The sequence below is a fragment of the Diplotaxodon limnothrissa genome, linkage group LG23 (genome assembly GCF_057381915.1).
Source record: "Diplotaxodon limnothrissa isolate DT_005_m linkage group LG23, D_limnothrissa_male_GT1.1, whole genome shotgun sequence".
NCBI lineage: Eukaryota > Metazoa > Chordata > Actinopteri > Cichliformes > Cichlidae > Diplotaxodon > Diplotaxodon limnothrissa.
Genome location: NC_140617.1, coordinates 22,535,620 through 22,607,042, shown reverse-complemented (window position 1 = coordinate 22,607,042; position 71,423 = coordinate 22,535,620). Strand labels below are relative to the sequence as shown.

Here is a 71,423-nt window from a genome sequence, read left to right as displayed (position 1 = left end):
TGATTAAAATTCGATTAATTGAGCAGCCCTAGAGCCAATGCAACCTATTTTAGGGTTTCACTACCTACTGAATCCCACTTTCACCCCTGAGTGTACTCATTTTCTGCTTAGAGGCAAAGTCATTTTGTACAATGGAAGCAAAAGAAAATAGAGCTATTTTTGTTTCCTTCTTTTTCTCTGCTTATTTTCTCATTTTCAATTAAGATTTAAACTAAAGTTTGCATTCTCATTTATTAATATTTTATTATTACATTAATACAGCACAAGCTTCAGTTAGCTTTGCACAAAAATCGCTAGTAGAAACGTCCTTCAAAGAGGTACTTTTTACTTTCTTACTTTGAATACATTCATAGCCAGTACTTTTTCACTTTTACTTCAGTAAAGAAGTTAAATCAGTACTTAAGTACAGAATGTTTGTCCTTTTTCCACCTCTGGAATACACAAGCTTCTTTGTGTTTATCTGAATTTTATGTTTTCATTCTGAAACAGCTGGAACATTTGCATGTACTGTGCCTTTCCCTCTTACATGTTAACCACACCATCTTTTTGATTTCATATATTATGAATGTGTTTCTTTATAGCTTTCTGAACCCTTTCTCTCATAACGTTGTGTTGTTTTGGGCTGCTTTTGTATTTCCATCCAGCCTTTTGCTTTTGGTTTACAGCAATGCTTACTCATGTTTGTCTTAAGTATTGATTTAAATGCTTTTTGGTTTACTTATATTTCCTTGGAAGCCTTTTCTTTTTGCTTCTGCTTCTGCTCAGTTATGCATGGCTCTTGCAACCAGAACTCTCTGAATTTCCAGTATTATGACTAATAGAGTACCCAAATATTCTTCAAACCTTCAGCCTTAATCTTTGTCTTGCTCAAATTTAAATATTTTATCTGGAATTATTTATGTTGCTATTTCTATTAATTTGTATTTGTAATAAATATTTGTGTTGCATTACAATGTGTTTTTTTTTTTTTTAATGTATTATGACATAGGACATTTGTTAAAGTAGGTCTTAATGATACTTAATAGTCACAATTGTTTGTGTACATTCACTACTAAACAAGATTGTATTGGTTATTTAGACCAGGCTGACATCTGCTTCTGCTTCCATCTCATACGTAATTGCATGCCAAAATCTTTCATTTTTGTAAATGTAAGTTTCTTCTGAGAAATTAAAAAAAAAACTCTCAAAAAAACAATCTCAGTGGAAAAAAGGCAAAATTCAATGAATGTTAACCATTAGACTGTTGTATTTATTGTATCCAGTATGTCTTGCCCTGTTATATTTTGATATACCTTTATTAGTCCCACAAGGGGAAATTTCATAAGGCTGCCGACCTATTGCACGCAATGGCGGCGCCATCTTACCCTCCGACCATACATACATTACACAAAACATCACATGGGGAAGACAGGTCAGAGAGGTATAACAATGGAAAATGCACCACACGAGGAAAGATAAGGAGAAAAAAATAACTCCCCCCAGACTGAGCTCCAACAGGGAGATCAGTTTGAGAACAGAAAATAACACCTCTGCACATAGCACATGAAAAAACTCTTAATACACCAAAGAAACACATGACAAGCAACAGGGGTGGGTAAAGGGGTGAGAGACAGCCGATTTAGACAGTACATCCGGGCCTGCAGCCTGTGCACTGGCCTCCCTGATCCACTGTCAGCATCGGAAGGGAATAAGCGTCGAAGGCGTTTGGAAAGGGAGGGGGGATGAGTGTGTGCATATCAGTGTATATGTATGTGTGTGCGTGTCCACAGTTCAGCTGAGACAGTGTCCTTCGCCCTGCTAGGCTAAGTAAACAGTCTTCCAGCCAACCCAGGTGGTCTTGCATGGAATGGGAAGGAACAGACTAAACACAGTCGTTATCAGGGTGTTTTTGATCGGCTCCAGCCTTGAGACCGCAGCTGGCACCAAAGGGGTATCCGCATGAAGTGATGGTGGTTTTTACTTTAGTGCGAACAGGTCATATGAATTTCAAAGCAGTTCTACAGTCCAACACTGGTCTCTCAATCTCCTGTTGGAGAGCCGCGAGCTTCGTCATACTTGCGTTCTGTGATGTTGTCATTTCTTGTGCTCCACGAGCCGATTCTGAGAACTCGCGGCAGTGTGCCTCCCCGAGATGTCATCCAATTTGCGCCCAGAGATGTTATTCCAAGCTAGCCCTTCCGAGATGTATCCAGTCTGCAGTCAGAGATCTTATCCTGAGTATTCACAGCAGCCGTAGCCTCTCCAAGATCTTATCCGTGCTGCACTCAATGAGCCCATTTTGAGAAACTCACGCCTCTCCCATCGTTCCAATCCCAGCGGGCAGCCTTGTGGGGGTTTGAACAGCCGGTTCCGCTTCCTTAATTCTTCGATAAGTCAGGGCCATATAATGCCATATAATGCCATATAATGCCTGGAAAAGACTACAGCGAATCATGTGGCTTTTTTCTTTCTCTTTCTCTTGTTTTTAAGGCACTACACAGCTCTCCAGCTGACACAGCTGATAAATAGGATGGTATCGTGAACCTTAATTGATACTACGATATACTATTAAGTATATTGTGTTTGAGTGTTATTTAAAATCTATTTTAAATAACACTCAAACATTTTTTTAAATTAATTAATTTTTTTGAAGGACGTCTTTCTACTGAAACACATTTTATAAGATTTTCGGTGGAAATAGTAGTGGTTATAAACAGGTTCTTTGTGGGACACCATGTTCATTACATGCAAGTTAGGTTAAGGACAATCACGTATGCAGATAATACCTGATTAGCAGGGTCAGTGGGAGTTTTATAGTATATTCTTTGAAAGATAATAAATAAATAAAATTAGTTTAGAAGAAAGTCACTCAAGTACTTTGAATACACATCGAATATTTAATTTATTTTATTTAATCTCTCACTACTTTATTCTTTTTTCAAATTTTGGGTGGATTCAAGCAGTATATCATTAAATAGACAAAAATTGAAAAACAACTGTCATGACTCTGCAGGGCACAAAAGCCCATCGGGCTATATGATAACCCGACAGGCGAGGCTGAGATAGATTTTGGTCGCCCGACCAGAGATATCTGTAGCTCCGGGACGTCGGGCTAGCGATTTTGCAAGCCCCGAAGAGGAAGATTTTTTTTTTCTTTGGGAGGTAGCTGAGACCAAGAGCTGAGCTAATGAAGAGGAAACATTTGACTTTATGATGCAAATATTTAACTGAATTATAAGAAAATCTGCCTTTTTCAGCCTCAACTGTCAAAAATATCACAGTGGACACTGACAAACTCACAAATTCACTTTGTCAGTAAGGTGCCAGACTAGCATATTTCAGAAAATGATGATGTGAGGAAAATCTGTTCCTCTGTTTCAGTGTCTGGTGTGTTCGGGATAAGATAAGGTTTGACCTGTTTCGTCTAGTGATGATGCTGTTTTAGTGTAGAGTAATACGTCTAATTCTAGCATCACTATAGTCTTTTCCAATCATTCCTTGCTTGTCAGTTAATTCAGCTGGCAGAGCTTATATTTTATTCTGTATAGTAAAAACATTAGCATCAAACTAGAAAGTGCATATTTTTCATGTCCTTTACTTGTTCTTTATTTTAAAGAACAAAGGAAAGGACAAGAACTGAAAAAAATGCTTTCCATTCATTGCAAATCGAAAGCAGTTTTTTTTTCTTCAACTTAAATAAACTCATGCCTTTGTCTTGTTGTTATTGGAATCTGCTAATATTAACCAAGCAAGGCCTCAGTCACACAGACCTAGAGACTGGATTTGTAGCCACAGGTCCTGAAAAAAGGTGAATTCCACTACTAGGTGGTGAGTGGTATCTAGAGGTTGCTGGCAGTGTTGGATCAAAAACCTTGTGATTGCTTTTGTCACTTGTGAGTTATGGTGATCACCAGTAATTTCCAGGGAAGATGCCAAGTTGTGTGCAAACACTTGCAAACCAGTCCCAAAGCAATAGTAAAACTGTAAAAAAAAAGAAAAAGTATTACATAAACCAGATAGCGAGACCGTTGCCATGGTAAAGCACAACTTTTTTCCTTTGAAGGTGAATGGTCTGCATTTCTGGTTTGTGTCACACACTTGACAGTTTCACTACCACTCATCAAATAGTTGGTGAGTGACCAATTAATGTCTTCTTTAGTGTCTTCCTTGCAATCTGCAGGTGATCTGCTAGCAGCTAAAACAATGACAAGGGTGTTTTCATGGTAGCACATACTGACTTTTCCGTAGCAACCAGAAGTTGTGAGAGAATCACAGACAAATCTCTAGGCCTATGTGGCTGAGGCTTAAAACTGCTTATGACTAAATATTTTTCATGTCCTTAATGCTCCTGTTTTTGCAGGACTTGACAAAAGGGTTTGCTGAGACATGGACCAAAGGCGAGGAACAAGGTCAAGAGGAAGAAGAAGGAGAGGAGGAAGATGATAAGGTTGATGATGATGACGAGTTGGAGGAAGACGAGGAGGAGAATGACACACTGTTGTCCTCGACAGAGAAACCAGTAGAAGAGACCCAGAGTTGTGTAAATAAGTAGCACTAAGTTGAATATCGGGCATCTTTGGTTTTTGTTGGTTATTTGTGATTAAGATGGATTAACATGTGAAATGTGATCTTCCCTGAAGCCCAAAGAGGTGAAAGAAGAGCATGTGCCTGATGGACAGCAAAGAGGTGACTGATTTTATCCTTAGTCAGCTGCATGTTTGATGAAAAATCTAAGTAAAGACGGTTAAAAAGAAATTAAAAAGACAAGACAGATAACAATAATGTCTGGTATTACCAGCAGCTGAAATCAGTGAGCAGCCCAATATCAAAGAAGAAAAGACACATGAATATACCACATCAGCCAACGGGGAGGTAGATGGAAACTCCAAAAACCAGCCGGGCTCCAACAAAAAGGTACAATAACTGTGAACATTGGATATATTCTTTGTACTGTGCCTTCAAAACACTCTCAGAAAATAAACCTTATTTTGCCTGTATGGGCACAACACTCCTCACTATGGGATTACCTCTATGGTGCTGTTTTTTTATGTGTTTTTAACATTCATTGTTTGAATTTCAAGCGACAGTTATAGTGGGGCAAAAAAGTATTTAGTCGGCCACCGATTGTGCAAGTTCCCCCACCTAAAATGATGACAGAGGTCAGTAATTTGCACCAGAGGTACACTTCAACTGTGAGAGACAGAATGTGAAAAAAAAAAATCCATGAATCCACATGGTAGGATTTGTAAAGAATTTATTCGTAAATTAGGGTGGAAAATAAGTATTTGGTCAGTAACAAAAATACAACTCAATACTTTGTAACATAACCTTTGTTGGCAATAACAGAGGTCAAACGTTTACTATAGGTCTTTACCAGGTTTGCACACACAGTAGCTGGTATTTTGGCCCATTCCTCCATGCAGATCTTCTCGAGAGCAGTGATGTTTTGGGGCTGTCGCCGAGCAACACGGACTTTCAACTCCCGCCACAGATTTTCTATGGGGTTGAGGTCTGGAGACTGGCTAGGCCACTCCAGGACTTTCAAATGCTTCTTACGGAGCCACTCCTTTGTTGCCCGGGCGGTGTGTTTTGGATCATTGTCATGTTGGAAGACCCAGCCTCGTTTCATCTTCAAAGTTCTCACTGATGGAAGGAGGTTTTGGCTTAAAATCTCACGATACATGGCCCCATTCATTCTGTCCTTAACACGGATCAGTCGTCCTGTCCCCTTGGCAGAAAAACAGCCCCATAGCATGATGTTTCCACCCCCATGCTTCACAGTAGGTATGGTGTTCTTGGGATGCAACTCAGTATTCTTCTTCCTCCAAACACGACGAGTTGAGTTTATACCAAAAAGTTCTACTTTGGTTTCATCTGACCACATGACATTCTCCCAATCCTCTGCTGTATCATCCATGTGCTCTCTGGCAAACTTCAGACGGGCCTGGACATGCACTGGCTTCAGCAGCGGAACACGTCTGGCACTGCGGGATTTGATTCCCTGCCGTTGTAGTGTGTTACTGATGGTGACCTTTGTTACTTTGGTCCCAGCTCTCTGCAGGTCATTCACCAGGTCCCCCCGTGTGGTTCTGGGATCTTTGCTCACCGTTCTCATGATCATTTTGACCCCACGGGATGAGATCTTGCGTGGAGCCCCAGATCGAGGGAGATTATCAGTGGTCTTGTATGTCTTCCATTTTCTGATGATTGCTCCCACAGTTGATTTTTTCACACCAAGCTGCTTGCCTATTGTAGATTCACTCTTCCCAGTCTGGTGCAGGTCTACAATACTTTTCCTGGTGTCCTTCGAAAGCTCTTTGGTCTTGGCCATGGCGGAGTTTGGAGTCTGACTGTTTGAGGCTGTGGACAGGTGTCTTTTATACAGATGATGAGTTCAAACAGGTGCCATTCATACAGGTAACGAGTGGGGGACAGAAAAGCTTCTTATAGAAGACGTTACAGGTCTGTGAGAGCCAGAGATTTTCCTTGTTTGAGGTGACCAAATACTTATTTTCCACCCTGATTTACGAATAAATTCTTTACAAATCCTACCATGTGGATTCATGGATTTTTTTTTCACATTCTGTCTCTCACAGTTGAAGTGTACCTCTGGTGCAAATTACTGACCTCTGTCATCATTTTAAGTGGGGGAACTTGCACAATCGGTGGCTGACTAAATACTTTTTTGCCCCACTGTATAACCTTTGTGTAAAAAACACACCTTTTCAAAGCACTAAGGACTGTGTGAGAAAGCCAGAAAAAATCCACACAGGGCAGGAAAGCAAAGGTTCCACATAGGTTCAGTCCAAAACCATGTTGTTGTGAGGAGACAGTCATTAAACTGTCTCCTGCCATTGAAACCTAGAAGACACTGCACAAATATCATTTTTTAGTGGTTGGGAACATAAAACATATATATCTTTCTAGTCCTTGAAAAGTTTTATGGCATTACCTAAGGTCTAATCAGCCTTAGAGCATACATTAGTGTAAATTGTACCTGTGTCTCACTGTATAGTTTTAAAAATTATAGAAGAAAGTAAACACACAAGGAAAGAAAAGACAAAAAATCAAATGTGAAATGTTTAAACTATCAGCTGAACAGATGTGCAGATGAAAGTAGTATGAAAACGCCGGGTTAGAGTTCTGAATCCCATTTTTAAAAACCTCAGTATGTTGACCAGTGTTAACTTTGACAGCAAATTTTGATTTAGTTTTATTTTTAGTCTTTTCACTAAAACGTAGTTTAGTTTCAATCATAATATAGACATTCAAATTCTTTTAATTTTAGTCTTTGCATAATCCTTAACCTACTTTACATGTGATAAACAGAAAGGTAATTAGAGTTAATTATCTCATCTTTGCCCTCGCAGCTCTCGCTCTTTAGACGACTTTCGTCCTCCAGGCCCAAGCAGACAAATGACAGAGATCAAACCTCAGTGCAGGGCCTTGCCAGCGGAGACCAAGCTATCCAGGGAGAACCTCCATCTCCGGCTGCTGCCATCAGTGCTGTGACTCACCAAGGTCGAGCTCCGCAGCAGTCTGGCTCCAGAGGACCTCGCTCTGGAGCCTGCACTGTGCTATAATTCCATGAAAAAAACTCTCAGATGGCCTCAGTAATCAGAAGAAGAGCAGAGTGTGAACAAGCTAATTAGCTGCAGATTCCCTCAGTGATGCACAGCATCATCAGCAAATACACTAATCAGAACAGACACAAACAGAGAAACTGAATCCTTCCTTCTTATAAACAGTACAAACTTACCACAAACTCATTTTGACTGAAGTCTTCTATTCTGGAAGGTTCTAAGCAAAAGATTGTGGCTGCTCATTAATCCTGGGCACACAGAGGGTAATACAACATCAAACATCCTTCGAAACCTCAAGGAAGCACATTGTTCAGCCAAGAAAACACACAAACACTTTGCATTTGTTAAAGGATTACTCAACTGTCAGAGACTATAATATGGCTAGGAAAGGTTTTTATTTTTCTGTAAATTATCCTGTCACACCTGAAAACCCTGACACCGCGCTGACTCCAAACAGCAGTGGAAAGAAAAAGTAGAAATTTTGATATGATCCATGTTAGGAAAAAAACACATCTGAATGTTTGTCCAGCCTCAGTCACACAGGTCTGAAGATTGATTGTTGATCCCCTGGTAATCTCTGGTTGCTAGGGAAAAATGAGTGAGTGGTTGCTGGAGGTTCCTGCTAGCCACTTGGAGAAATCAATTGCAAAGAAGGTGCTGCACTAAAAACTTCATCCTGATGTCTTAGGTTGCTAGCATATTGCCGTGGTCGCCTGTAGTTTGCATGGAAAATGCTAACCTATGGGTGACTGTGGCAAGCTGCTTGCAGCCAAACAATTGCAAAGAGATTTTTGGTGCAACACTGTATACGTCTTTGTGATCGCTTTCATATCCATCAACCTTTTGACAACTGGTCTAGGAATACTCATGGTTCTCTAGTGATCAGTGGTTGCCAGGGTGTCACTAATTAGTCTAAATGTCTGTATGACTGGGGTTAGACCTCCTCTAATGGAGTATGGGACCACTTGGTGGCTCCTCAAAGACTCTTAAAGTGGACCTTTTTTCAGATTTTTCTGTTCTTGGCTCTGTGTGATGTCATACGGAGTGGATATCCTTAATATGGTCATCTGTGAGCAAAGAAACTCCACCTACCTGTGGTGAAAACTGTTTGGGAGGGGAGAAAAGCAACCCCTAGTATCTGATAAATAAGGATTATTTTGAACTGTGAATCATGCAAAGCTGCTCTAACAGAGTCGAAGAATAAAAGTTTGGAGGTTCAAGTAATAGAAAAAGGTCAACTTTAAAATGAATTAAAACCACTAAAAACCTTCAAACGGACCTGAGAGTAATGCTTCATAGATGGAGCAGAAGGCAGCTTCTGAGTGATGTATTTTTTTTCTCTTTTCCTAAAAAACAGAAGAAAAAAACACAACTGACTGACTAATCTCTTTATCATATTTTGTGTTTTTTTTGCTAGTTATCAAATGTTTCTGTAAAAGTTTTAAAGGTTTTCCAACCCTTTGATTCCACTTTATTTCCTGTCAATCTAACTCTTTCCGCACTGAAGAGTTTACCTGGAGTATTCCTTTACGTTCTTGTGTTTTACTTTCTGTTATTCGGGGTCCCATGCTTTGGAGTCAGCAGCTGGACGTCCCAGTGAATGTTTTTGTTTTCCTCTCCTGAGCCTGTGTGTGTGTGTGTGTGTGTGTGTGTGTGTGTGTGTGTGTGTGTGTGTGTGTGTGTGTGTGTGTGTAAATAAGATTATTTATTGCTCATCCTGGAGCACATTTGCACTTTTAATATAAAGGTTTCTTAGAGATGCATTACTTTTACATTCTGATCCAATAATCTCATTTAATCTCTTGCTTATGTTGATTTTTTTTTTTAAGTTTGGATTTTTGTGATAATAAAGAATTTTATATAAAGCGACAAAACAGTCTCAGTTTCCCTCCTTTTGTTTTTGTTTCAGTGGGAACATTTGTTGTTTACAAGCACTGTTTTTCATTTATTATTATTTATTATTATTTATTAAGCAGCACTGAAATACTTTTGAAACTCGATGAAAAGAAAATGGATGAAAATGTGAAGTTTGCAAAAGAGGTTAAATGGTAAAAAGCATCTGAGCAGGTGTACATAACAACGTGGCTGGCGAGTTACGATAAAGTGTACGGATAGTCGATCTGCGTCATTTAAAGAGGTAATATCATGACAAGGAGTTATGAGGAGTGAGGACAGGGTTGAACTCGGAGTGAGGTGTTTTTTTTAAGGCTGATATCTGGTAGTAAAAAAAGGGTGAGACAAAATTCAAAACAAATTTTAAACTTGTTTATTTATTCATTATTATATAGCGTTAGCATTGGGAACATGTTTCATGCAGTAAAAGATAACGATAAAACCACAGATCTACACTGATTTGCTATCAAAATCGACAGTGTACTGCACTTACGCCTCACTCTTCATCAAACTTTTTTATTTCCTGATTCAAACCAGCAATGATCAGATAACAAGCATGTCACGCTGGCTGCTCTGAAAAGGACCCACTACTAGTTTGATTTCACTAGAAGAAAGACATTACCTGTGGATTGTGTGTGTGTGTCTCCTCATTTAGCAGACACGCTACAGGGACTCAATAATCTTCATTTGATCTGGACCAGGACTTTTCTCCAGACATGACTGAGGTTTCTATGATGGGTTTTGTGCTTCTTTTGTTTGTGGTGAGTCAACAAAGAATTTTATGTCTTTACAAACTGAACTTTGTTATTTACTTATTACTTATTTATTTTTTAATGGGCTTGATCGGCTTTTTCAGCTAAATTTCTCCCAGACTGAAGAAAGAAGATAAATGGGGCTATTTAATAACATGTGGTTTAGCAGTTTTAGCAGCACCAGAATCACTTCAAACATAAACGAAACTTTAATACTCCTTTTGGAAGAAAACAGGTGGCCTCGATTAGTATTTATTCCCGTGACTGTCTTTATTTAGCTGTAATTATGCCTAGGATGGTGAATACTATATTAGAAGAAAACAAAACACCTCTGTGAGATCAGAAATTCTAGAAAAAGCTGTAAAACAGACTTCAAAGTCTTTTCCCTTCACTTCAAGTATCCTATTGCAACAACACCAAGAAAAGCCAATTGGAATGTGAATTTCACTAAAATTAAATTTGACTGAAACTCCTCAGATGGAAAAAGTAAAACCCAAGACAATTTTCAGGGAAAAATGTTTTTATGTCATGTGTCAGGAAGAGATCCAGAGAGTGATAAAAAACAATGAGAGAAGCCTCACATTTACTGAGTCAAATAATCGATTAAATGCATTTTTGAGGCTGTCATTTTCTATATCTGTATGTATGTTAAAATCACAATAATTATTTTACCAGAACTGAGCAGATAAAAAGTCTGAGAAATCAGACAGTAGAAACTGAGTAAGAGACAAGAGGACAAAAGATAACAACTAAAACTGCTTGTTGACTTTTCTAATTTACTAAGAGCCAGGCTTTCAAACGAATTAAAACGTTGGCTGGGTTTGGTTAATTAATAAGCTGGAGTGGAAGACTGTTGAGGTCAAAAGTCCTCACTGAACATGGTGGATCCTCTTCAGGCAAGTATTACCCAGTATTTCCCAGTATTACCTCGAACCCAAATGTTGAGTTTGCTTAATCCACTGCATCCTGTTTGTCTCCAGTCGCCAGTGTTGGTCAAGTTACTTGAAAAAAGTAATCAGTAACTAATTACTGATTACTTCCCCAAAAAGTAATCCCGTTACTTTACTGATTACTTTTTTCAAAAGTAATTAATTACTTAGTTACTTAGTTACTTTTTAAAAACACGATTTACAACCTGAATAGGTGATAAAGCGATAGAGCTTTCAGCCCAATTCTACTTTTTCTACATAATCCATCATACAAATTATAATCAAATGGAAAAGTCTCTTTTTAAAACTTGTTTTATTAGTTTTAATCTTTTAACTTCATGCATCAAGCAAAAATTTAATTATATGCAACATTCTCTTGACTTGAATAAATTAGTTTAACATTTAAACCTATTTTCTACACATTCCAGCACATAAAATAAAATATTTTTTGTGTTTACACTCACTCTTTCAAATAGATGCAAGTAAAACACAGCAGAAAATAAATAAAGTCAAAGACTCAGCGGTCCTGTTGCTCTATTTTCACCTGTAAAGCAGGACTGCGGTAGGCGGAGGTTTACCCTGGTGCAGGTATGCCGCGGTCAGTTGAAGAATCCGCGAGTTTCTCTGTGAGTTTCCCATTACATCATAGCACACTCGGTGCTTGCTTGGAAGTTCAGGTTTTTTTTTTGCTGTAAAAAGAAGTTTTCTTCCCATGCACGATGGACGCTAATGTTTTTGTCACTTTTTATGGAATCAAACTCAAAGTAAGGTCAGTACTTCCACGCTTTAATCGCTGCATGCTCATACTCTCTCCCACAATCGATATGTTATCCATTGTTGATCTGCAACACAGCTGTTGTCACTAACGGCCAGTGTTGGGACTAACGCGTTATTAAGTAACGCGTTACAGTAACTACGTTATTATTGTGGTAACGAGCACGGTAACTAGTTATTATGCCAAAACCAGGAACGCGTTACTCGTTACTGGGATTTAGATAGGGTCGTTACTCGTTACTTCGTGTGGTGGCTATCGCGGAGTTTCGACAGATTCAGTAACATTAGCAAGTGGTGGAGGCCAGCAGGTGGATGAAGGAAAGGGGACGCAGAAGGAAAAGAGACCCGAGGCGGCCGCCGGTCCAAGTGTGAACTGAACTTCAGGTAAGAAGTTATGACCTGCAGTCTCTCTGGGTCAGATATGAACCAAGTTTAGGTGGAGTTTATTTTCGTTATTCTGACTTTTTCCATACTGCGTGCTAGCTAGCATGACGGAGTTTCTATACAGCTGGGTGGTGCTATGAAGTTAATGATGTTGAACTTTATTTTGTTCATAAGTTATTAGAGTTGCCAACCGTCCCGTCTGGTATTCAGAGAAAATATTACGCGTTTCGTATTGAGGTGAAAAGGAACAGTTTGTCCCGTAATTCAGCTACAATGAAAAAGGCACAAAGCTGGAGTTATTCTGTCTTTGCTGCACAGCTGCCTCTTCTCTCATTCTCTCCCCTCCCTCTCCCGTTTCTACTTCAATCATGAAAACTGATCAATGATCAGCTGATCGTCTCTCTTGTTTGTTTATCGCCCACTTTGCGCCGAAAGAGGAAACCAGCGGATGTCGCGCTAAACAACAGCAGCACGTTTAAGCTTGATCAGCTGTTGTTAGAATTTATTTAATATTAATTTCTAGTATCAGCTGATGTTTGCTGGAGCCACAGCTGTAAAAAAAGCTGCTGGTCATGATATGGTTTGGTTATGTGGTGAGAGGGAAACATGAAGATGAAACCAGGAGATGTCCTTACTGGATCATCAGAGCTGTGATGGAGAAACAGGTTTACCTTTTAGGTGACATGAATGAGTTGAAGGGAAGTTATGAACTGTTTCTGAGAGACTAATAACCCCAGGATCCTTTTTTATGTAGCTGACAGCTGGTAACTGTGCAGGTGCGGATCTAGCAAAGTGTTGCCAGGGGGGCATGTAGGGCATTAACAGGGAATGGGGGGCACAAAGAAATACTTTTCTTTCTTATTCTCATTTAAAATGTCTAGCTTTTAAAAAATAATTATCTGAATCTTACAACAAACGATTGATAGATTGATGCATATATACCATCAAAACAGTGTACATCACTGTCACAACAGTGTTTGTTTTCATTCAAAGGCTTTATGATTTTTCCTATAATGGTGGGCCGGTCTCTAGTCAAAATGCCCGGGACAATTTATTTGTCCCAGTCCAGCCCTGTATGCAGCTCATCTGCAGTCTGGTGTTACCTACATCTTCCTATTCAGAAGGCAGAATTTCGAGTTCTGAGTACAATCGAAAGCACCACGACTGCAGTTTTTGTGTTGGATGTAAAAGGCGCACGTGCCGCTGTGACGTAGGCTAGAATCATGGCAGCAGTCAATGACGGTCCAGGCATGGGATTTCTTTCGTGGAAATATGCACATTATCTTTTCCTTTCTATTGGTAGGTGGCACAGTGCACTTGTGGCAAGTAAGCAAGCTAGAAGACTGGCAAAGTTATGGAAGCAACACATTAACAAGAGAATTCTGAGTAAAACCAAAGTTACTTTCCCTAGTAACTAGTTACTTTGAAAGTAACGAGTAACTTGAAGTAACTGAGTTACTTTTGAGAGAAGTAACTAGTAATGTAACTAAGTTACTATTTTAAAGTAACTTACCCAACACTGCTAACGGCGCACTCGCTTACGTCACTGTCGTGAGACATTCTTGAAAAAAATCACGGTTTTAGTAACGCAGTAACGCAGTGTTCCTACGGGAAAGTAACGGTAATCTAATTACCGTTTTTGCAATAGTAATCCCTTACTTTACTCGTTACTTGAAAAAAGTAATCAGATTACCGTGTTACTGCCCATCTCTGCCAGTCGCACAAGCAAACCAAGCTTCTTATGTTTTATGGCTCTCTTAAAGTTAAGATTAAGCTTCTATAATTTGTCATTGTGAAACATACTGTGATATTTATTAAAAACCACTTAAAAAATTAGTCTCCTTTAAGACTAAAGGAATAAAAAAAATAAATAAACTCAATACAGAAACCAAAACACATGAAAACAGAAAAACAAACTGTTGTCCAGGGCAGGAATAATGCGAATGAGTAAGGGAACTAACTAGAAATACAAACTCAATAAACTAAGCAGCAGCTTGAACCTAAATAAAAAGAAAGTAGTAAGAACTCAGTATTTAAAAAAATGAAACCAGTAGAAAGGTTGAAAGGAACAATGGCCCTTAGGAACGCACCAAAAGAAGCCAAGCCAATACAATTGATCATGTACTGTTAGTGCATCAGCAACAACAAAACTTAAGGTTTTGTTGTGTCTCTGCTTCCTGCACCAAAAATGGTGAAAGAGAAACATGAATTATGTCTCAGCTTTGATTTATGCTCTTTTATTTATAAACACCAACAATCATAGGACCCCAATTTGGTGCTTTTGCTTTGCCTGTGAGTGTAACAATGCTCTGATTGTTTTCTAAGATATTTAGAAAATGTGGCTTTCAGAAATGACAGCTTCTGATGTATAGTGTTTGTGAAAGCTGTGACATGCTCAGATAATCATTGGTTTTAATCAGGAAGTAACAGAGTTTGAGGAAATCCTGATAAAGACTTAGGCGCTGGTTCACTGCTAATTTTTGCTGTCAGCTTTGGCAATAAATTAGTTTGATGGTTAGTTTGAAAGCTGGCAATTATTCTTGGATGATTATGCTTTCAGAGACCAAAATTGTTACTAAAATACTTGACATCATTGTAAAGAACACCATCTTATTAGAAGACTTGTATATTTCACATTTATGCAGCTTTAATTTATAAAAGTGCTAAGGGTACTAACCAACTTCAAGTGCAGTCCAGTGGCACAAAGTTTTTTCAGTGTCAGTTCAGCTTTTTTGCTAAAGAAAAAGTGATGCGACATGTTCATGAGCATGTTTTTTAGAAACATAACAATGCGAGTGTGAATGAGAGGGGAAGGTTGCAAGAGTGAAGATACAAAGAGTGGTGGTAGTAAAGGTGGACAAGTTTACATCCACGTTTTTTCCTTACACATGTAACACAACATGAATCCTGAAGATGTTAAATTTGACAGCAAATTTTGATTTAGTTTTAGTCTTGACTAAAACATTTTTTTTTTTTTTTTTTTTACTATTTAGGCATCTAAATAATTTTAGTTTTGGTCAACTACATATCACATGAATATAGTAGACTAAATCTGAAGCTGATTCAGTGACTAAAACATAAAGCGTAAAAGTTTGTTTGTATTACCGATGCGAGTGGCTCCACACGGTTTACAAACCACTTAATAATTAATAAACCACTTTAATAATTTAACTATGGACAGATATCAAACATAATAAGATTTTCCCTGATAATGCATTATCAGGGATCGTAACCTCTAGTCCCTCATATGCATTTCACTTATGTTCTTCTTGTCTGCCGTGTCACAGGCTGTGAATTGTGAGAATCTGCAAAACGGTGAACTAGAGTTAGCTGTAAAAAACTAGAACCCACCGTTTGATGGAAGTTTTAGAAGTGGAGCAAGTGGTGCCAGGGGGTCAAGAGATGCAGGACCTGGTTCTAGAGTAAAAATTAAAATCTATCCCATCAAAATCAGTGTAAAGAATCAGCTTGAGGGGCCACGTTTTGATCCCAAGGTCAAAGCTATTCCCATCTCAGAGGGAGGAACCTTCTACAACAATGCCGAGGTTATTAGTAGCTATCCTGCAATAGATGAAGACACTGGAAAAGTAGCTGAGAATGTCAGGTCAGTGCTTAGATAAGAAACATGAACTATATTGTCATCTTCTCTTCCTATGTAAAATGATAACTGGCTTGTGGGCTCTTTCTGATGTAGGTATGCCAAAGTCTCAGACCCTGAAAACTGGCTGACTATTGACTCAAAGACAGCTGAGATCAAACTCAACAAGAGACCTGATAGGGAGTCTCCATACCTGATCAATGGGACATATTTTGCCAAAGTACTCTGCATTACAGAAGGTACAGAATGAAAGTGTCGTGGTCCTGAGTCTGGTGACTCAGTGTTTTGTGTTTCTTTATTATGATCTTGTTTATTCTAATTGTGTTTTCCATTAAGATTTGCCATCTGCTAGGTTTCTGTTCTGTCTGCCCTGGTCCCACTTTTCTGTGTTCCCTCTGTCTGTCCATTATGTTATTATGTCTGCTCATGAGTCTGCGTCTGTTAAGTTCTGTGTCTCGTCTGGATCTCTGTGTCTGTCATGTACTTCCTGTTTTACTTTGTAGGTCTGTACCTTATGTCAGTGCGTTCAGCTTTGTCCTATCCCTGTCACGTCAGTGTAATCTGCGTCAGCTGTGTCGCCCAGCTGTTTCCTCTTAGCTCTGTTCATCTCTGGTATTTAGTGTCTGCGTCTTCCCCTGCTCGTTATTGCGTCGTACCCTCACTTTCACTGTGTGTTCTGCTTGCCAGCCTGCCTGCCTGTTAAGTTTGTTCCGTATTCCCAGTTTAGTTAGTTTTTTGTTCCGTATCTTTCCAGCAATAAAGCTGAGTATTTTGAGTTAAGTTTGCCTCCGTGAGTTCTGCATTTTGGGTCCCTTCTTCTTGCCTGCCTGCACATAGTCATGATAGAAAGTCCTGGAACTTGTCTCTGAAGAAAGGAATGATCAGTGGAAATGAAGTTAAACTGGTGACTAATATATTAACATCTCTGTTTTCACATCACAGACATGCCTAGTAAAACAGCACTGGTACCATAGCCATCCAGGTTGAAGATTTGAATGACCACTGCCCCATCCTGACCAGTAATACCTATATTATATGCACCAGAGAGAATACTGTTATTCTGAATGCCAATGATGAGGATGCATATCCTAATGGACCTCCTTTTAAATTTGAGATCATCCCAGAAGGCACCAAAGGACAATGGAAAGTGGAGCATCTCAATGGTGAGGAGATGACTTCCAATCATTTAAAATATATCTAGTTAAAAAATACAATTTAATAAATAAATACGAAAAAAAAAGCATAGAAAATGAACCTTGAGCTAGTTGTGTCAACTTTGTTTTCATCTTTCAGAATTCATTTTATTACCGAGTAATAGGTCATGTTTTTAAACTAGCAGCAAGCTAGTCAAACTTGAGAAAGTTCAGAATCTGTCATAAATCAGAGAAATTTCAAATTTGCACTCAGTTGCAGACACATGAAAATAGGCAAAGTAAACTGAAAACAGATCTTCATTCTGGCTGATGAAAAGTCCAAAGTCACTTGAGTAATTAAACAAAATCACAAACTTGCTAGAAACATGCAGGAAAGGTTAACAGGTACTGGGACAAACACTGAGGGGGAGAACTTGTATTGTGCACTATACATACACGAGGATAAAAATCCATTTGCATTTTTGTTTTGTTTTTTTTATCAGCATTTTACTTGTATGTTTTGAGCTGTACTTTAAGAGTGGTGCACATTAATAATTCTGTACATGTTCCACATTTCTGTTTGATTTCTGACAGACACTGCAGCTATTTTGCGGGCTCAGGAGTCCGTGGGGCCTGGTATCTACATGGTGGAATTAGTGGTAAAAGATCAGCAGGGACATTTCTGTCCAGAACCACAAAAAATGACAGTTCAAATTTGCAGCTGTGAGGATGGAGTCATATGTGGAAACAATCAGCCAATCAAAGGAGCACGATTAGGATCTGGAGGGATTGGGACACTAGTACAGGGCCCATTGCTGGTGCTGCTATGTAAGTAAGATAACTTTAGTGGATAATTTTGATGAAGCAAAAATTTTAAGTGAGTTTTTGAAATTTCAGATCCACTGATTGGATTATACATTTAAATGTAAACGTGAGAGTCCATGCTTGCTTTTAAGTAATTAAAAGCAATCCTGGCATTCCTTTCAAATTTATAAAGAACCATTCTGAGACCAGAATATAAAAAATAATAATAAAATAATTATTTTTCAGTAATAGCTAAAATATAAACACTGGTGTCATTTCACTCTAACTCTAAAAATCTTAATGGAGTCAGTGTTAATCAAAGTCTTGTTTGAAGCATCAGTGCAGTCGTCTCCAAATTTTTGAAGGCTTAAGTTTGACTAAAACCTTTTTCTTTGCAGTTGGTCCTCTGCTGCTGATATCCTGTCACTGTAGACGTGCTGCAAGAGATTTGCCCACAACGAATACTGTCAAGGTTAAAAATCGAGCTGAGGCTCAACAAGAGGAATTGACGCTGGAATAAGTCTGCCTGACAATTTTCTTATACACTGTTAAACTCAGGTCAGTAATCTGAAGCTAACCTTGTGATGCTGAATTTTTTACAGTTTAATATAAAATTGAAATCCAGTTTGAGTTTTTCAGTTTTTAAAGGTATCTTTAAAAACATGACTCTGTTTGTGATTTTTTTAGAAGACTTTAGAAGACTTGTTTCGATATGACTATGAGTCTGGGGATTTTCTGCTGACGATGTTAGTGGAGGCAAGAAAATCCTTTAGAACAACAATGAGCTGACTCCTCTTTTTCAGTTTTAGCCCTTGATTCCTGTTTTTAATTTTTACCTATTATATTCAAGTTTGTGTTTCTGTTGAGGTTTTTCCTCTTCCAATGTTTTAATGTTTATTGTGCTTTATTTCTGTATTTTTTATTCCTGTTTTGATTTCTCTTATTATTCTGATAATATTTAGTTTCCTGTTGTTCATGGTTCATTGTTTCTAGTTTAAAGTTTATGTTTGAAAAGAGTAGTAGTAGTGACTGTCTTCACCATGTTTCTGTTTGTGCTTCCATGTGTCTTGTTTGTGTGTTTGGATCTTGGTCCTTTTGTGTTTCCTTGTCTTGCATATCATGTTAAGTTTTCTGTAACTGTCTTCTTTGGTTATTTCCATTTTACTTTGAAGGGATCTGTTTTCTTTCATGTATCACCCTGACACCCTCAGCATCAAGTTTAGTGAGTTTCCAACATGTTGTCCCCTTCACACAAACGGTCAAATGGAATATAAACTACACTTAAGAAGACACAAAACAAGGCTATACAACAGTATATCAGAACCAGCAGATGCCCTCAGTACAACGGCCACACAATGTGACTCATTATTCAGTTTATTAACTTGGTATTCACAGTTCTCATATATACACAACATGATGTTCAGCACAGTTAATTTATTCTACTTTCATCTATTGCATTCCCCTGCAATACTGGTCATCACTGGTTTTGTTTTCTTATATTAACTTCCATGACTATTCATGGATTTATTCTTAGACTACGACAGCAATTGGCCTACTACTCAATAGTCAATATCTCATAAAAGCAAATCTTTTAACTCCTAAACTATTGTTAGTGCAGCCTGAGTTTCATCCAGATTATCAAACAAACACACTCTGCTTTAATGTCAAGGCAAAAATCAAGACTGATTGTTGGTATTTGTTGATAATCATTAAGTAAAGCTGTGCATGTAGGTAAAGCTGATGTAACTAAAGAAAAAGGTGAAAAACAAATCCATGAAATAAAACTCCTATTTACTGCGCAAAAATAAATAAATAAATAAAATGTGATCAAACCAATGAATATCATCATGAATATGCTTTTTTTTGTAAAGTCTTATTATCCAATTATGTCAGGGCTCAATGGCCCGTGAAAAAGGATCGGACTTGCGCGCAGAACAAAAAGCAGAGGCTGAGTGCCTTTTAACAGAAATTTATTTTATTAGAGTCTTTGACAAAGAAAGCTAAGCTAAAAGTAAATGCAACAGCGAGCAATGACAAGGTAACATGAGAAAGGCCAGAACACAAGCTGAGTCAGGTCACAGGAATAGCAGGGTCAGGAATGGGGCGATGAAAGCTATAGCGGACAGCAACACTGAAACAAAGGAGATAATAATCAGAGTGGTCTGCGGTGTAGTGAATGAATCCAAGATTTCAAAGCTAAGAGGTTTTACATGGCGCAGGTGGAGATTAACTGGAGAAGGAAGTGAACTAGATCTGGGTGAGTACAGAGTGTGGGTGCGCAACGAGGCAGGCAGAGTTTTACCAGCAGCAGCAGCAGACCAGAATCCTGAGGTGTGACTACAACGAGAATTGGAAGATCTATCCAGGTGCCGACTAGAGAAAAGGAAGAGAGGGTTAAGCAAAACACACTGAGGAACACAAGACAAAAATGTGAGGCAGGGAACTGACTATTGTAAGCAGACAATCTGGTGAAGGTTCATTTTGAGCGCTGGTCATAAATACTGCTGGAGTATTTGCCACAGGTGAGGAGCAGGGAGGAGTGAGGAGGACTTCACCCAGGGGAGGAGAGCCGATGCTGTGGAAAATTACTCAGACTCACCCAGATCAGTAAGCTCTTCTTCAGTTATACTTTAACTACACAACCACTATTACAACAATATCAGAACATTTATTCACTTTGGCTGTGGTGAATCAGCATTTCTTCCAGTTCTACAAACATATCACTTGAATCATAAAATACAATGTACTGTAAATTAACCATTCATATAAAGCCTGTGGCGTAATCTATATTGATTGTATATGCATGCGTCACTAGGTGGCAGTACTTGCCCACAAAATAGAAAATGGTTTGGCATGGAAAACACGAAGAGCGTTGTTAAAAATATGTTGCTCGCTTGAGCAGGAGTCTTCATTCAAGAACCAACACAACAAAGCCCATTACTGAACCAAAGACAGACTGAAAGTGTCCATAAACCTGATTAACATACTGTCACAAACATGGTTTAGGCTTCATGAGCATAGCTATTATAATTGAAACTCACTTTACCCACTGGCAACATCATGAGCTGTTTATTAGTAGGATTTATTCTGCAGCACTTGCCTCTACAGCGGTTTGCATTGCTCCTGAGCACTATGAGCCAGTTAGTGGCATGGAATAGTACATATAAATAACCACTGTATCAGTGATGAAAAACCGGTTGGCAGATAAGTGCCATTATCTGCTGGAGGTTTCTTTCTGCTAAAAGGGAGCTTTTCCTTCCCACTTCCCACAAAGTGGGAATATGATTGTTGGGGTTCTTCTTTGTATTATTATATGGTCTTTCTCTTACAATATAAAGCGCCTTGAGGCAACTGCTGTTGTGATTTGGCTCTATATAAATAAAATTAATGGAAATTGAATTGAAAAAATGTAATTAAAGACGTAATATAAAAAATACTGAGATGTTCAATATTTCTTTAAACTTATTTAACATAAAAGTCCCCACAACCTACAAGTTGTCTTTCTATCCTTTTGAGTTTTTAACTATGATTATAATCCATGTTTTTCTCTTAAACACACATTTCCAGCCTCTAAAATCTGCACATGCACAAACCATCTCAGTCTCGCCTCTTCGGGTCAGGTTTGCTTTGCTAATGCTTCGCGCCGCAAACTGCTTCTCCAATACTTGCGACACACAATTTGCTCTCAATTGCGCTATTCAATGTTGGTAGGGGGGGTGGGGGGCAGGTCTTATTTTATTTTTTATTTTTTTGCTTCATATGGTAGCCATTATTGCTGCATTGCAGAATGCAGATATTTAAGATATCAGAGTGAGATATTCGTGGTATTTCTCCGCTCCTGTCAGTTTATTTGGAATGCCAGATGACGATGTGATCAAAATGTACAGATTTTCAAGCCTGTAGCGGTCCTAGCCCACCCCCACCCACACATAAAACATATTAAGGATTGTACATTGACATATTTTATTGTAAGAACTGAACCATACTGAATTTAACAAGAGAAACAAACACACACACACACACACACACACACACACACACACACACACACACACACATATATATATATGAAGAGAGAGAGTATTCATAGTATGCAAACGGCTAACAAACAGCCATCACAATGAGAACTGCACAAATCAACAACTGACAATGATTAATTAATATTGTGCTGAACACAGTCCAAAAGATTCAATAAGCTACATCAGTGTCTACTGTTTAACAAACGTTCTAACAAACATAAACTGAAGTTTTCACTATCCCTATTAATGAATGTTATCTTGTTGTATCTGTTGTGTCCACTGCTATCTTCTATGCTGTTGCATGCTGGGGCAGCAGGTTGAGGGTCATAGATGCCAACAGACTAAATAAACTGATCCACAAGGCCAGTAATGGTGTGGGGATGGCGAGAGTGAGATTGCCAAAAAGCACCACTGAACGACACAGGAAATCATTCCTGCCTGTGGCCATCTCCCTGTACAACTCCATCTAACACACTGTAATAGTTACACCCTTTTTATACACGCTCTTTTCTACTCTGTAATATTCTTGTCCATTTTCTCAATATTTCTTTATAATCACCTCCGTTAATCCTTGATATTCATAACTGAGTGATCTGTATACATTAGTGCTATTTCTTAAATGTGTCAAATCTGTAACATACTGTATTGTTTGGAGTTTAGTCTGTTACTGTTATTTTTACAATTTCTTCTTGGAGCAACTGTGACCCACATAATTTCCTTAGGGATTAATAAAGTATTCTGATTCTGATTGTTTCAGGATGACCCTCCATTATGAGACATCTGCTTACCTGTATCTTTTGCTCTTTTCTCCTCCTCTTCTTTTCTCTTTTTTCTAAACTGAGCACCTGATGGCTTTGAACTTTTCTTGTCCATCTTCCATTTGTTTTTTTGCACTACAGTATGAACACTCATCCCCCAACCGGAGGATCACCACAACATAACCTAAAGTTCACAGATTCACTTTGTCTAAGGTGTATTTCTGGGATTTCACATAACCCAGGATTCAAATCATGAATTAATAATGGGCTTGGATTTACAATATTAATGAATGAAATGAATGAATGAAATGTGCTCTATTTGGAAGCAGCCAATTTTAAATTATAAATTTTAAATTGTTATTGATCCCTTTACCCCTAGTCATAAAGTATATATTTATTTTCTTACTCTTCTTATTTTTATTGTTTGTTTACTTGCACTGTTGTAATTGGAGCCTCGTCGTTTCATCTGTCTATATACTGGACTGTATTTAGCGGAGATGACAATAAGGTTTACTTTGACTTCAGCAGTGAGCAGGCGCACCGAGGGCTCTCGCGCTCACTTTTCGCGTATACAGGGAGTGCAGAATTATTAGGCAAATGAGTATTTTGTCCACATCATCCTCTTCATGCATGTTGTCTTACTCCAAGCTGTATAGGCTCGAAAGCCTACTACCAATTAAGCATATTAGGTGATGGGCATCTCTGTAATGAGAAGGGGTGTGGTCTAATGACATCAACACCCTATATCAGGTGTGCATAATTATTAGGCAACTTCCTTTCCTTTGGCAAAATGGGTCAAAAGAAGGACTTGACAGGCTCAGAAAAGTCAAAAATAGTGAGATATCTTGCAGAGGGATGCAGCAGTCTCAAAATTGCAAAGCTTCTGAAGCGTGATCATCGACCAATCAAGCGTTTCATTCAAAATAGTCAACAGGGTCGCAAGAAGCGTGTGGAAAAACCAAGGCGCAAAATAACTGCCCATGAACTGAGAAAAGTCAAGCGTGCAGCTGCCAAGATGCCACTTGCCACCAGTTTGGCCATATTTCAGAGCTGCAACATCACTGGAGTGCCCAAAAGCACAAGGTGTGCAATACTCAGAGACATGGCCAAGGTAAGAAAGGCTGAAAGACGACCACCACTGAACAAGACACACAAGCTGAAACGTCAAGACTGGGCCAAGAAATATCTCAAGACTGGTTTTTCTAAGGTTTATGGACTGATGAAATGAGAGTGAGTCTTGATGGGCCAGATGGATGGGCCCGTGGCTGGATTGGTAAAGGGCAGAGAGCTCCAGTCCGACTCAGACGCCAGCAAGGTGGAGATGGAGTACTGGTTTGGGCTGGTATCATCAAAGATGAGCTTGTGGGGCATTTTCGGGTTGAGGATGGAGTCAAGCTCAACTCCCAGTCCTACTGCCAGTTTCTGGAAGACACCTTCTTCAAGCAGTGGTACAGGAAGAAGTCTGCATCCTTCAAGAAAAACATGATTTTCATGCAGGACAATGCTCCATCACACGCGTCCAAGTACTCCACAGCGTGGCTGGCAAGAAAGGGTATAAAAGAAGAAAAACTAATGACATGGCCACCTTGTTCACCTGATCTGAACCCCATTGAGAACCTGTGGTCCATCATCAAATGTGAGATTTACAAGGAGGGAAAACAGTACACCTCTCTGAACAGTGTCTGGGAGGCTGTGGTTGCTGCTGCACGCAATGTTGATGGTGAACAGATCAAAACACTGACAGAATCCATGGATGGCAGGCTTTTGAGTGTCCTTGCAAAGAAAGGTGGTTATATTGGTCGCTGATTTGTTTTTGTTTTGCTTTTGAATGTCAGAAATGTATATTTGTGAATGTGGAGATGTTATATTGGTTTCACTGGTAAAAATAAATAATTGAAATGGGTATATATTTGTTTTTTGTTCAGTTGCCTAATAATTATGCACAGTAATAGTCACCTGCACACACAGATATCCCCCTAAAATTGTCATGGTCCTGGGCCATGTGGGCCCAGTATTCTTAGTTTTCATGTATTTTTGTATTTTGTTCCTTATTTAGGCCATGTTTTCTGAGTTGCCCTGTTGTGTTGTTCCCTAAGTGTTTTCCCTTCATGGCTCTCTCCCCCCTGTGTGCCCTCTATGTATTTATGAGCCCTCGTCTCCCTTTGTGGTTGTTTCATGTTTCCCCAGCCTGTTACGTCTGTGTTTTCCCCGTGCTCTCTCTCCTCCTGTCTGAACCTCTGTGCCTGTACATGTCATGTTCAGTTCACCCCGCCCTGTCTCGTTATGATTATCAGTGTCACCTGTGTTCCCCGTGTGTGCCCACTTTCCTCGTTTACCCTCTGTGTATTTCTGTCTGAGTCTCCCTCTGTTCGGCGTCGCGTTCTCCCTCATGTTGTGTGTAATTCTCCCCGTGGTTCGGTTCCCTTGTACAGTTCATGCTTTAGTTTTCCCAGTTTTAGTTTATTTGTATTGCCTCCCGTGGCCAGCAATAAAGCTGTGTTTTTGAGTTTATCCCCGTGTCTGCGAATCTGCATCTTGGGTCCTTCCCCTGCCTGCCACACAACGTATCATGACAGAAGAACGCGACCACAACATGGACCCAGCAGTTCACAACCCCTCCGCGGACCTCCAGTACGATCTGACCATGTCAGACCCAGCGGACAGTCCGGACGAGATTGGGGAGGAGCTGCAACGGCTCTGCCGGCTCATGACGCGCATCTGTGGGTGCACGGACCCCAGAGTGGTGTCCACCGGGTTGGCGGCCATTGACGCAATCCTTCAGCAAGCGCCACAGCTCCGGCGGTTTCCCCAGCTTTTTGAGGCGTTCGACTCTCTGGCCCCCCTGAAGGAGGAGCTTCGCGCCCGCACGCTGGCCCAGAGGGTGTTAAACGCCGCCTCCGCACCTACGACTCCGACCCGCAAACGGTTGTCGTTGCCGCTGCCTCGCGAGCCGGAGGCAGTCAGAGTAGGGACTCTGAGGCTCACCGCTGCACCGCCATCAACTCACAGTTCGTCTCCGCCACTGTCAAGCTACATAGCCCAGCGCACCGAGATGGTGGAGGCCACAGATTTCGACGACGATGAGCGACAGCAGGTATTGCTAGCTTTACGGGAGGACGAGCTTCGTTGGAAGCCCTGGCTCATTTCAGAGGAGGAACTCACACCTGTTGCACCGCCTCGGACCAGCCGCTCGCCCTCCCCACACTGCTCAGACTTTACTTCGCCTGCCTCTTTTCTGGCAAGGATGTGGGCGGACGACGAGGAGATCGCCGCCACATCACCCTCTGCTTCGGTGGCTCCAGCATCCATCGTACACACTTCCAGAAAGAACCGGCGTCAGCGCCGCCGTCGCGCACTGCTACGTCCTGTCTCGCCCTCCACGAAGCGTCCCGCGGACGCTGTGGGGGTCCTGGCCGTCGATCACGAGGGGCAGCAGCACGCCGCAGGCGCACAGCTAGTGGAAGAGTTCGGGAGGGAGCCGTGGCTCGCTCCTGATCATGACGAGCGCTCTTTCCGGGGGACTCGACTGGCTCTTGGGGGTCCCCGGAGTTGCCAGGGACTTCCACCGCTCACCCCGCCCGCTTCCACGGATAGAAGGAAGCGGCACTCTCGCCGCCGGCACCCTGAGCCTGCCATTTCTCGGACAGTTTTTTCTGAGCCTGCTCCTTTTCCTGCTCGTGTTTCTCCTCCCAGGTCAGTTCAGTTAGCTCCCTCGCAGCCACCCTCAGTTCAGTTAGCTCCCTCGCAGCCACCCTCAGTTCAGTTAGCTCCCTCGCAGCCACCCTCAGTTCAGTTAGCTCCCTCGCAGCCACCCTCAGTTCAGTCTCCAGTAGCTCCAGGGCCGCCTGTAGCGCAGGCCCCAGTAGCTCCAGTGCCGCCTGTAGCGCAGGCCCCAGTAGCTCCAGTGCCGCCTGTAGCGCAGGCCCCAGTAGCTCCAGTGCCGCCTGTAGCGCAGGCCCCAGTAGCTCCAGTGCCGCCTGTAGCGCAGGCCCCAGTAGCTCCAGTGCCGCCTGTAGCGCAGGCCCCAGTAGCTCCTGTAGCCCAGTCCCCGATAGCAGTACGGTCCGCTGGTCAGCTTAACATCCAGCCAGGGGTCTCAAATCTCTCTGGCTCTGCATCAGCTCCTGCTGGGAGCTTGTATGAGCTCATCCAGGACTCCGCGGCTCCCACGCCGCCATCTACCTCGTCAGCTGGAGGGTCCGAGGGGCCCGTTCAGCCTCCTGTTTCCGCTGGAGGGTCCGAGGGGCCCGTTCAGCAACCTTCCTCGTCAGCTGGGGGTTCAGGAGAACCGCACCAGCCTCATGCCATGTCAGCTGGAGGGTCCGAGGGGCCCGTTCAGCCTCCTGTCTCCGCTGGAGGGTCCGAGGGGCCCGTTCAGCAACCTTCCTCGTCAGCTGGGGGTTCAGGAGAACCGCACCAGCCTCATGCCACGTCAGCTGGAGGGTCCGAGGGGCCCGTTCAGCCTCCTGTCTCAGCTGGAGGGCCCGAGGAGCCCGTCCAGCACCATGCCACATCAGCTGGAGGGCCCGAGGAGCCCATCCAGCCACCTTCTGCTACGCCTGGTCCAGCCTGTGCTTCGTCAGCTGCAGCTCCAGCCTGTGCTTCGTCAGCTGCAGCTCCAGCCTGTGCTTCGTCAGCTGCAGCCTCAGAGCCTTCGTCCGCTGCAGCCTCAGAGCCTTCGTCCGCTGCAGCCTCAGAGCGTTCGTCCGCTGCAGCCTCAGAGCCTTCGTCCGCTGCAGCCTCAGCCTGTGCTTCGCCTGGTCCCGCCTCGACTGGTCCTGTGCCCACCGGGCCTCGGCCAGTACGCCTGACACTGGAGAGCCGCCGCCGCTGCCTTGCGCGCGGCCGGCCCCCTGAACTGCTCCGTCGTCTCCTTCGCCGCCGCCGCTGCCTTCCGCGCGGCCGGCCTCCTGAACTGCTCCGTCGTCTCCTTCGCCGCCGCCGCTGCCTTCCGCGCGGCCGGCCTCCGGACCAGCTCTGCCACCTGTGCCACCCGCCTGGTCGGCCCCCCGACCGTGTGACCCGTGAACTCTGGTGCCTGTGGGCTCTGGGTCGGCCCCCTGAACTTTATTTTGACTATGGTCATGTGCTCCCGTGTTTTCTGTTGTTTATTTTGTTTCCCGTTCTGGTCCCTCCGTCCTGGTCCCCCGCCTCCCGCCCTGGGTGGGTTGTTTTCTGTTTTTGTTTTTGTTTCTCGGGTTTGGGCTGTCGGGAGCCAGCCCTTTAGGGGGGGGGGGGGTGGTGTCATGGTCCTGGGCCATGTGGGCCCAGTATTCTTAGTTTTCATGTATTTTTGTATTTTGTTCCTTATTTAGGCCATGTTTTCTGAGTTGCCCTGTTGTGTTGTTCCCTAAGTGTTTTCCCTTCATGGCTCTCTCCCCCCTGTGTGCCCTCTATGTATTTATGAGCCCTCGTCTCCCTTTGTGGTTGTTTCATGTTTCCCCAGCCTGTTACGTCTGTGTTTTCCCCGTGCTCTCTCTCCTCCTGTCTGAACCTCTGTGCCTGTACATGTCATGTTCAGTTCACCCCGCCCTGTCTCGTTATGATTATCAGTGTCACCTGTGTTCCCCGTGTGTGCCCACTTTCCTCGTTTACCCTCTGTGTATTTCTGTCTGAGTCTCCCTCTGTTCGGCGTCGCGTTCTCCCTCATGTTGTGTGTAATTCTCCCCGTGGTTCGGTTCCCTTGTACAGTTCATGCTTTAGTTTTCCCAGTTTTAGTTTATTTGTATTGCCTCCCGTGGCCAGCAATAAAGCTGTGTTTTTGAGTTTATCCCCGTGTCTGCGAATCTGCATCTTGGGTCCTTCCCCTGCCTGCCACACAACGTATCATGACAAAAATAGCTAAAACTAAAAACAAACTAAAAACTACTTCCAAAAACATTCAGCTTTGATATTAATGAGTTTTTTGGGTTCATTGAGAACATGGTTGTTGTTCAATAATAAAATTATTCCTCAAAAATACAACTTGCCTAATAATTCTGCACTCCCTGTAGTAGGGTGACCATATTTTGATTTCCAAAAAAAGAGGACACTTGGCTCAGTCATGCAGAACTTGCTTAAAGAAACAAAAAATCAGCCCGGCCATTTTGACTAGTCAACAGGGTCGCAAGAAGCGTGTGGAAAAACCAAGGCGCAAAATAACTGCCCATGAACTGAGAAAAGTCAAGCGTGCAGCTGCCAAGATGCCACTTGCCACCAGTTTGGCCATATTTCAGAGCTGCAACATCACTGGAGTGCCCAAAAGCACAAGGTGTGCAATACTCAGAGACATGGCCAAGGTAAGAAAGGCTGAAAGACGACCACCACTGAACAAGACACACAAGCTGAAACGTCAAGACTGGGCCAAGAAATATCTCAAGACTGGTTTTTCTAAGGTTTATGGACTGATGAAATGAGAGTGAGTCTTGATGGGCCAGATGGATGGGCCCGTGGCTGGATTGGTAAAGGGCAGAGAGCTCCAGTCCGACTCAGACGCCAGCAAGGTGGAGATGGAGTACTGGTTTGGGCTGGTATCATCAAAGATGAGCTTGTGGGGCATTTTCGGGTTGAGGATGGAGTCAAGCTCAACTCCCAGTCCTACTGCCAGTTTCTGGAAGACACCTTCTTCAAGCAGTGGTACAGGAAGAAGTCTGCATCCTTCAAGAAAAACATGATTTTCATGCAGGACAATGCTCCATCACACGCGTCCAAGTACTCCACAGCGTGGCTGGCAAGAAAGGGTATAAAAGAAGAAAAACTAATGACATGGCCACCTTGTTCACCTGATCTGAACCCCATTGAGAACCTGTGGTCCATCATCAAATGTGAGATTTACAAGGAGGGAAAACAGTACACCTCTCTGAACAGTGTCTGGGAGGCTGTGGTTGCTGCTGCACGCAATGTTGATGGTGAACAGATCAAAACACTGACAGAATCCATGGATGGCAGGCTTTTGAGTGTCCTTGCAAAGAAAGGTGGTTATATTGGTCGCTGATTTGTTTTTGTTTTGCTTTTGAATGTCAGAAATGTATATTTGTGAATGTGGAGATGTTATATTGGTTTCACTGGTAAAAATAAATAATTGAAATGGGTATATATTTGTTTTTTGTTCAGTTGCCTAATAATTATGCACAGTAATAGTCACCTGCACACACAGATATCCCCCTAAAATTGTCATGGTCCTGGGCCATGTGGGCCCAGTATTCTTAGTTTTCATGTATTTTTGTATTTTGTTCCTTATTTAGGCCATGTTTTCTGAGTTGCCCTGTTGTGTTGTTCCCTAAGTGTTTTCCCTTCATGGCTCTCTCCCCCCTGTGTGCCCTCTATGTATTTATGAGCCCTCGTCTCCCTTTGTGGTTGTTTCATGTTTCCCCAGCCTGTTACGTCTGTGTTTTCCCCGTGCTCTCTCTCCTCCTGTCTGAACCTCTGTGCCTGTACATGTCATGTTCAGTTCACCCCGCCCTGTCTCGTTATGATTATCAGTGTCACCTGTGTTCCCCGTGTGTGCCCACTTTCCTCGTTTACCCTCTGTGTATTTCTGTCTGAGTCTCCCTCTGTTCGGCGTCGCGTTCTCCCTCATGTTGTGTGTAATTCTCCCCGTGGTTCGGTTCCCTTGTACAGTTCATGCTTTAGTTTTCCCAGTTTTAGTTTATTTGTATTGCCTCCCGTGGCCAGCAATAAAGCTGTGTTTTTGAGTTTATCCCCGTGTCTGCGAATCTGCATCTTGGGTCCTTCCCCTGCCTGCCACACAACGTATCATGACAAAAATAGCTAAAACTAAAAACAAACTAAAAACTACTTCCAAAAACATTCAGCTTTGATATTAATGAGTTTTTTGGGTTCATTGAGAACATGGTTGTTGTTCAATAATAAAATTATTCCTCAAAAATACAACTTGCCTAATAATTCTGCACTCCCTGTAGTAGGGTGACCATATTTTGATTTCCAAAAAAAGAGGACACTTGGCTCAGTCATGCAGAACTTGCTTAAAGAAACAAAAAATCAGCCCGGCCATTTTGACTAGTCAACAGGGTCGCAAGAAGCGTGTGGAAAAACCAAGGCGCAAAATAACTGCCCATGAACTGAGAAAAGTCAAGCGTGCAGCTGCCAAGATGCCACTTGCCACCAGTTTGGCCATATTTCAGAGCTGCAACATCACTGGAGTGCCCAAAAGCACAAGGTGTGCAATACTCAGAGACATGGCCAAGGTAAGAAAGGCTGAAAGACGACCACCACTGAACAAGACACACAAGCTGAAACGTCAAGACTGGGCCAAGAAATATCTCAAGACTGGTTTTTCTAAGGTTTATGGACTGATGAAATGAGAGTGAGTCTTGATGGGCCAGATGGATGGGCCCGTGGCTGGATTGGTAAAGGGCAGAGAGCTCCAGTCCGACTCAGACGCCAGCAAGGTGGAGATGGAGTACTGGTTTGGGCTGGTATCATCAAAGATGAGCTTGTGGGGCATTTTCGGGTTGAGGATGGAGTCAAGCTCAACTCCCAGTCCTACTGCCAGTTTCTGGAAGACACCTTCTTCAAGCAGTGGTACAGGAAGAAGTCTGCATCCTTCAAGAAAAACATGATTTTCATGCAGGACAATGCTCCATCACACGCGTCCAAGTACTCCACAGCGTGGCTGGCAAGAAAGGGTATAAAAGAAGAAAAACTAATGACATGGCCACCTTGTTCACCTGATCTGAACCCCATTGAGAACCTGTGGTCCATCATCAAATGTGAGATTTACAAGGAGGGAAAACAGTACACCTCTCTGAACAGTGTCTGGGAGGCTGTGGTTGCTGCTGCACGCAATGTTGATGGTGAACAGATCAAAACACTGACAGAATCCATGGATGGCAGGCTTTTGAGTGTCCTTGCAAAGAAAGGTGGTTATATTGGTCGCTGATTTGTTTTTGTTTTGCTTTTGAATGTCAGAAATGTATATTTGTGAATGTGGAGATGTTATATTGGTTTCACTGGTAAAAATAAATAATTGAAATGGGTATATATTTGTTTTTTGTTCAGTTGCCTAATAATTATGCACAGTAATAGTCACCTGCACACACAGATATCCCCCTAAAATTGTCATGGTCCTGGGCCATGTGGGCCCAGTATTCTTAGTTTTCATGTATTTTTGTATTTTGTTCCTTATTTAGGCCATGTTTTCTGAGTTGCCCTGTTGTGTTGTTCCCTAAGTGTTTTCCCTTCATGGCTCTCTCCCCCCTGTGTGCCCTCTATGTATTTATGAGCCCTCGTCTCCCTTTGTGGTTGTTTCATGTTTCCCCAGCCTGTTACGTCTGTGTTTTCCCCGTGCTCTCTCTCCTCCTGTCTGAACCTCTGTGCCTGTACATGTCATGTTCAGTTCACCCCGCCCTGTCTCGTTATGATTATCAGTGTCACCTGTGTTCCCCGTGTGTGCCCACTTTCCTCGTTTACCCTCTGTGTATTTCTGTCTGAGTCTCCCTCTGTTCGGCGTCGCGTTCTCCCTCATGTTGTGTGTAATTCTCCCCGTGGTTCGGTTCCCTTGTACAGTTCATGCTTTAGTTTTCCCAGTTTTAGTTTATTTGTATTGCCTCCCGTGGCCAGCAATAAAGCTGTGTTTTTGAGTTTATCCCCGTGTCTGCGAATCTGCATCTTGGGTCCTTCCCCTGCCTGCCACACAACGTATCATGACAAAAATAGCTAAAACTAAAAACAAACTAAAAACTACTTCCAAAAACATTCAGCTTTGATATTAATGAGTTTTTTGGGTTCATTGAGAACATGGTTGTTGTTCAATAATAAAATTATTCCTCAAAAATACAACTTGCCTAATAATTCTGCACTCCCTGTAGTAGGGTGACCATATTTTGATTTCCAAAAAAAGAGGACACTTGGCTCAGTCATGCAGAACTTGCTTAAAGAAACAAAAAATCAGCCCGGCCATTTTGACTAGAGACCGGCCCCCCAGGAAAAAACATAAAGTCTTTGAATGAAAACAAACGCTGTTGTGACAGTGATGTACAGTCTTGTTGGTATATGTATGATGTCTATACATTTTACATCAGATAAAAACTGGTTGTAAGATTCATATAATTATTTATTAAAAGCGAGACATTTTAAATGTCATTTTAAATGTCTCACATGAGTACGAGCAACTTTTTGTTGCCGATGCCCATGATGCAGCCCCCACCACGATGCCGCCCTGGGCAACCGCCCATGTCGCCCCTTTAAAAAAACGCTACTGGATCTCACTAAGTGTGCCCTCCTGTAAGGGTGTGTGTGTGTGTGTGTGTCTCCTCCTCGTTTAGCACTAATCCTCATTTCAAGCAGCTCAGTCATCCATGCAAGAAGTCACGCTACAGTTTCTTTGATCCGGATTGTTTCCTCCAGCCATGATTCGGGTTTCTGCACCGATGTTTGTGCTGCTGCTGTTTGTAGTGAGTCCTCTTATGTTCTTCTGAGCTGCTGCACACTGGCGTGGAGTTTTAACACGTTTGTGGAGGTTCTTTTTTTTTTTTTTTAGCACTCATAGCTGTATACATAGCTTCTTTAACATAGTTGCTGTAACCTCCTTTTAACTTATTAATATTTAGTTAACAAATGACTCTTTGTTAACACTTTAATTTTGTGGAGCCGTTGTAAAATTCCGTCATTGAGTAAACCGAGTTAGGTCGAGTTTTCACTTGCTATGTTTCGATGGCCTGCTCTGCTCCTGACTCTCAGGGGTCAAACCCTGCTCGATCTGCACTCCATAACAATAATATTATTTAAACTACTTTTTTCTAATCCACATATAACAGCTGTATGTTGGTTTTCACAGGCCACTGAACTGAGTGGTGTAGTTAACAGTGTAGTTAAGACTAACTAACACCTCAGAACAAAAGCTGTTTTTCTGTTTCTGTGAGAATGTGTACTAGTACTTTAAAGACTGCAGTAACTGAAGCTGCAACAGCTCACTCGCTGCAACTTTTAGAGAAAAAATAAAATTGTTCACGAGCTGGTTGAAACAATAATTCAGGCCAGTATTTTAACATTGTGGGACTATGTCAGGTTTTAATTGAAATAGTATTAATTACAAAAAGAATTAATAGATTAGGATAGAATAGAAGATATTAATATTTCTGGATGTCTACTACAGGTAATGAATAAATGAACAATGCGGTCAGCATGTCTGAACCTGTTTGTTCAAGGTCTGCTGTAGTCAAATTTTCAAGCAGTGTTTTAAATTCAAGCATGAAGCTAAATTATTTAACTAAAAATACACTAACTTTGTGTGTTTAGTGCTTTTCACTAACTTGCCCTTTGAAGTCATCATGACGTCAACATTCAGCTCTATTTCTTTGAATGTCCATTACATTGACCGACTGTCTCAAATTATGTGGAGAAAAGCAGGTGAGGAATGAATTCCTTACAAAAGAGGAAGTGGGGACAGGCTGTATGCAAACATTCATGTTGATCTTTGATGTGCAGACCTGCAACCGACTTTTGAGCTATCATCAATAAAACCAGTTTTTCATGCTCTGCTTACAGTCAGCATACATGACTGTTAACCTGTTATTAAATTTTAGGTGACACTTAAATAAAGCAGTCACTGCTTGCCTTGCTTGTCCTGACCAAATGTCTTTGATTAAAACACTTGCTGATCGTTAAAGGTAGTGAATTGTGATTATGTTCCTGTCACGACGTTTTTGAAAAATGCTGCTGGCATCATATTTAAAAGGAATTCATCTAATAATGAATAAGAAAACTGAAAAGAAAAAAAAAGATTTCTCCCATGATGAGAGATAATTAATAAACCAGTTAACTGTATGTAGCTGAGATTCCGTTAAGAAATTCTTCATACAAACATCTGTTTTGTTACAGCTGCAGGCTGTCGCTGTGCTGATGGCCAACTCTGAAGACAGGTCACTTAAAAAGCGAAGAATGTGCATTTTCCCTCAGATCCTGATGGAAAATAGAGATTACACTAATTTAGACTACATTGACAAAGTAAGTTACTGTTTCCCAACTTTAATTTTTTGACTAACTAAGCAGCTCATTGTAGTAAGTAATTACCATATTGTACTATATATGAAAAAAGTCATTTTGAAGTTCTTCTTCTTCTCTGCGCCCTTCCTAAATGACCGAGCTCCTCGCTCTATATCTAAGAGAGAGTCTAGATACCCTATAGGGGACGGTCATTTCAGTTCCTTGTATCAACAAGTGCCTTCTTTGTGTCAGGTTTCAGAGCTCAGCTGGCCATAGGTGAGATTTGTGAAACTGCAATAATAATTGGAAAATGTGGTGTGCCATTTTTTCTTTTCTTTTTTTTTCTAGTTAGCTGCCATGAACTGATTGACTGTACTAACTTTTTGATTTTCAAAAACAAATAATGTTTAATAGCCATTAGATGGACAAATAGATGGTGGTCTACCAACCCTGAAGCATTTATCTATGTGCTATTCTGTGTGTTTCAGGTTTACTCAGAATATGAAAATGTTACATACTCCCTGACAGGTGTTGGGGCAGACAAGTACCCCTTCAATGTGTTTGTGAGCGACCCTCATACTGGAGACATCCGTTTGACCCAAGTTCTCGACAGGGAATTCATCCCCTATTATTATGTTAGTGATTCTCTTCTATTGTACCTTGTTATTGCATTCATAAGATTTAACACTTTTTCCTTCATGTGTTAAATGTGTGAAATCCTAAATATGTATTACATTCAATACATTGTTTTTATTCTGATGACACGATAAAAAAAACAAAAAACAGGATAGGGTCAAGTTATATTGAAATGTTAAAAGGTAAAGTTCACTATGCCATCACAATATTCTGCAATTTTTTAACTGACCATTGATCCACTCCATAACTTGTCTCATGTGTCTCATATATGACCATATCTCACATTTAGTCTCATAGTTGGTTTCACTAATATTTGATGCTCACCAAAGCAGCTCCTTCAAAGTCTACATACACTACATTTGTTCTATGAGTCTGAAAAGACATGGATATAAACAGTGTTGGGTAAGTTACTTTAAAAAAGTAATTAATTACTAATTACTTAGTCAATATTGTATTTAAAATACTTATCTAATTACTGTGTCAGAGAAGTAACTTAATTATTAAATAAGTAATTTAACTAAATGCTTCTTAAAATCCCTATAAACCTTGAGTGGACAAACAATAGAAACTAAACTCTTTAAATAATAAATAATTTTTTTAAAGACGGTGACTCTACAGTACGCAGCGGTAGCATCTCTTCCACAATGTAGCCTGCAATCATTTTTTTAAGCTCACCTTCAGACGCTTTCTGTGCTGCTGAAGTAAAATCAAGTTTTGCCTGCTTAGCAGGAGTTGCCGCGGTGTTATCCATGGATGATGAACAAGGATCACTCAGAAGTGTTCGTCTATGCTCTCATGTCAGGCGCTTCAGTAGATTACTCATGCTATTAACAGCGGCCGATAGTTTTTTCTCCCCAGGACATAGCTTACATATTACTGTAATGTTCTTGTCTGCTTGTTTCAGAAAAGTGAAGAGACGGGAATATGTCCATTTCATAAAACAGCCACACGCTTCAGCCGAGTCCGACATCTTCCGCTTTAGAATACGACTATGCAGCAAACTGGCGCGAAATGACGTGCAGCTGCACTACAGCAATGTTAAAGCGGCAGAGTTTACTTCTACGTTTAGAAGATAAATTATTGAAATTAAATAATGATATTCAGCGAGTTTAATTATTTTACAATGTAACGCAAGTACATTGTAAGTAACTGTAATTAAAATACCTTAAAATGAACAGTAATTAGTTACTCTACTTTTTCAGTGGAAAAGTAATTTAATTACAGTAACGCGTTACTTAGTAGCGCATTACACCCAACACTGGATATAAACTGCAGTTTCGCTGGTGGTAGAAACCCCTACTACAGACACTTTTTTGTTTTAGGTTATGATAGGATAGATGAGAAAGACAAGATAGTTTAAGTTGTTTTCTTCCACGTTTCAGCTAACGCTTGTAATTAAGTTCGCTAATGGCACAATTGCAGAAGAAAGGGATTGGTACCGTTACCGGATTGCAGATGAGAATGACAATGCTCCAGTGTTTGGGCAAATAAAGCCTGGTGAAGTTGATGAGCTCAGTCCCGAAGGTCAGTGGTATAAATCCCAAATAAATGTATGGAGATGTAATACTACATGATTTCTTAATGAATTAAAGAAAGCTGTAACAGCCGTTATGGTGTGGTGTCCCTTTAAGACACCCAAGTCGAGGGTTGATGGTGTCATCAGTGTGTGCCACTGCTCTCTCGTTTTCTCTCTCTGTGATTATGAGGACACGTGCCTTCACGCTCGTGCTTAACGAGGGACGGACTTATGTTTTCTTTTCGAGACCCTTTTTTTTTGTTTTGTTTGCAGCGCTTGGGTTGTATGAACGCTGGGCATTTTGTTGTTGAGCCGCAGCCGTTCAGCCGGGCTTTTATACGGTTGCTGAAGAATTATGCGTATTAAAGAACCACCGTGGATTACTGATACCAGTGTGGGTGTGTATCCTTCCGCCTAGCCTGCTAGGTGTTTTGCCGCCTCTTCTCAACCACACAACACAACCCAACGTTACAAAATGGCGCCCGAACATCTTCTCTTGGACCTCAGTATGCAGTATCTTCGAGCAGCGGATGATTGATACACTGAAAGGTACATAGCGGCAAAGTAGAGCTAGTAGTAGCCTGCCATACTTCGCGGAGACAGACCAGGCTGGCCTCGACGCGGACGTCCGATTCGCCGGATCACGGAAGTGTGTTTCTACGGCAACGAGTGGAGCCGCCGCAGCGCTGTTTTCGGGATGTATTATCGTCATCTGCCGAACGCCTTTACTGCGACATTTTTGGATTAACGTGGATTCACGCTACTTGGACGCGAGATGGATGCCGTTTCTTCATAGTTTCTGACGTACATGTAAGCGGAGTAAAGCGCACCGGATTTTTTTTTTCTTCCTCGCCAGCTGAGCTCACGCTGCAGACTTTGCTTCGTTCGTACGGTCTCTGCAAGTGGGAACTTTTCCACGGGACAAACCTCTATACCGCGTCAGGACTGGACAAGTCTGGTGTCCTCTGGAAAATCACCGAACTGATGTAGTGAGTGTATTTAAAAAAAAAAAGAACGCTGTCTATATTTCAAACTGATTTGCTATTGATTCTCACTGGCTTAACTGTCCTTATTGAAATGCTGTTTTAAGTGCATCTGACTTGAAAAGGTGTTGCTCATACTCAGTTACTCGTAAGTTTGGATCTATTTTACACCTAAATGCTTTTGATCCAGGGTGTTTGCTCCTTCCACCTCCACGTTTCAAAGTCAGATAAGACATGTGTAGCTAAACTTCAGAATTCACGTTTCATATACTTTTGTGTGACCAGAACTGAAGTTGATTTCTGCTTAACTGCTACCTTGTATAGATTTGGGTCTTTGATAAGTGTGTATTATGGCTACTCATCCTGACTTGAATGACATGTGTGATGATATAGACTTTATGTTACACCCCAACCGACTTACTGCCAGACATAGTACTGCTGACCTTGGGCATAAAGTGCAAAGTCTGCAAGCAGAGGTTGATATGCTTCAGCAGTGTCTTCATGACTCTTTGGACCTCCAGAGGAATATTCTGGAGCAGTGGACTCAACAAAAACGACCAGTCCCAAAAGTGCCAGCTGCCCAGATTACTCACCCTTTTCCTCAGGCCTCCTCTACCCCATATGTGCCAGGCCTGCCAACCAGGGAAACGCAACAATCTATCTCAACACCTGGCCCCACGCAGCCCGCCAGAGCCTTGTCCCAATCCCACTCAGATTCACTGGAGCTAATTAATACAACCAGAGTCCTTGCTGCGGCATTGCACCAAGCCAAATTGGAGCCCAAGGTGTTCGCTAATGATGGCAGCCTTCACCCAGAAGAATGGCTGCAGTCTGTTGCTGCTTATAAAACCTCCTTAGACCTAACAGACGCCCAAATCCTCAGAGAGCTGCCACACTTCCTAGCTAAGGAACCAAGAAAGTGGTCTAATGTGCTCATTCCTCACGTATCTACATGGGCTAAGTTTTGTGAACTTTTCAGAACCGTCTTCTTGCCTGCTGACAACCAGGAGCAGATTTTGAGAGGCATCCTGGACTGTTTCCAGCACCCCGAAGAACCTCTGCCAACGTTTGTTGCCCACATGCTCAGTGAATTTAGGAGACTGAGGAACCCACCATCTGAACTGGAGCAAATTGAGCTCATCTGTAACCACGAAGTGGAGAAGTACAGAGTAGCACTGTACGGAACGCCTGTAAAGTCAGTAATTGATCTAGTGCTGCGTGCCCACGAGCTGCATTCTGTTCTTGGCACTAACCTTTCACGGCCCTCCCGAGCTCAGCCGAAAAACAGAACTGAGGGAGGACCCCGCTGTTTCAAATGTGCCATGCCTGGTGTTACCTCTCGTACGTGCCCTAACTGTTCCACTGATTTTCAGGGAGCTCGACACTCTCCCAGGATGGCTCCGGAGCTTCCCCAAACGCTGTCTCCTGACCAACATCCAGTAACTCAGCCTGCGGATCCAGATGAAACTGGCGGGGTCAGGGAGACGAGAGCAACGGGCAGGAGGCCGGGAAACTTCAGGGGGGGGAGAGTGTTTCACAGGGGCAACCCTCCCCCCAACCAATAACTCAGCCCTCATCGTCTTTGTCAAATCAAAGTGTGCCACCAGTTAGGGCTGGGCGATATATCGAGTTTTTTAAAAATATCGATATATTTTCATACGAGATATAAGATGTGACAATATCGTTTATATCGATATAGTCTATGTTACGTTATAATTATACTTGTGGAGCTGCAGATTTGCCTCTCTTTCGTCCACTTTTGTCTCCACGCAACGTTACTCTTCCTCGCCTCTCCTTCACTGAACACAACTCCGCCTCCCCCATAGCTTCACCTGACAATGACAAGGCAATGACAAGATGAAAGCGGAAAATCTCCGTTAGCGAGTTACCGCGGATGGCCCCGTGCGTGGGGCTGGACGGCGTCAACGTGTTAGCGAGCTAACCGCGCTAACGAGCTAACCGTGCTAACCGTGCTAACGACATGCAGCCCGGAGGGGCTGCACGGCCTAAAATCCTTTCATTTTCTCAAAACTCGACAGTGCGCCTTATGTATGAATTCTGGTTGTGCTTACTGACCACGAACCGATTTTATGTGGTACACAGCGCTCAGCAATCTGTCAAAAAATGTTTTAATATGACTTTGCTAAGCTACGGAGCTGCACGGCTTGATGTCGGAGGATTACGGCTACCGGGGAGGAGCCTCGCGGAGTGATACGTACTGTGTGTGTATAAGGACCACAAATGGCACCTGTTCAGAGACGTGGTGCAGCTGTGAAATCTGTCTCTTTGTTATTATGCTCAGCGTCTGTTAGTTTACATTTTGACTGCACAATTGTGAGCTTTTTGTTATGCACAAAAACAACATTTTCTTTTATTTATGGACCATGATTATTTAATAAATGCTGATAATTTATTTTTGAGTAATTTCTTCATGTACATCTATGCTGTATGTAAATAAAAGTGCCCGTGTGACATCTGGGACACAGTGTGACTAAGAACTCTCTTTTTGTTCTTAACTTATGGCTTTAAAAAAAAAAAATCGAGATATATATCTTATATCGCCATCCAGCTAAAAAATATCGAGATATGAATTTTGGGTCATATCGCCCAGCCCTACCACCAGTGCTCAATCACGTTGAAGATGGAACTTCGCAAGCATCGTGGAACACCCCTCTCAGAGTTAAAGTGAACTTTAATGGGGCGGCTCTGGATGCCACACTAGATACAGGGGCATCTCTTTCAGCAGTAAATGCAGACCTATTATCTGAGAGACACCGAAACCAGTCATTAGAGAATCCGGGGGATTCTCCTCCAATAAGACTGGCCAATGGCACCAACTGCAGTCCATTAGGAATAACCTGGCTGACCATTGGATTTATGGGCAAGCGAGTCTATCAGCGGTTTCTGATAGTGCAGGACCTGTCATCCCCCTTTGTTCTTGGGATGGACTTCATGACTCGCACTTCACTGACAATACATGTCCCAACAAGAACTGTAATTATGGATGATAATCCCCCATGTCTTGATGAACTCTGTGAAAATGGCTTTGTGGAAGCTGATCTTGAGTGTGGAACTATGACCCTGCAGAACACCCCGCAGCTCCATGATAAGGCTGGAGAAGCTAACTTGGATTCTGAGGAACGGGAAGAACTGTTGGAGTTGTTAAATAGTTTTGGTGACCTGTTTGATGGCCACCTTGGTCGCACTTCTCTGGCAGAACATGTCATCGTAACTGGGGATGCAAAGCCTGTTAACTTGCCACCATACCGCACCTCACCAGCTAAAAAGCAAATCATAGAAGAGCAAGTGAAAAAAATGCTACAGGATAACATCATCGAACCTGCATCAGGACCATGGGCAGCCCCCGTGGTCATTGTGAACAAACCCCCCGCGAACCACGGTTCTGTGTTGACTTCCGTGGTCTGAATCAGCTGACCGTGAAGGATTCTTACCCACTCCCGCGGGTGGATGAATCACTTGACTTTCTGTCGAGAGGGAAATTTCTCACAACACTAGACCTTGCTCGAGGTTACTGGCAGGTCCCCATTGCTGAAGAAGCTAAACCAAAGACTGCTTTTATCACGCACTGTGGCCTGTTTCAGTTCAGAGTCCTTCCTTTCGGCCTGTGTAACGCCCCTGCGACTTTTCAGCGGCTTATGAACAATGTTCTAGCTGGCCTGATTTATAAGTCCTGCGCGGTGTATCTAGATGACATTGTTGTCGCATCACCGACCTTTGAGCAACACCTGCTTGACTTAAAAGAGGTCCTTGGTAGGCTTCAGTCTGCTGGCCTCTCTTTAAAGCTGAGCAAATGCCAATTCTGCCTTTCAGAACTCACCTTCCTTGGTTATCGGGTTACGCCGGCTGGCATTCATCCTGACCCTGACAAGGTGAGAGCTGTGACTGACTTCAGAGTGCCGACCACAACAAAGCAGGTGCGACAGTTCCTTGGCCTGACTGGCTACTATCGCCGCTTTGTGCAGGACTATGCCCGCCATGCAGAGCCACTCTTTGCCCTCACTAAAAAGGACGTGCAGTTTCACTGGGATGACAAGTGCCAGGCAGCTGTGGACTTTCTGAAACATTCAATAACCTCAGCGCTGGTCCTCAGGTTCCCAGATTTTTCGCGTCCATTCTTCATTCACACTGATGCATGCGATGCTGGTCTTGGGGCAGCATTAATGCAAAAAGATGAGGATGACAAAGACGTTGCTGTAGCATTTGCTAGCCGGGCTATGCACAAATCGGAAAAGCCCTACTCAACTCCAGAGAAGGAGTGTCTGGCCGTGATCTGGGCCTTGGAACATTTCCGACCCTATGTCGAAGGCTTGCACGTAACCATTTACACCGACCACAGCAGCCTCAAGTGGTTGATGTCTCGACCGAATCCCTCTGGCAGGCTTGCTCGGTGGTCTCTGCGCCTTCAAGACTTTGACTTCAGCATCATCCACAAACCTGGAGAACGTAATAAGGTGCCCGATGCCCTTTCCCGTAATCCTCTACCAGATGTGGATGCCCCCATTGATCTTCTCCCTCCCTATGCCGTGATTGGGAGCATGGACCTTCGTGCTCTACCTTCTGTGATTGTTTCGGACCGCCCGCATGTTCGTCAGCTGCAGCTTGAGGACCCAGTCACAGGCCCGTTGCTCAATCAACTGGAAACTGACCAACAAACGGGGGAGAATAATCAAGATCTGGAACAGTACGTTGTCCATGACAGTCTCCTCTATTTCCTCGACCCAAAGACAAAGTGTGGTCTCCACCCACTCAAGCAGCTTAAACTGTTTGCTCCTACTGCCCTCCGTGGTTATCTGCTCAAATATTACCACGATCATCCCACAGCTGGACACCTGGGCATTGCAAAAACGCTGGCACGCTTGCGTCTCAGATTCTTCTGGCCACACATGAACTCTGACGTGAAAAAGTATGTGGTCTCATGTTGTTCGTGTCAAACCACTAAGCCGAGTCAAAGAAAAACAGGAGGCCTTATGGTCCCTATCCAGCCACAAAGACCATTGGAGTACGCAGGGGTGGACTATGTTGGCCCACTGCCCCGCACACAAAGGGGGAATGCTTATATCCTTGTTTTTGTGGACTATTTCTCAAAATGGGTCGAGGTGAGTGCTGTGAGAGAAGCCACTGCTCAAGTTGCTGCGAACAAGTTCATTACTGACATTTTTGCCCGACATGGTTCTCCCTCCCACCTTATTTCTGATAGGGGAACGCCTTTCGTCAGTGACCTCTTTGAGCATGTTTTGTTGACTCTTGGGACTGAACACAGACTAACAACTGCATACCATCCTCAAACGAATGCAACTGAGCGTGTAAATCGCACTTTGAAAACGGCCATTCGAGCCTATGTTGGGGATAAACACACCTCTTGGGACAAGTATCTTCCCCAGATCTGTTTTGCACTGCGCACTGCGCCTCATGAGAGCACAGGCTTGAGCCCGTCCATGATGCTGTATGGGCGAGAGTTGGACACGCCCTTGGACCTTGTCACTCAACCCTCCTGGGAGGGACTGAGCGACCCGGAAATGCCCCACTCAGATAACCTGAGAGCTTCGCTTCGGGATGCTCATGAACATGCTCGCGTGGTGCTCGGAGAGAGTCATGAAAGGCAAAAGCGCTACTATGATCTGAGACGTCGCACGGTTTCTTATGAAGTTGGGGACCTCGTCAGGGTAAAGTCACACCCAAAATCAGACGCATCGTCCAACTTTTCTGCTAAGTTGGCCCCGCTTTACACGGGTCCCTACCGCATCTCCAAGAGGATGTCGGATGTGAATTACTCTCTCACCACAGTGGACACTCGGGAGAGAGTGGGAGTTTTTCATGTTGCGAACATGCAACCATTCCATACCTGGGACTCGGCTTTGTCTAGCCAGCGTGCGAAGCTAAATGCTACAGCAGCTTTGGATCTCAGTGTCCCGGACAGCAGTTTGCCTCCTGCTCTTTCAGTCCCGGGCCGCATTGACTGTGACGCGGTTGACGCAACTCCCACGGTCTTTAGCAACGCCCCTGCTGAGACTGGCTTTGACTGTGCTGACGCTGCCCCGCTTGTCGTGGACCAGAACTCTTTCCAAGAGACTGCTGACGTTGCTCTGGAGACAGAGGTTAACAGTTCACCTCCTGCTGCCGATGGGTGTGCTGTTAGAGGTTCTTATGACCTCAGACCAAGACGAGTTCCTAGGGTCACCGCTGACTGGTCGGTCAATAGGTGGACCAACCCTTTTCATACTGACAGATTTAACATAAAGTGACCTTATTTGCTTTCTGATGTGTTTCATGTGGTCTGCTGTTGTCACAGGACCGTTGTTTGAGTTTTCTACGATTCATGTTGGCACTGTTTTCATGTTGTGGTGATATGTTCATGCTTACTGTTGTAATTTTTGGGAAAACGGTGGAAACGCAATGTAACAATAAGAGGGAATTTCATTCTGTCATTGTCCTGGCTGTCCTAAGCTTATTTTCTTTCTTTGACATTTATTTGAATGGGCATTCACCATGTGGGACACTGTCATGTATGCCAGTTTGTCAATTTTGGACTGTACATTCCCCTATTTTGGTTTTGACGTCTTATCCTGCTGACCATGTATGGAGGCTGGTTAAGTTTGAACTGTACCTTTGCTGTGTTCGGCTGGGGACAGCCTTTGTTTAACCGGGGGGGAATATGTAACAGCCGTTATGGTGTGGTGTCCCTTTAAGACACCCAAGTCGAGGGTTGATGGTGTCATCAGTGTGTGCCACTGCTCTCTCGTTTTCTCTCTCTGTGATTATGAGGACACGTGCCTTCACGCTCGTGCTTAACGAGGGACGGACTTATGTTTTCTTTTTGAGACCCTTTTTTTTGTTTTGTTTGCAACGCTTGGGTTGTATGAACGCTGGGCATTTTGTTGTTGAGCCGCAGCCGTTCAGCCGGGCTTTTATACGGTTGCTGAAGAATGCGTATTAAAGAACCACCGTGGATTACTGATACCAGTGTGGGTGTGTATCCTTCCGCCTAGCCTGCTAGGTGTTTTGCCGCCTCTTCTCAACCACACAACACAACCCAACGTTACAAAGCATTGTGGCTTTGTATTTGCAGGGTGATCAAATTTTTACAATGACCTGCTAAAGGTGATAGCATAAAAAACATTGAGTTATCATGTAAGGTTAAATGCAGTCTGTAGTTAACAAATGTGTCTGAATTCTTATATAGTTAAGTTTATATTTGTAAGAATCTATAAAAGCCTCTAAAAGTTTGGCCAGTATATTGAGTAAATAGTGTTACAGATGACTTAAACTTTTACAAGTTAAAGCTCTAGTGGAAAGTAAGTCATTGTTTTACATCACAAGAAAACAAACAATGCCATTTAATGCCATTCTTTTTGCTTGTTTTAGGTTTTATGACTGTTTCATTTCATGCTGTTTTTCAGGTAGTTTTGTGATGAAAGTAACAGCAACTGATGCTGATGAACCATGGTCTTTACGTTCTGTGATTTCCTACACCATCATTAATCAGAATCCACCTGACGATATGTTTTACATTAACAGAGATGATGGTTCCATCTTTGTTAAAAAGCCTCTTCTGGAGAGAGAGGTATGATTAGATTAAAAAAATGTAATGCATCTCTTTCATTCAACAAGGTGTTAGAGCAAAAGTAACTAGCTAACTAAAACTAAATTAAGTATCACAAGCCACTCAAGTTAATGTGCAGGGTCAGCAATAATATGCAACTCTGTTGATGATAGACAATGAGCTTAACTGCAGCAGTATATGGGACTGTAACGTTAATGCTTAACCTTTTGATCAGCAAACCACAACCATAACAGTGAATTCACCCCAATGTGTCCCTTTTACAAATTTGTCTGAGAGTCTAACTTTGGACAGCCCACACATTTCTTCAGTTGCTCTTATGGTCTTGTAATATACAGCATACAATCTTCTGATTTCAGAAATGTGGTCAGTACATTCTGACTGTAAGAGGCCAAGACCTAAAAGGTTTACCAGAAGGAAACACTGGAACAGGCAATGTTACTATAAACATCCGTGATGTGAACAACAACCTTCCCACTCTTGAAAAAGAGCAGGTACTTCTCTTCCTCACAGTCCTCTATATTAACATGATATACACCAATGAGTTAAACTGCAGGAATGTCTTAAAGACATAAAGACCTGGATGGCCGCTAACTTTCTGCTTCTTAATTCAGATAAAACTGAGGTTATTGTACTCTGCCCTGAAAAGCTTAGAAATATGGTATCTAACCAGATTCTTACTCTGGATGGCATTACCTTGGCCTCCAGTAATGCTGTGAGGAACCTTGGAGTCATTTTTGACCAGGACATGTCCTTCAACGCACATATTAAACAAATATGTAAGACTGCTTTCTTCCATTGGCACAACATCTCTAAAGTTAAAAATATCCTGTCTCAGAGTGACGCTGAAAAACTAGTTCATGCATTTATTATTTCCAGGCTGGACTACTGTAATTCATTATTATCAGGATGTCCGAAAAACTCCCTGAAAAGCCTTCAGCTAATCCAAGATGCTGCAGCAAGAGTCCTGACAGGGACTAGAAAGAGAGAGCATCTTTCTCCTGTTTTGGCTTCCCTTCATTGGCTTCCTGTTAAATCCAGAATTGAATTCAAAATCCTGCTCCTCACATACAAGGTCTTAAATAATCAGGCCCCATCTTATCTTAATGACCTTGTAGTACCATATCACCCTATTAGAGCACTTCGCTCTCGCTCTGCAGGCCTACTTGTTGTTCCTAGAGTATTTAAAAGTAGAATGGGAGGGAGAGCCTTCAGTTTTCAGGCCCCTCTTCTGTGGAACCAGCTTCCAGTTTGGATTCGGGAGACAGACACTATCTCTACTTTTAAGATTAGGCTTGAAACTTTCCTTTTTGCTAAAGCATATAGTTAGGGCTGGACCAGGTGACCCTGAATCCTCCCTTAGTTATGCTGCAATAGACATAGGCTGCCGGGGGATTCCCATGATGCACTGAGTTTTTCCTTTCTAGTCACCTTTCTCACTCACTATGTATTAACAGACCTCTCTGCATTGAATCATATCTGTTATTAACCTCTGTCTCTCTTCCACAGCATGTCTTTTATCCTGTCTTCCTTCTCTCACCCCAACCGGTCGCAGCAGATGGCCGCCCCTCCCTGAGCCTGGTTCTGCCGGAAGTTTCTTCCTGTTAAAAGGGAGTTTTTCCTTCCCACTGTTGCCAAAGTGCTTGCTCATAGGGGGTCATATGATTGTTGGGTTTTTCTCTGTATCTATGAAGCGCCTTGAGGCGACTTATGTTGTGATTTGGTGCTATATAAATAAAATTGAATTGAATTGAATACTTTGTGTTCAATGTGTTAGAATATGCTTCCAAAGGCCTTTTTAGATGATTTCAGGAAATAACACATTAAGTGTCATAAAAAATGTTGAAATAACTTTTAAGTGTTCCACTGCAGTATGAAGGAAGCATTGAGGGGAACATACAAGGTGTGGAGGTGATGAGGATCCAAGCAGAGGACCTAGATCTGAAGGCCACAGACAACTGGAAAGCTGTCTTTAATATTGTCAGAGGCAATGAAGGCGGGTATTTCAGCATTAAAACAGACCCCAACACCAACAAGGGCATCTTAATGCTTGATAAGGTACAGCAGACAAAATTTCAAAGAAATTTATGTTATGCAGTCTATTGTGAGATGCATTTATTAAATGCTGGCAGGATGCCCCTTACATGAGGACATATACACTCATAATACATGACATACTTTTATTTACACGATCCACTATTTCAGTTTTATTCTTTATGTCTGCCATTTCACAGCCTGTGGATTATGAGAATGTGAAGAACTTTGTATTGGGGTTAACTGTAAGGAACAAGGCCCCACCTTTTTCTGGAGGATCATTTTGGCAATGGGGGGGAGAATATAAAATCTATCCCATCAAAATCAATGTAAAGAACCAGCCTGAGGGGCCACATTTTGATCCCAAAGTCAAAGCTATAGCCATCTCCAAGAAAGACACCTCCTTCAACATTACAGATGTTGTTGCTAGCAATCCTGCAATAGATCAAGATACTGGAGAACTGGCTGAGAATGTCAGGTCAGTGCATACACATGAAACAAGAATTACATGTTATCTTCTCTTCCTAAGTACAATAATAACTGGTTTGTGGCCTATCTCTGATGTAGGTATGCCAAAGGCTCAGACCCAGATAACTGGTTGACTATTGACCCAGAGACAGCTGAGATCAAACTCAACAGGATACCTGACAGGGAGTCTCCATACCTGGTCAATGGGACATATTTTGCCAAAGTACTCTGCATTACAAAAGGTACAGAATGAATGCCATTAGCCTCCCTCTGAAGAAAGGAAAAACCAAAAAAAAGAAAAAAAAAGTGATGAATTATATATTATTATTTCTGTTTTTACATCACAGAAACACCTGCTAAAACAGCTACTGGTACCATAGCCATCCAGTTGGAAAATTTTAATGACCACTGCCCTATCGTGACCAGTGACATCAAGACTATGTGCACCACTGAGAATTCTGTTATTGTGAATGCTAACAATGAGGATGCATATCCTAATGGACCTCCTTTTAAGTTTGAGATTATCCCAGAAAATACTAAAGGGAAATGGCACATGGAGAATCTAAATGGTGAGGAAATTACTTCCAATCATTTCAAATGTATCTAGTTAAATATACAATAGAATAAATACAATAGAAAAATATAATAAATATATACATACACTGAACAAAAATATAAACGCAACACTTTTGTTTTTGCTCCCATTCCCCATGGGATGGACGTAGAGACCTAAAATTCATTCCAGATACACAATATAACCATCCCTCCCAAACAGTGGTCACAAATCAGTCCAAATGTGTGGTAGTGGGCACATCTGCTATATTGAGATAATCCATCCCACCTCACAGGTGTGCCACATCAGGATGCTGATCTGACATCATGAGTAGTGCACAGGTGTACCTCAGACTGCCCACAACAAAAGGCCACCCTGGAATGTGCAGTTTTGTCTCACAGCAAAATGCCACAGATGCCACAAGCAATGAGGGAGCGTGCAATTGGCATGCTGACAGCAGGAATGTCAACCAGATCTGTCGCCCGTGCATTGAATGTTCATTTCTCAACCATAAGCCGTCTCCACAGGCATTTCAGAGAATATGGCAGCACATCCAACCAGCCTCACAACCGCAGACCTCGTGTAACCACACCAGCCCAGGACCTCCACATCCAGCAGGTTCACCTCCAAGATCGTCTGAGACCAGCCACCCAGACAGCTGCTGGAACAATTGGTTTGCACAACCAAACAATTTCTGCACAAACTGTCAGAAACCGTCTCAGGGACGCTCAACTGCATGCCCGTCGTCCTCATCGGGGTCTTGACCTGACTCCAGCTCGTCGCCGTAACAGACTTGTGTGGGCAAATGCTCACATTCGATGGCGTCTGGCACGTTGGAGAGGTGTGCGCTTCACGGATGAATCATGGTTCACATTGTTCAGGGCAGATGGCAGCTGAGAATGTCCCAGTTCTTGCATGGCCAGCATACTCACCGGACATGTCACCCATTGAGCATGTTACCAGTTCCCACGAATATCCAACAACCTCGCACAGCCATTGAAGTGGAGTGGACCAACATTCCACAGGCCACAATTGACAATCTGATAGACTCCATGCGACGATGTGTTGCACTGCATGAGGCAAATGGTGGTCACACCAGATACTGACCGGTTCTGGGTCCCCAGACCCCCAATAGTGCAAAAAACTGCACATTCCAGGGTGGCCTTTTGTTGTGGGCAGTCTGAGGTACACCTGTGCACTACTCATGATGTCAGATCAGCATCCTGATGTGGCACACCTGTGAGGTGGGATGGATTATCTCAATATAGCAGATGTGCCCACTACCACACATTTGGACTGATTTGTGACCACTGTTTGGGAGGGATGGTTATATTGTGTATCTGGAATGAATTTTAGGTCTCTACGTCCATCCCATGGGGAATGGGAGCAAAAACAAAAGTGTTGCGTTTATATTTTTGTTCAGTATAAATGCATGATATGTTGGAATTTAGTTTATCAACTTATATTTCTGTTTTCCACATTTTGTAAAGCAAATTTACTTCAGTTTTTTTTATTTTACAAATAAGAGGTTATACTACCAGTAATCTTGTCGATCTCCAGTGGACTACCAAAAAGTTGTGGTATTCTGCACTTCCTCTTTGTGTTTTGTCCTGTTCTGATTTAATGCACAATGGTGTCCCACTAGTTGGTCTTGTTAAGCGTACACTATTTTACAGAGTGACATATTTCCTATCATGAACTACAGTACATGTGCCTTCTCAAATCCCCATTTTGCTCAATGACCTGCAAATTGTATGCGTAGCATTCTCTACCTTAGAGTCCTGTTGAAAATAGTTGCAAAAAAAAGAAGAAATCCATGTAGCTGATGTGGGCCAGAGTAACTTAGCCCTGATTAGCTATCCTCCTGCTGATGATAGAATGATGATAGAAGCTTTATCACAAAGAATGCCTATTGATATATAAGGAGAGATTATCTTTACTTTGGCTGGTGTTAGTTGGTGTCTGTTTTTAGATTTCACTTGGTAAGCACTGTTTACCTTGCTTGCTCAGATAATAATTCCTTATTATCAGGTTGGTCTAAAAGCTTGCTGAAAAGCCTTCAGTCAGTGAAAAACTGCAGTAAGAACACTAGCAATATTGGAAAGAGAGATAATGTTTCTCCTGTATTAGCTTCTTTTCATCAGCTCCCTGTTAAATCCAGATTTTTTTTTCAAATCTTTCTCACATAGGTCTTGAATATTTCGCTATTAGGTGATAGGGTCTATTTAGACCCTATCACCTAACAGCATCATATTAACCTAACAGATGACTTTACTCTCAGACTGCAAGTTTACTTGTTGTTACTAGAATTTCTTAAAGTAGAATGGTGAGACAACTTTCAGCTTTCTGTTGTCTAACCACCTAACTGTTTGGCTTGGGGAAGCAGAGATCTTCTAGACTTTTTAGCCTTCAAACTTTTCTTTTTGATAAAGTTTATAGTTAGGACTACATCATGTCCCCCTGAACCATTGCTAATGTTGTGCTGTTAAAGGGTGGGGGTCTTCCCATGATGAGCATTTCTTCCTTACACTCTCTTTTCACTTCCCATGTGCCCCCAACGAGCGGGATGATAACTTTTGTGTTTTCTTCCACCCCACCATCACCATGTGCTGCTTATAGGCGATCATCCGATTGCTGGCGTTCTCTCTAATACTGTAGGCTCTTTGCTGTAGAATTTCAAACACGCTGTGTTATGTAAATAAAACTGATTTCAAATGAATTTAATTCTATTTAATTTAATCTGTTAGATTGTCATTTCAGGAATAATATGTATTCATTCTGTACATGTGTAACATCTCTGTGTGGTTTCTGACAGATACTGCGGCTATCTTGCGGGCTCAAAACTTCATGTGGCCGGGTATCTATGAGGTGGAACTGGTGATTAAAGATCAGCAGGGAAAGGCCTGCCCAGAACCACAGAGAGTCTGGGTTCGAGTATGCACGTGTGAGGATGGAGTTGTGTGTGGAAAATGGGATGGCAATAATCAGCCAGTCAAAAGAGTGCAATTAGGACCTGCAAGTATTGGGATAATGGTGGTGCTGCCACTGCTGTGTAAGTGTTACATGATTATTCTATTTCACAAAAGAAACAATTGAGTTTTTGTTAAACCTCAGATCCACTGACCAATGTGATGCTACACTTTTGATAGTAAATACCAAATGTGTTAGCACATTGTTAAGGTTCAAAATATTGGGGATGGACACCAGAGGAAAAACCCACAATAACAACACTGGTCCGGTCGGGTTGAGTCAAACGATGATTTAATGATCACACACGTGGGAGATGGACACTGTATGCAGACAGTCTCAGATCTCATCTCAAAAAACACATCACCATAGTTTTATGAAATCAGGGTATTAGAACGCCCCCTCATGCGTAGTGACAGGTGTAATACAATCAATGTTGACAATTTTATTTAACACAAAGAATTACATTGTCTCCTTCCCGAGGGCAGACGCTGACTGCCCCCGTCTCCTGGAACCGTCTGTACCCTGCTAAGACACAACATGGCAGCTACAAGGACTCTTTCATTTGTTAAGACCATCAGTGTGTATTGCTCTAAATCAAGTATATAATATTAAATGAATATTGCTGGATCAGCTACTTCTACTTAAAACATATTAAAACATGACTAAGCACAAAATCACCAAGAATAACATCTTATAAGTGCTGTGTAAGCGCGTGCGGCCTTCCAAGCTCAAAGCCTTTGCCCTCCATAGATCAGCCAGACTCGCGCTGGCTGTAGCTTTTAACCTTTAATTACCTTAAACACAACTCTAGAATAAGCAACAAACTGCAATGTGTATGGAATGATCATGGTTACATCTGCAATGGAAAATCATGTTATTATTCTGGTACCTGTAAGAAAAGATCAAACTAAAGTTATCACCATCACTGTAATGCAAAGAATAATGTAAGGTCAAAAACTTCAATTTATGCTTAATGCAAAGCTGGTTATATACTTCTAATGAACTAATAATGCCATATTAAAATATTAAATGATAATGAGAAAAACATCCCCTCCTTATTCTACAACATCTTAATTACTGGTAAAGAAATTTTTAGGTTCCACCCTTTCCTTGTTGTAAGAAGCCCATTGATCCATCCATCGATTCCTTCTGTCAGATGCCTGAACCACCTCAACTGGCTCCTTTCGATGTGGAGGAGAAGCGGCTGTATTCTGAGTAGGGATGGGTATTGATAAGATTTTCACGATTCCAATTCCATTTTCGATTCTGTTTAACAATTCGGTTCTTTATTGATTCTCTTATCGATTCTTTTTTTTAAAAAGGAGAACACTAAGGTCGATTAGCTTAGAATTTTGTTTTATATCTTCTCTTTGAACAAGATAGAAATTTAGGAGTAGCATGGCCTTACAAACCCAACAGTGAGATCTTAAGAGATGCAGCCTATGGCTCTGCAATGTGGTGTCACAGGGTCCACGGGGAAAAAAATTGTAAATGTAAAATAATAAAATAAATATTCTTCTGTAGCAATAACAAAGTATAACATAAATTATTCTGTAGCAATTACACAAGAATATGCAGTAATGTCCCTGCCTACAATTAAACACATTCACTTACCGAAAATCAGGGCATCTGCTGTGGCAAATAGATGTTTGCCACTGCTCTGTGACATTAGTCTATCCTGGCCTGAAAGGAGATGCTACCGGTAGACTGCAGTGAGAACTGCCAGCGAGCGCCAGCCAGACTCTGTCTTTCTCATCATGGTCACCTAAATGCAGCGCACAGTAATGGCAGGTTTTGTAATAAGGCAGACATAATATGCACTGTTAGTTGATTATTTACCTGCCGCATTAACAGGAGAGGACGTGCAAACGTTACCGCTGCTGCTGGGTTGAGATTCACGAGTCTGGAGCGGAATTAAAAACACGACATTCATTTAAGGTTATCGTGTGTTTTGTGAGCAAATGCTTTTGCATATTTGTAGTGTTTCCTCCTTTAAATGAAATATCTACTTTGCAAGTATTGCAAGTTGCCCTGTTGTCATCCATTCTCATAAAGTATAACCAAACTTTTTAGCGTTTGAGCCGCTTAAAGGCGCCATGTTTCCTGCCAGGTAAATGACGCTCCGCAACGTGGTGATGTCATTCGGGGCGACTGGAATTGATAAGGGAATCGTTTGCAAAAATGGCAAACAATTCCAAGGAATTGAAACAGTGGGAACCGGTTCTCAACAAGAACCACAACAAACAACAAACAGGTCCGCATCACTGGAGTTGGAGCACCAATTCGTCCCTTCTCCCGTCACTCATGAATAAGACTCCAAGGCTACGTTCACACTGCAGGTCTTAATGCTCAATTCCGATTTTTTTGATCAAATCCGATTTTTTTGTCTGCTTGTTCACACTACAAATAAAATGTGACCGCAAACGCGCTCTAGTGTGAACCCTCAAAGCGGCCCGCATGCGCAAAAGAAGATGTCACACACAACGCGCTCTGTTTAGATCCAGACCAAAAAATATTGTTTGACTGTTGGCCCTTAATATAAAGACTGGTTTCGGACTTTACGTTTCCCAGTTTTGCTTTAAGTTATAAAGTTATTTTGTTATTTACATATGGCCCAATAATTATTCTTATTGCTGTTTTAGAGAGGAGCGGTGCTTCAAATGATAGTTGCTGATTTCTGTCAGAATCTGCAGATTATACAGTACAAATAAAATTTTCACGTTTCTCCAACGCTGTCTTCCCAACTGTTTCACTAACATCTACACGGGATGGCCAGGAAGCATTTGCGATGTCTTCTCGGGCGCTTCTCCGGCACTGATAATTGGCGTCTGTTTTATGTCAGTGACATAAAAGACAGATTTAATGCGACATGACCATTCAAACAGCAGTCGCTTTCTAAAACATCAGGTATGTATCGGATTCAGTACCACATACGAAAGTGACCCAGATCGGATGATTTGAAAATATCGGATTTGTGCCGTTCACACTGTCATACCATGATCGGATATGGGTCGCACAGGGTCAAAAAAGTTGGATTTGCTGCACTTACGCCTGCAGTGTGAATAGGGATGGGTATCGTTTAGGTTTTATCCGATACCGGTGCCAAATCGGTACTTTTGAAACGGTGCCGGTGCTTAAACGGTGCTCGAACCGGTGCTTAAAGAATGGAGAACACAAACTTTGTCCAAAAACCTCTCATGTTCAGCTGTTTTTTTTTTTTTTTGTAAAAAGATAACAATGTTAGCCTTTTCTGCAGCTATGGGGCATATATGGTATCACTCTTGGCTGGAAGCAGTGCTTAAACAATGGAAAAAAAACACAAACTTTGTCCAAAAACCTCTCATGTTCAGCTGTTTCCCACTTTTTCTTTGGTCATTTTAGCCTTTTTGGCCAGGGTGAAGGGAGTCAAACAAGAGGACAGCCGCATGTAGCTATGATCATGTTTGCTAGTTCACCTTACATGCATTAATGTAATAACATGGTTAGCCTACTCAACGTAAATTACACTCGAACAACATTTAGCTACTCACGCAGAAAAGAACGGCTGCTGCTGCCATCATCATCATCATCATCATTTCTGCTACACTGGCAGGGCTAGGGGCCAGGACTCTATTCTTCGGGTTTTTGGGGGATGTTGCTCCGGGTCCGATAACTGGCAACCCACCCAACGTGCACAGTGTGAGGTCTCGCAGCAAGCTATCAAAATACGGCGCATTTCTCGGCTTTTCAGGTGTTTCATCGGATTTGAGGTGTTACTTCCTTTGACAGTATCACAGTATCAGCTTAAAGCACTTGTTGCAGGCTGCTGAGTTTGCATATTTTGCTGTGAAGTACAGCCAGACTTTTGACCGCTTCGCCTTGGACATTTTTAATCTGTAGCTCTGCTCTAACTGAACGTACGTACCTGGCCCCGCCTACTATCCTGGGAAACGTAAAATGATTGGCTAGAAGTGTATCACAGCTCAGGAAAAAAAAGCACCGAAATAAAGCACCGAAATGTGCGCTGTTTTTCGGTCTGGTTACTACCGTTTATGTCAGAACCGGTGCCATGATGGCACCGGTTCTGACATAAACGGTACCCATCCCTAAGTGTGAACGTAGCCCAAGATACTTGAACTCCTCCACTTGGGGCAGGAACTTGTCCCCGACTCAGAGTGGGCACTTTTCCTGCTGAGGACCAGGGCCTCAGATTTAAAGGTGCTAACTCTCATTCCCACTGCTTCACACTCGGCTGCGAACCGTTCCAGTGCGAGCTGGAGGCCATCACCAGGTGAAGCCAAAAGAACCACATCATTCGCGAAAACGCAGAGATGAGATTCTGAAACCACCGAAGTCAAAGCCTTCCGTCACTTGGCTGTGCCTATAAATTCTATCCATAAAAATTATGAACATAATTGGTGACAAACAGCAGCCCTGGCAGAGCCCGTCACCCACCAGGAACTAGTCCGACTTATTGTCTGCTATGCGGACCAAGCTCTTGCAACGGTTGTATAAGGATTAAATGGCCCGTAGCAATGGGCCACACACCCCATACTCCTGGAGCACCCCCCACTCCGAGGGACACGGTCGAATGACTTCTCCAAGTCCACAAAACACATGTAGACCCCATGCACCTTCAAGGCAAACTCCCATGCACCCTCAAGTATCCTTGAGAGGGTAAAGAGCTGGTCCAGTGTTCCACGACCAGGACGAAAACTGCATTGTTCCTCCTGTATCCGAGGTTCGACTAACGGACGGACTCTCCTTTCCAGCACCCTGGCATAGACTTTCCCAGGGAGGCTGAGGAGTGTGATCTCCCTATAATTGGAACACACCCTCCGGTTCCCTTTCTTAAAGGTGAGAACCACCACCCCGGTCTGCCAATCCCGAGATACCACCCCTGATTTCCATGCAACATTGTAGAGGCATGTCAAACAGGACACCCCTACAACATCCAGAGCCTTCATCAACTCAGTGCAGACCTCATCTACCCCAGGGGCTCTGCCACCAAGGAGTTGTTTAACTGCCTCTGTGACCTCGCCCCCAGAGATAGGCGGGTCATCCCCTTTGTCCCCAGACTCTGCTTCCTTCACGGAAGAAGTGCCAGTGGGATGGTCGAGGACGTCCTCAAAGTATTCCTTCCTGCCCCACAATTTTTTCAGTCGAAGTCAGCAGCGCTCCACCCGCCTTATACACAGTGCAGGTAGAGCACCGCTTTCCCTTCCTGAGTCGCCTGATGGTTTGCCAGAATTTCCAGGCAGTCTGAAATTCTTTGGCCTCTCCAAACTCTTTCCAAACCCAAGTTTTTCAGCCACTGCTCGAGCCGCGTTCTGCTTGGCCTGTCGGTACTTATCGGCTATCTCAGAAGTCCCACAGGCTAACCAAGCCCAACAGGACTCCTTCTTCAGCTTGGTAGATCCCTTCACCTCTGGTGTCCACCATCACTTTCGGGGGTTACTACCATGACAGGCACCAACCACACTGTGGCCGTAGCTCAGCGCAGCGGCTTCGGCAATGGAGGTGCTGAACATGGTTCATTTGCATTCAATGTCCCAAGTCTCCCTCAGAATGCTGTTGAAGCTCTGCCAGAGGTGTGCGTTGAAGATCTCGCAGACTGGGGCCTCTGCTAGGTGTTCCCAGCACACCCTCACTATACTTTTAGGTGCGCCACATCTGTCCAGTGTTCTCCCCCGCCATCTGATCCAACTCACCGCCGGGTGGTGATCATTTGACGGCTCAGCCCTGCAGGTCTGGTGATGTGATTACAAAATCGGCCTGCAGCCTAGAGCATCCTGGTGCCATTTGCACTTATGGACACTCTTATTTTCGAACATGGTGTTCGTTATAGCCAAACAGTGGTTTGTACAGAAATTCAAGAACAAAACACTGCTTGGGTTCAGATCCGGGAGGCTGTTCCTCCCAGTCACGCCCCTCCAGGTCTCACTGCCGTTGCCCACATGAGCATTGAAGTCTCCCAATATGGCAACATAGTCCCCAGGCGGAGCACCCTCCAGCACCCCACCCAGGGAATCCAAGAAGGCTGAGTACTCTGAACTGCCACTCGGCGCATAAGCACAGGACCTGTTCCTCGACCCAAAGGCTCAGGGAACAAACCCTTTTATCCACTGGGAGAAACCCTAACAGGCAGGCAGCAAGCTGAGTAGATGTTAGAATACCCACCCCAGCCTGCCACCTCTTACCAGGGACAACTCTAGACTGAGACAGAGTCCAGCCCCTCTCCAGGAGACTGGTTCCAGAGCCCACGCCGTGCGTTGAGGTGGGCTCGACTATATCTCGCTGGTACCTCTCAAACTCACTAACTCAGGCTCCTTCCCCGCCATAGAGGTGCCATTGCATGCCCCAAATGCCAGTCTTGGTAGCCGGCAATTGGTCCGCCAGGGCTTGCTCTCCTGGCTCGACACACAATGCACCTGACCCCTATGATGTCTCATGCGGGTGGTGGACCTGCAGGAAGATTGTGGGGGGGGGGGGGTCGTCTTAAAAACTGTGAAATAATGCATCTCCAATAAACCACATTTTGAAACTTAAACTCTGTCTAAAACTTATTTGTTTTCCAGGTTTTTTTCTGTTTCTGATCTTCTGCCACTATAAAAAGGCACTGAGAGATTTGTCCCCTGCAAATATGGTCAGGTTTAAAGATCCTTCAGCAACAGCCCCAGAATACACCACCCTTGCTGTGGCTACGGAAAGTCTGAATTCTGGGACAGTATTACACTCAGGTGAGTGGCAAAGGCTCAACTGATGTCCAATGGAAAGAAATACGCGAAGGACAATTTGTTAGTTATTGTATTGAGGACTCAGGTTACTCTGCTGACTCTTTGCCTTTTGGAGTCAGACCGTTACCTTTAGTTTCTCAAAGACCTCAGACCAAAGTTCAAGGTTCTTGCAGGGTTGTACAGAAGCAAATAAATAAATAAATAAAATTACAAATACATTAAATAAATAAATAAATAACCCTTCTAATAGCAAATTAATGGTACATTCTGTCATGACCCCTTGTTTTGGTGTTTGATTCCTGTTATGAATTCTTCCTTAATATTTTTAGCCTAGATTCCTGTTCACAAACTTTTCTGGTTTGCTGTTTTACAGTTTAAAAAGTTATTTTTAAAGTTTAATGCTGTTAAAGTTTTGGTTTTTATCCATTGTGTTTTGGGATCCTTGATTTTATGGTTTCATTATTCTTATAGATTATGAGTCTTAGTTTTGGTAATATTCAGTTGCTTATTATTTTACTTGGTGAGTTCCAATTATAACTTTTAATTTAGTGTCACCCTGATTGTCCTGATTCTTTCCACCTGTCTGGCTCCTTGTGTTTCCCTTTTCAGTACTGTAAACCTTTCATAATTTTGCACTTCTGTTACCTTATTTACTTTTTGGAACTTATTATTGACAGTTGTGGTGGATTTTTGTATGATATGTATAACTATGTAACTATATACACTATATATCTATGTGCACTGAACATATATATTTTAACTTTCATGTACAGTCTTAAACACAAGACATTGTACTTCACCAAGGTTTATTAAGGTGGTACAGTTACAGGGCAGTTAATGTAAGGGGAGAGTTCTCCTGATTAATTTACTCTCCCGTAACTAACCTTCCCTAATACACCCTCAACGTCGTTCATGCATCACAACCAAAACAGTAACATTGTAACAGAGATCCTGAACACATGATAAAATATCATACGATATAATCACACACACACACACACACACACACACACACACACACACACACACACACACACACACTTTGAACTACACTGAAGTGTCTTAAGCATGTAACCTATGTAGTTATAAGATTATATATTATAAGATTGTGCCACTTGCTGTGTAAGATTTAATAATTAGGATTAATGTGCGATGTTTGACCGTGTCATGACTTATTGTGATAAGCCAGAGCAAGGGGTAGTTAGAGTCCTGACTGGCCTTTGGCCAAGACCTTGGCAGCTATCTGACCCCTGCAGCTGTGTTTGGACGGGTGGAAAAGTTACTCAGCAGCAGGGGGCGGGGATACTGGTCCCTGTATATTAGAGGACCAGAGGACACCCCCAGCACTTTTTTCCCCTCTGCTGTTACTCTCTGTCCGTCTCTGTGTTGCTCTGTTGTCTGTGCTTAAGGCTGTATACCCCAGGGTTTTGCTTTGCTTGCTTTCTGCTATGTAATTCTCTTGCTAAATGTCTGTATGTATTTTTCCTGCTGTTCATATGATTCAGTGTATTAAACTCTGTTCCAAGAATTCTACTCTTGTCCAGAGCATCTTTTTCAGTGTCTTGATTTTAATTGGATCTAAAGAGGTTGGATCTCCACATCGTTGGTAGGAGAAGGTTATCAGGATGGCTTCAAAATTCGCGACCACACAGTTAAAGCTTGCTTTTCCATTTAATCCTCTGCCTTCCATTTTCCTGTGCACAAAACAGTATAGTAATGCCTCTATCAATGATCAGACCTTAGCTGCAGTAAAGCAGCTAAGGTCATCCCTTCCCCATAACCATGAGGGAAGGGATGGCCACTGTGAATTCAAGATAGGCAAATTAGGCCACATGCTCCTGGTAAAGGAGTAGAAGCCTGTCATCTACAGCACTGCCATGCAGCAAATGCACTGCTTTGTCCAGCTGGAGGTATAGAACACTCAACAGTTGGTTAAAGCACCAGCCATCGGTATCCCTGCAGTTTCACTGAAAATACTAAAGGATAGTCAGTATGCCTTGTTCAGAGAGGTACAATCCATAAGGCTTTTGGGATCGAGGCCTGATTACGCTCTACAGGTCTAAAATTATAATGACTAATAAATTTGACATTAAATATAGTAAGTCTGTAGGGGTTTGGACACATGCTGCCACAACAGCTTGAAAACCAGAGGTCTCAAGTGTTCAAGTGAGCTGAGAACCTTTTGTTTGAGTACTCAGAAACTATTTAGTCGCTCCCAATTTCGTATGGATGGCCACTTTCTTCAGGATAGAAATCATTCATTACAGGATTAAAGCAGTCATTCAGATCAACTTACTGATTTGCATCCTTCACTCTAAGGAGCGAAACCAGTGGAACAAAACCAATGAAACTAGTCCCTCCACGGTAACAGAACCCACACCACAGAGGTTGGTGTGATTTTTCATTTACAATTTTTTCTGATGGCTTAAGCACATTTTTTGTAACTATTGGCTATTTTTGCAAAACTCTACACACAAATAAGAAAACCTGTCACCCAATCAGCAAAACATTGTAGTTTTCTTGCAAAAGCGAATAACCCTTGCTTAACTCTCCACACCTTTGTAAAAATGGTATTTTCGTATCCAACAGTTAACACAAGCCATCATATTAATAAGCACACAATGCACCAACTAAACACTGATGGTATGAATAAAAAACACATCTGGCTTTTGCTTTCTCTGTGCACAAGATAGGCTATGTCAGTTTGAGCTCATACTTTTGTCATAGGTCTGTAAACATGGAGGGATCCAAACTTCAAGTACTGGTGTTTATTTACACACATCAAAACAAACACAAGTGTTTATTTCCAAGTCCAAACAAAACAGTAATTTCACTGAGGAAAAAAAAGAAATCAGTCGACATTGTGTCGTCTCTCTGGGTCCGGCCACAAAATTTCGTCAACATCACATGCAATGTCCTCGAGTCCAAGGCACCGGGGAAAATATCTCCTGGAATGGCGTATCCAGGCCTGACATGATGCCTGGTCAATATCCCCACATGCCTCCTCCATTGCCTGTAAAAGGGCTATGCATTGATGGGGATGACGGTCATAGACCTTCCAGCGCCAGGCAGAGAAGAACTCTTCAATTGGGTTCAAGAATGGAGAGTATGGGGGAGGTTGAGTACAGTGAAGAGTGGGTGATCTGTAAACCAGTTGCGGACCGAAGCAGCCCTATGGAAACTAACATTGTCCCATATGATGACGTATCTGGTCTGCTCTGGTCTCTGAACATTGGTGAGCATGTCATGTAAGGTGTCCAGGAATGTAATAATGTGTGCAGTGTTATATGGGCCCAGGGTTGCATGATGGTGAACAACACACATAGTTATGTTACCACCACATTGTCCTGGGACATTCATTATGGCACGGTGTCCAATAATGTTCCTGCCACGTCTCCTTGTCTTTGTGAGGTGGAAACCAGCCTCATCCACAAAAATCTGCTCATGACCCATGGCATCTGCCTCTAGCTCCATCACTCTCTAGACAAGACAAAACAAATTCAGCACAGCAGGCACATGCACAGCACTACAGTATGCACTTCCAAATTCAGTACCAATGATACTATAGCTTACCTGCACATTGTGATATCGCAGCTGTTTTACACGTTCACTGTTTCTTTCAAAAGGTACTCTGTAGATTTGTTTCATTCAGATTCTGTTGCGGGCAAGTACACGACCTAATACAGAAATGCTCACATTTTGTATGTTTTGGAAGGTGGTGTCATCCTCAATTATGTTCTGCTGAATTTCGCGTAGTCTAATGGAATTATTTGCAATCACCATATTGACTATATGGGTTTCTTGGTCTGCAGTGAACATTCTTCCTCTGCCCCCAGCATTTGGTCGCCTAGCAATTCTGTAAAGTAACAATTTCAGTATTTTTACATCTATGGTATTGTTGTGTTTGTCATCAGCATATGGCAGTGCTACAAATCTTAGTGCAAAGTGACTGTACTAACCGATTCTCATTTCGAAATGTCCTTATGATTCCTGCTACAGTGTAGCGGCTCAAGTTAGGCTGGACCCGTTGGCCAGCTACCCTCAGGGTCATTCCACGGTTGATTACATGGTCCACTATTGTAGCTCTGATGTCATCAGTAATTCTATTTCTTACTCTTCTTACCCTTCCTATCCCCCCTCCTCATCCTCCTCTCCCCCCTCCTCGTCCTCCTCTTGCTCCTCCTTGTTCTCTTCCTCTAACTTCACCTCCTTGTCCTTGTCGCCCTCTTTGTCCTACTGCTTCACCTCCACGTCCTCTTCCTCCGCCTCCTCTACTTCTCACTCTTCTCACTCTTTCTGCTCCCTCCATTGTACTCCACACACAGAGCTTACCTGTATTATAGTGCTTAGGCTGATTGCAAAGTGAACTAATTATCTAAAACAGTTTTCACATTTGACAGTGTGCCAGACAGTTGGCAAAATAGTGTAAATAATAGCAATAAATGTGTATAGTTTTGTTAGGAGTGCGTTGATCATTTGGAAATTGAGTGTAAAGCAGTGAGTTGTGTTCACACTTCTGCAAAAAGAGTGCTGTGCAGTGGATTGTAGCTACAGGTTTGCAAAGTGTGTGTTACAAAATGGCAAACTGAGTGCAAAGCAGTGTTTGTGCTTTTAGTTTTGTAAACTCAGTGAGTGGTTTTGCTTTAAGTATTAACAGTTTTTGAAATTGTGCTATAAGAATCACAGTTAGGGTTAAGTTTTACTGGGTCTACTCTTTCCTCATATATGCACTGCATTATGTTCAGTAAAGTGGGTATGATTGATGGTTTAGATCAATGTATTTAATGAAAGTTTTGTACTATGTGTGTTTTGTACCAATAAAAGAAATTAAAATCCATGAGTTCACTGGATTTTAGTGCTTACGTGTGTGTGTGTGTGTGTGTGTGTGTGTGTGTGTGTGTGTTTGTTATTTTTTTTAATGTCATTGGGTTTCTAAATCATCCCAGTAGGGCAGTGTTATTAAGTTTGTGCATTTTCTTTGTTCAGTACAGATAAAACAATTGTGGGTGATTTTAGCCTCCACATGGATCCTGAAAATAAATGAAGATGTTTCTTCAACACTGTTTCTACTTCTCCATTAGGCTAACTTTACTTCTTGTCACGACCCTGGGTCTTATGACCCAGCGGTTTCATTTTTTAATGTTTTGTCATTTTGTATTATGGTTTGAGGCCACCTTGTTAGTTCAAAATTTAGTCCTAGTCCCTACACTCTAAGAAATAAAATGTTGCATTTACTCCACCCAGTTATGTCAACCGGTTCCACATAACTGGGTTAGTGAAATATAAAATGTATGATACACTTAATTTGAACAACAAATTTTAAGTACATCTGTCAAGCTTTGGCTAATTAAATGCAAATCACAAGAATGGTGTTGTATTAACTAAATATCATAGTGTTGATCTAACTAACATGTTGACTTAAATTGACAACACTAAATAAAATCTACTCAACCAAAACAAGCCCTACTTACTCTATAAAATAAGATGTTGCATTTACTCCACCCAGTTATGTCAGCCGGTTCCACACAACTGGGTTAGTGAAATCTAAAATGTATGACACATTTAATTTGAACAACAAATTTTAAGTACATCTGATAAATTGACTAACCCTAAACGAGCTCTACTGAAACTATAGGATTAAATTACTTACTCTATTTAAAGTAAATTGAATAAATCAAACACAATTTTATTCAGTTAACTCAACTTTAATAACACTTGGTGTAAAATGTGCTGAAGCAAACTTTGAGCTGTTCAAAATTCTAGGTCAATGCCTTTTTCCTAAACAAAAATATCTTCACATATATGCAAGTGCATATTAAGTTCAGGAAGACATAATACAGAATGTTAAAATCAAGTTATTAAAACCGGAAAGTGTTGTGATTCCAACATTTTTAACATTAACATGACTTAATTTAAACTTGCTTCGGGTACAATGGAAAACTCACAATACAGTCCTATAAACAACAAGTAGAAATGATTTTAGTGGCATTTTTGTCCATATTTAAAAAACCTTTTTTTTTTTTTTTTTTTTTCAAAACTTAAAATGAAGTCCAAACTTAGGAGCAGTCTTGTTCAATGTAGCTGGATGGTGGTAAAAGTTCAACATGAACAAAGCATGCCAAAAAGTATGAGGCCTTGCAGAAGTTCTTGCGGAATTCAAACTGAACAGTTTATAAAGTGCAAGGAGATGGGTTTGAGAATCTTGTAACCAGTTCAGTGTCCTCTATAGTTCAGTGCAGGCTGTTTCACTCAAGCAGTTTGTTTTTCAGAACTTGCACCTTCATGGATAGGTTGTTCCCATCCAACTCCATCAGCACCTTCTGAAGAAATTCAAATATGTATTTCAGGTGCTTTGGGTACCTCAGATTTAGACTGTAGATTAGTCCAAGCAGGAGGGCACACCCCTTTGCCACATCACTAAGAGCTTTCAGCACAGTGTATCCTTCTATGATGACACCAATGTCCTCAGGTGTATCTGCAGAGTCTGCTCCTTCATGTCTGACAACACAGACTCCTAAAGTCAGCTGCTCCGTTTCTCTTCTTGCACTAAGATCCACATCCTTAAAATGAAAACAAAGGGGGGGGGGGGGAAGCTAATTGCATATAGATACATATGAACAAATGAGCCCACCTTCAATTTACTATCCCAAATTAAAACAAACAAACTGATCTTTCCCCTTTTCTAACTTACCAAGAATTCCTTGAACAGGTCATCTGGCTTTTTATTTAAGTAGACACAGTTTTTAGAACGCATTCCCGTCGAACATCAATGCTGATATTCTGGTGGAGATAAGAACTCAATGTGAGACAAGATTTTGGTTCTTTTCCACCTCTTCCCAAACCAAAGTCAAAAATATTAACAGATGAGTGATTAGCGATGAGTAATTAAACAATGTTTGACAACTCACATTAGTGACATTCAGTGAGGTTAATGATTGGTTAGGCACTGACTCTTCTGAGTCAGATCAACAAATATATGAACACAAAACTAGAAGCTTTTCAATTTTGACAATACATGAAAGCTTTCACTTTTGCTTTAATCAATTCTAGACTGTTCAACAATATAATTATTAATTGTACCCCTAAAAATGTTAAAAAGAAATAGAAGATTAGAACTCAGCAATATGGATTCAAAATCCTATCACAATATTTTCTGGTATTTATTACGATAACAAGAGTTACAATAAAAGATAACAGTAACCACAATCACATCTGAGCCACTTTTGTTGCATCTACTGACAGACAGAACTAGCTGACCAACTTAAAATGAAGGGGGGAACACACAAATTGTCACTTTGATAATCAATGGAACTGATACAAGGAGTTAAATGCATTACATATAGCTGTATTACACATAATGCTGCATTTTAATGACACAAGATAAATGCATGTCTTACACTTTAATCACTGATATTAACACTAAACCAGATATCAATACGGGGTAGAATTCCTTCAAACAATGTAGCAACTTATTTGATGCATGTTTCTAAAATACACTATACATATATTTCATTCTTCAAACGGATAGGATCGCTGGCGCTCCTGGTGGTCATTACTGACACCAGGGAGCATGCGCGGTAGATGTTGGGAGTAATTTTAAAGCTGCAGTTCTTAGTAGGCAAGTTGCAGCTTAACATGAATCGTAAAACATTTTGGGAAATTACACCGATTTTTTTAAATGCCTGACTACTAACACCTGTGAGAGGCATACAAGCTAGAATGCTAAAAAAAAATTACCAGACATCATTTGTTTTAAAATAAAACATACAGAAGTACTCCCGAAAATGTCGGATGTTTATCATTTAGTACACATTAACCAAATTTGTCATCCTTAAATGGTTGTACTTACCAAATAATCCTCAAATGGCAATGGATTTTATCCAGGCTTCTGAGCATGATGCAAGTTTCGGTTGAAAATGGCGGTTGTTCAAACTTCCACACTGCACATGTGCAAACTGAGAAGTACGGAGAGCCTGTTAGGACAATCCTCTTCAAATTAAAGTGCTGTTCATTTTAAATTAACTTTTTACGTTGGATTTAATGTACTGCATTTTGTTGTATTGAAATATTGTGTTATTAATTAAAATCAAAACAATATCCTTGTGTTTAGAGTTAAAAATCAATTGGTGACATTAATTTTAACATAAAACGTTTACATAATGCTAGCAACATCAATGTATCATTTCTTAGAGTGTAGGTTTTTATGTTTAACTTTTGGTTGTTAGTTTTCCCTGTGTCTTTGCGCCTGTGTTTTATTCCATAATGTTTCCCCATTTGTCATGTCTGCCCTCTCCCTTGTGTTCCCTTGCTCCTTCTTGGCTGCCTTTCCCCCACTCCTGTGTAATATTCCAGTTACTGTTTTATTGTGAAGGTCTTGTGTTTCTGCCCGGGGTCTTTCTGTGTGGAGTTTGCATGTTATCCCCGTGTTTGCGTGGGTTCTCTCCGGGTACTCCGGCTTCTTCCCACCGTCCAAAGACATGCAGCTTGTGGGGATAGGTTAATTAGATAATCCAAATTGCCACTAGGTATGAATGTGCGAGTGAATGTGAGTGCGAATGGTTGTCTGTCCCTGCGTGTTGGCCCTGCGACAGACTGGCGACCTGTCCAGGGTGTACCCTGCCTCTCACCCTATGACAGCTGGGATAGGCTCCAGCGCCCCCCGCGACCCTGAAAAGGATAAGCGGAAGCGAATGGACGGATGGATGGTCTTGGTTCCTCTCCTGCCTGCACACAACCGGTTCTTGACACTTCTCTAAAAATGTAATTAAGCATACCTACCATTTTAATTACTCTGTATTTCTTAATAATGTTTTAATGTACAATCATGGATTAGACAGCAAGTTTCATTACAGTTGATTTTTTTCACTGCTCAAAAAAAAAAAGAATTAAAACCTAGAAAACAGATCAGATGTTACAGTTTTTTCTGATTGCTTAAGCACATTTTTTGTAACTATTGGCTATTTTTGCAAAACTCTTCACACAAATAAGAAAACCTGTCACCCAATAATCAAAACATTGTAGTTCTCTTGCAAAAGCAAACACAGCTAGATTAACTCTTCACACCTTCGTAAAAATGGTGTTTCCGTATCAAACAGTACACACAGGCCATCATCTACTAAGCACACAATGCGCCAACTGCACACTGATGGTATGAATACAAAACACATCTGGCTTTTGCTTTCTCTGTGCACAAGGTAGGCTATGTCAGTTTGAGCTCATACTTCTGTCATAGATCCATAAGCATAGAGGGATCCAAACTTCAAGTACATCAAAACAAACACAAGTGTTTATTTCCAAGTATAGGATTATTTGCAATCGCCATAATGACTATATGGGTTACTTGGTCTGCAGTGAACATGCTTCCTCTGCCCCCAGCATCTGGTCATCTAGCAATTCTGTAAAGTAACAATTTCAGTATTTTTACATCAATGGTATTGGTGTGTTTCTCATTGGCATATGGCAGTGCTACAAATCTTTGTGACTGTACTAACCGATTCTCATTTCAAGATGTCCCTATGGTACTTGCTACAGTGTAGCGGCTCGAGTTAGGCTGGACCCGTTGGCCAGCTACCCTCAGGGTCATTCCACGGTTGATTACATGGTCCACTATTGTAGCTCTGATGTCATCAGCAATTCTATTTCTTACTCTTCCTACCCTTCCTCTCCCCCCTCCTCATCTTCCTCTCCCTCCTCCTCGTCTTCCTCTTGCTCCTCCTTGTCCTTGTCGTCCTCTTCATCCTACTTCTTCACCTCCACGTCCTCTTCCTCGGCCTCCTCTACTTCTCACTCTTTCTGCTCCCTCCATTGTACTCCGCACACACAGCTTACCTGTATTATAGTGCTTAGGCTGATTGCAAAGTGAACTAATTATCTAAAAAAGTTTTCACATGTGAAAGTGTGCCAGACAGTTGGCAAGTTAGTGTTAATGATAGCCATACATGTGTATACTTTTGCTAGGAGTGTGTTGGAAATTTGGTAATTGAGTGTTGTGCAGTGAATTGTGCCTACAGTTTTGCAAAGTGTGTGTTACAAAATTGCAAACTGAGTGCAAAGCAGTTTTTGTGCTTTTAGTTTTGCAAACTCAGTGAGTGGTTTTGCTATAAGTCTGAATAGTTTTAGAGATTGTGCTACAGGAATCACAGTTAGGGTTTAAGCATTCAGAAAAAACTGTAAAATGCTTAAAATCTATACTAATGTGGACTGGGTAATGTCTGTGGAATCACAGCATGTTGAAAATGTTTGATGGGAATAAAATTTCTCATCCTACAGAGGGCTTAATTCAAAGACAACCCAGGTGCACTACAGTTGGAGAAGGATCAAATAGCATGTAGCAGAGAATGGCGGCACCCCACCACTGGCTAGGTTGAAACACATGTACTGTAGACCTCTTGGCCAAACTGCCCCCCAACCTCAAACATCCTTAAAAGGAGAAAGAGCTTGTCCATTATTCCACAGAATCAGAATCAAAATCAGAATCAGAAAGGGTTTTATTGCCAAATGTTGAGCAGGTTTACAACATTAGGAAATTGCTGCGGTGCTTCAGTGCAAACATACTGTCATAAATTACGCTTAAATAGACATGAAAAAATAAAAACATAAAAAAATAAAAATAAGAATAAGAATAAGAATTAAAAGTGCTAAGTAGATAGATATATACATGAGTGCAGATGGTGATCAGTGCCAAACATGGAATGAAGCAGTGAACACAGCGTAGGGTCATGTGTTAGTGGTGGGAACAGTCATACGGTTATTGTTCATGTGTCCAACAGCAGAGGGGAAGAAACTGTTCTTATGGGGAGAGGTTCTGGTGCGAATGGACCGGAGCCTCCTGCCTGAGGGGAGCAGGTCAAACAGATTGTGTCCAGGTTGAGAAGGGTCAGCTGAGATCCGAACTGCACGCCCCAGTGTCCTGGAGGTGTACAGGTCCTGCAGAGATGGGAGTCTGCAGCCAATCAAGATGAAGACTGTATTTTGATTTTCTTAATGAGTCCTAAGTACAAAAAAACTCTTCTCTCCTCTTTCCTAGGAGTCTGTAATTGAAACATAACCTTCGGTCCCCCTCCTTAAAGTTACGAATCACTGCCCAGAGCTGTCTGTTATCATTCTTCATTCAGCCTGTTTGTCTTACATGGAGAATCAAACATACTGTCATCACTTGAACATGAACAGGAGATATCTATGTATGTTTCCTGCATGATAAGGTGATACTGATGAGATGTACTTTGAGAAACAGTAGCTCCTTCCTAAGCTGAAACCCGCCGCTGGCAGCTTCCTGTAGTTAGATGGTGGAGGCAAAGGAGTTTTTAGTTTGCTCTGTCCAGCTGAGTGATTAGTGTTAGAAATATAGAGTTTTATCTTAGCTGTCATTATGTTGAGTGTCTTTAAAAGTCATAGTATGGGCCAGTATTTCACCAGAAGGTTTTATTGAACATTTCATCTGAAAATCACTCAGGGTACCAGCATGTTGGCCAACTATCATAAATTTGGTGATTATGGAGGCACTTCTGTAGATAAATTTTACAGACAAACCCAAAAGTAAAGAAACAGTTATTTTGTTTTTAAGGAGAAATTACAGTTTTTTCTGAATGCTTAAAACCCTAACTGTGATTCTTATAGCACACTTTCAAAAACTATTGATACTTATAGCAAAACCACTCACTGAGTTTGTAAAACTAAAAGCACAAACACTGCTTTGCACTCAGTTTGCCATTTTGTAACACACACTTTGCAAACCTGTAGCTACAATCGACTGCACAGCACTCTTTTTGCAGAACTGTAAACACAACTCACTGCTTTACACTCAATTTCCAAATGATCAATGCACTCCTAGCAAAACTATACACATTTACGGCCATTATTTATACTATTTTGCCAACTGTCTGGCACACTGTCAAATGTGAAAACTGTTTTAGATAATTAGTTCACTTTGCAATCAGCCTAAGCACTATAATACAGGTAAGCTCTGTGTGTGGAGTACAATGGAGGGAGCAGAAAGAGTGAGAAGTAGAGGAGGCTGAGGAAGAGGACGTGGAGGTGAAGAAGTATAGGATGAAGAGGACGACAAGGACAAGGAGGACCAAGAGGAGGACGAGGAGGGGGGAGAGGAGGATGAGGAGGGGGGATAGGAAGGGTAAGAAGAGTAAGAAATAGAATTACTGATGACATCAGAGCTACAATAGTGGACCATGTAATCAACCGTGGAATGACCCTGAGGGTAGCTGGCCAACGGGTCCAGCCTAACTCGAGCCGCTACACTGTAGCAAGTACCATAAGGACATCTTGAAATGAGAATCGGTTAGTACAGTCACTTTGTATAAAGATTTGTAGCACTGCCATATGCCAATGAGAAACACACCAACACCATTGATGTAAAAATACTGAAATTGTTACTTTACAGAATTGCTAGATGACCAGATGCTGGGGGCAGAAGAAGCATGTTCACTGCAGACCAAGTAACCCATATAGCCATTATGGCGATTGCAAATAATCCTATACTTGGAAATAAACACTTGTGTTTGTTTTGATGTGTTTGAATAAACACCAGTACTTGAAGTTTGGATCCCTCTATGCTTATGGATCTATGACAGAAGTATGAGCTCAAACTGACATGGCCTACCTTGTGCACAGAGAAAGCAAAAGCCAGATGTGTTTTGTATTCATACCATCAGTGTGCAGTTGGCGCATTGTGTGCTTAGTAGATGATGGCTTGTGTGTACTGTTTGATACGGAAACACCATTTTTACGAAGGTGTGAAGAGTTAATCTAGCTGTGTTTGCTTTTGCAAGAGAACTACAATGTTTTGATTATTGGGTGACAGGTTTTCTTATTTGTGTGAAGAGTTTTGAAAAATTAGCCAATAGTTACAAAAAATGTGCTTAAGCAATCAGAAAAAACTGTAAGATCTAATTAAATGCTCTTCTCAGAAATGTAGGTTTGTACTGTAGAAGTGTCATCATGACAAGAATCTGTCTTCTAGGAGCTGGGAGCATGCTGAAACTCACATGATGTTCAGTTCTGCAGTTATTGATATTGTTGTAATATACTCCACATTGCTTGAGGAAATTATGGTTAGTGGATTTTGACATCTTGGGGTGTGTTACATGCTCTGAAAAGACACTGCCATGTGTGTGCACTACAATGCCAGACATTCTGATCTCACAATGTGTTACTGCTTCTAGGGTGTGTGTGTGTGTGTGTGTTCAGTCATCCACGCAGAAAGCCACAGTACTGTGAGTTCATTTGATCAAGACTTTTCTGCAGACATGATTTGGGTTTCTCCACCAGTGTTTGTGCTGCTGCCGTTTGTGGTGAGTCCATGGCTCTTAGAGTTGATATTGACTGATGCTGAGTTTTCACCCTCTTATTTGATCTTTGAAATTTTAAAAATATTTTTTTGAACCAATCAAGCCGGCACTGCTGGCTGACTTCTAGCATGAC

General features: G+C 42.0%; 3 protein-coding genes across 3 annotated transcripts; all 3 read left to right on the top strand.

Moving 5' to 3' along the window:
- The first annotated feature begins 4,321 nt into the window (after positions 1–4,321).
- Positions 4,322–8,023, top strand: LOC146608022 (uncharacterized). The gene is made up of 4 exons (XM_085348644.1): positions 4,322–4,519; positions 4,620–4,665; positions 4,778–4,893; positions 7,350–8,023. The coding sequence occupies exons 1-4, from the start codon at positions 4,322–4,324 to the stop codon at positions 7,560–7,562; spliced, it is 573 nt and encodes a 190-aa protein (XP_085204770.1). The 3' UTR covers positions 7,563–8,023.
- Positions 8,024–25,169: 17,146 nt separating this feature from the next.
- On the top strand, positions 25,170–32,834 carry LOC146608021 (uncharacterized). The gene is made up of 2 exons (XM_085348643.1): positions 25,170–26,252; positions 32,820–32,834. Exons 1-2 carry the CDS (start codon positions 25,176–25,178, stop codon positions 32,832–32,834), a joined length of 1,092 nt encoding a protein of 363 aa, XP_085204769.1. The 5' UTR covers positions 25,170–25,175.
- Positions 32,835–32,955: 121 nt separating this feature from the next.
- LOC146608020 (desmoglein-2.1-like) lies at positions 32,956–58,012 on the top strand. Its single transcript, XM_085347653.1, has 12 exons — positions 32,956–33,000; positions 34,427–34,552; positions 35,020–35,166; positions 36,550–36,691; positions 45,085–45,248; positions 45,605–45,739; positions 47,118–47,303; positions 47,480–47,757; positions 47,847–47,989; positions 48,095–48,316; positions 51,116–51,352; positions 57,828–58,012. The coding sequence occupies exons 1-12, from the start codon at positions 32,956–32,958 to the stop codon at positions 58,010–58,012; spliced, it is 2,010 nt and encodes a 669-aa protein (XP_085203779.1).
- Positions 58,013–71,423: the final 13,411 nt, after the last annotated feature.

What these genes read in the sequence shown, in the direction of transcription:
- LOC146608022 (XM_085348644.1), top strand. Translation starts at nt 4,322, where the DNA reads ATGCTCCTGTTTTTGCAGGACTTGACAAAAGGGTTTGCTGAGACATGG. An exon ending in TAGAAGAGACCCAGAGTTGT is followed by an intron (nt 4,520 to 4,619) that starts GTAAATAAGTAG and finishes TCTTCCCTGAAG; the next exon opens with CCCAAAGAGGTGAAAGAAGA. An exon ending in AGCCGGGCTCCAACAAAAAG is followed by an intron (nt 4,894 to 7,349) that starts GTACAATAACTG and finishes TTGCCCTCGCAG; the next exon opens with CTCTCGCTCTTTAGACGACT.
- LOC146608021 (XM_085348643.1), top strand. Translation starts at nt 25,176, where the DNA reads ATGACAGAAGAACGCGACCACAACATGGACCCAGCAGTTCACAACCCC.
- LOC146608020 (XM_085347653.1), top strand. Translation starts at nt 32,956, where the DNA reads ATGATTCGGGTTTCTGCACCGATGTTTGTGCTGCTGCTGTTTGTA. An exon ending in ATTTAGACTACATTGACAAA is followed by an intron (nt 34,553 to 35,019) that starts GTAAGTTACTGT and finishes TGTGTGTTTCAG; the next exon opens with GTTTACTCAGAATATGAAAA. An exon ending in GCATCTTAATGCTTGATAAG is followed by an intron (nt 47,304 to 47,479) that starts GTACAGCAGACA and finishes GCCATTTCACAG; the next exon opens with CCTGTGGATTATGAGAATGT.